The sequence below is a fragment of the Narcine bancroftii genome, chromosome 12, assembly GCF_036971445.1.
Source record: "Narcine bancroftii isolate sNarBan1 chromosome 12, sNarBan1.hap1, whole genome shotgun sequence".
In the NCBI taxonomy this organism is placed as follows: Eukaryota; Metazoa; Chordata; class Chondrichthyes; order Torpediniformes; family Narcinidae; genus Narcine; species Narcine bancroftii.
Window position 1 is genome coordinate 53,118,427 of NC_091480.1, and position 72,089 is coordinate 53,190,515.

Sequence of the window (72,089 nt, forward strand, 5' to 3'; positions counted from 1 at the left end):
CAGCCCTATAAACCTACAACTATTCTATGAGATAGAGAGAAGCAGGGAAAGAGAATCACATTGCAAAGGTAACAGACACAAAAAGAGAACAGAGGGAGAGAGAGAACCAGAAAGGTAAAGTAACAGCAAGCACAAGATCACAAATATTATTCACTGCCAGGTATGTTCAATAAATACTGATCACGAGAATGACAGAAGTGGTTGTATTACTGTCTGGTATGGAGGTGTTTGGGTCACGTCTCCAGAATGGAGAACCATCGCCTTCCCAAGATCGTGTTATATGGCGAGCTCTCCACTGGCCACCGTGACAGAGGTGCACCAAAGAAAAAGTACAAGGACTGCCTAAAGAAATCTCTTGGTGCCTGCCATATTGACCACCGCCAGTGGGCTGATATCGCCTCAAACCGTGCATCTTGGCGCCTCACAGTTTGGCGGGCAGCAACCTCCTTTGAAGAAGACCGCAGAGCCCACCTCACTGACAAAAGGCAAAGGAGGAAAAACCCAACACCCAACCCCAACCAACCAATTTTCCCCTGCAACCGCTGCAACCGTGTCTGCCTGTCCCGCATCGGACTTGTCAGCCACAAACGAGCCTGCAGCTGACGTGGACTTTTACCCCCTCCATAAATCTTCGTCCGCAAAGCCAAGCCAAAGAATTATAGTGAAGTCTTAAACAAACCCGGCAAGGTCACACCTGACATTTCATCTTTCGTACTGAACAGACAAGCTTCTCTCTAATGTCACTGTGCTGAGGGTCAAGTTAACTCTTGGTGATTTACATGCTCAGAGGGTATCGGCCTTCAATTCAATTTAGTGCTGTTCTCAGCTGACACTTTTTTAAAATAAACATACAAACTTTATTCAACTACAACATTACAAACACAAAACACACATAGAACTACAACTAAAACCAAAAACCACCATAAACACGTGGGAACAAAACCGTGAGGTGCAGTAATTATGACCACCTTTGTATCATGTATCAAATTAAAACGCGATTTTCATCATCAACCACACATGCGATCCCCTGGGGGGGGGGGGGTGCAATCCCTGAGCTCGGCCACCGTCCCCTCGGACACTGCGTGTTCCTGCTTCAACACCGCACTGCCCCAGACGTAACCCCGAAAGTCAGCTCTCCCCACCCCCAGCTCAACTGACACTTACACAGTGACATTAATAAAGACACCCTACATCTCTATGTCTCCCTTTCTCAACCTCTCTCCCCCTCTTTTTCCCTCTCTTTTCGTCCCACTTTTATTGCCCCTTTTCACTCTCTCCCACTTTTCTTGATTTCCTTCTACTTCCCTTCTTTCACCCTTCCGCCACTCTCTCGCCATTTTCTCCCCTCTTTGTTTTACCCTTTATCTCCTGCCATGCCAAAGCCCTGCATTGTCCTCCTTTTGACCCCTCTCCTTCACTTCCTTTCTCTACTCAACCTCCTTTTCATCCCTAACCATCTCCTCGCAAAACCAAGGAGATGATTGTAGACTGCAGGAAGGAGTCAGGGGAACATGACCCAGTCCTCATCGACGGCTCAGTAGTGGAGGGGGTCAAGAGCTTCAAATTTCTTGGTCTCAATATCTCTGAGGACCTGTCCTGGAGCCTCCACGTTGAAGTAATCATGAAGAAATCTCTCCAGTGGCTATACTTTGCGAGGAGTCTGAGGAGATTTGGTATGTCATCGAAGACTCTCATAAACTTCTACAGGTGGACCGTGGAGAGCATTCTGCTGGTTGTATCCCTGCCTGGTATGGAAGTGCCAACACTCAGGACAAGAATAAACTCCAGAGGGTTGTTAACTTGCTCTGTGACATCATGGGCACCATCGAGGACATCTACAAGCGGCAGAGATTTAAGAAAGCAGCCTCTATCCTCAAGGACCCCCACCACCCAGACCATGTCCTCTTCACTCTGCTACCATCAGGGAAAAGGTTCAGGAGCCTGAAGGCGAGCGCCCAGCGGCACAAGGACAGCTTCTTCCCCACTGTCATCAGATTCCTGAATGAACCACAGACACTGCCTGACTTTGACTTTTCCTTGCACTATTTTCATTTATTTTGTAAGATGGTTTTTAGAAATGCTTGTGCTGTGACGCTGCTGCAAATCAATAAATTTTATGACTTAGTTCATGATTCTGACTGATGACTCTCGGTAAGCCTGATGAAATTGGATCACTTAAAGGGAACTGTAAGATGACTGTGTCTGGATTTCTCCAGCAGCTCTCAAAAGGTTAAGTTTATTGCTGTTTGTCTCATTGATGTCACAAGTAGGCTGCGCTTGCCGTCATTTGATGATTCCAACTTATTTATGTGGCTTTTATATAAGATGCACCCTCTTGGTCTCTGAATTGTGTGGAGGAAGAAGAAATGAAGCTGAGGAGCAAGAGGCTGTTGATTTTTCTCCTTTGTGCTTCTCCTTTGGCTACCAGCTGTAAGTTTAACCAGGTTTACATGGAACTGTCATTTTTAAAATTTTTAACAGTACTACTTGACATGGTTTCCATAAAAAGTTATTTTGTTGTTCAAACTACCTATTTTCCTCTGGCAAACAGAAGTTAGATATTGTCGGAATAAAAACTGGGTCATGTTTCATGTCGAATTCCAATCTGAGAGTAATTCAAGAAAACATTCTTTAAAACACTTTTTTAGCCTGTAGCAGAATATATATTTAATGGTCTACATCTTTAAGGATGCTTGACACAAGAAAGATGCTTTTATGGTTGAGAATGGGTTGATGATGCTTTTTAGTTCAGGATTCTCCTTCCTTTTACTTAACCTCCATTTGTCTCTTGGTAGGTGGCAAATGAGGAGAAAATGTTCACAGCTTTTTGTTGTCGGATCTGTGCTGTGTTTAAATTTAGTTTCAAGGCTGCTACTGCTGCAGTCACTTGCATTTCTTCCGTGGAAATTAACTGCAGATTTGATCACGAATATATTAACTTTCAGTTCGGAGGAAATGACACCCTCCTGGAAGCTTTGATGCAGTCTCAAGTTATAGAATATTTTTTAACTACAAATGTTCCATAGTTATTGCAAAGATTTATGGGTCCAGGCCAAAATTCTGTTTTGCCGCTATTTAACATGAATTTATTTGCAGGTTGCATTTAAAGTATGTCTTAAACATCCAAAGAATAAAACCAGCAGAGCTAAGGTGATTTGAGGTTAAACTAAAAATATCAATCAGTGACAAAGAAAAAGCATCTTTTATGGAGCATCTTCACGACTTCAGACTGCCCTGAAGTGCTTAACAGCCAATGAAATTGCAAGTCCACGGACGGACACTCATTGACTCTGGAGGGGTGGGGGGGAAGGAACTCTCTTTTGCTTCTCTTTCTCTCGTACTGTAAAGGGTGCCAGGCGACCCTATTGGCAATTGTTTGTCTGCCTCACGACAGGCAGAAGGCAGTTTTGAGTGATATTACATGTTCTGTACAATCATATGACAATAAAAGGAATCTTGAATCTTAAAGCACTTCCGAAATTAACACTCTATTAGGCTGTAGGATTTATATAAAGTCAAATGGAGTCTTCGGGGCTTTTGCTTTTCTGTTTCTTCTCAGTTAAACTGGATGCAGCAAAATTACTAGTTAAAAAACAAACTCAATCCCTGAACCACAGGTGCAACCATCACAAAGAAAAGATTTTGCTGAAAGACGTCATTTAAATGAAATGTAAAAAGAGACTGAATTGTGAATGTGTGAGAAATGAGGAAGGAAATGGTGCATTCACTATGAATAAAAAAGTTGATATTAAACTCTAACAGTTTATATTTGCCTTCTTGGGGTTTAATCATTACGACTTCAGCACCTTGGAGAACGTGTCGGAAAATGTACACACTAACCATCCAGGACTCTCATATTCATGAAGCAAAATTTATTTATTTCTGCAGATGAATACTTGCCCTGCATATGTATTGTCTGTGTGTGTGTTACGTTTGGCTCTGTGTCTGCGTGTTTTGCACTGAGGACTGGAGAACGCTGTTTCGTCAGGTTGTACTTGTGCAGTCAGATTTAGAATGCTGCAATACCAACTCAATGAATTATGGGATGATAGGATACAGGTTACAATTCCTTTTTTCCTTTGGGGGGTTGCAGGGGGAAAGGGGAGGCATAGGCGAATGGAAACATAAAACAATTGTTTCTCTTCACTAATTATTAATGAAGTCTTAAACAAACTGTCAAGGGCACATTTGACATTTCATCTTTAGTACTGAACAGACAAGCTCCTCTCTAATGTCACTGTGCCATTGGTCTGCTGAGGGTCATATTAACTCTTGGTGATTTACATGCTCAGAGGGTATTGGCCTTCAATTCAATTTAGTGCTGTTCTCAGCTGACACTTTTTAAAAATAAACATACAAACTTTATTCAACTACAACATTACAAACACAAAACACACATAGAGCTACAACTAAAATCAAAAACCACCATAAACACGTGGCAACAAAACCGTGAGGTGCAGTAATTATGACCACCTTTGTATCATGTATCAAATTAAAACGTGATTTTCATCATAAACCACACACATGGGCGGGGGGGAGGGGGGCGGGGAGCACCATTCCCTGTGCTTGGCCACCGTCCCCTTGGACACCGCATGTTCCTGCTCCAATACCGCACCACCCTGGACATAACCCCGAAAGTCAGCTCTCCCCACCCCCAGCTCAGCTGACACTTACACAGTGACATTAATAAAGACACCCTACACCTGTATGTCTTCCTTTCTCAACCTCTCTCCCCCTCTTTTTCCCTCTCCTTTGTCTCCCTCGTCTTGTCCCACTTTTATTGCCCCTTTTCACTCTCTCCCACTTTTCTTGATTTCCTTCTACTTCCCTTCTTTCACCCTTCCCGCCACTCTCTCCCCTTTTTCTCCCCTCTTTGCTCTTACCCTTTATCTCCTGCCATGCCAAAGCCCTGCATTATCCTCCTTTTGACCCCTCTCTTTCACTTCCTTTCTCTACTCAGCCTCCTTATCATCCCTAACCTTTTCCTCGCAAAACCAAGGAGATGATTGTGAACTGCAGGAGGGAGTCAGGGGAACATGACTCAGTAGTGGAGAGGGTCAAGAGTTTCAAATTTCTGGGTCTCAACATCTCCGAGGATCTGACCTGGAACCTCTACATTGATACAATCGCAAAGAAGGCTCGCCAGCAGCTATACTTTGTGAGGTGTTTGAAGATGTTTGGTATGTCACCAACACTCTCAAAAATTCCTACAGGTGTACTGTGGTGAGCATTCTGGCAGGTTGCATCGCTGCCTGGTACGGAGGTGCAATGTTCAGGTCAAGTAAAAACTCCAAAGGGTTGCTGGCTCACCTGCGACATCACACAGGCACCAGACTCCACTCCATCGAAGACATTGTCGCCTGAAGATGAGCACTCAGCAGCACAAGGACAGCTTCTTCCCATCCGCCATCCATTTGCTGAATTATCAATGAACCACAGACACTGTCTCACTTTCACTTTCCGTGCATTTTGTTTTAGGTATTGTTGAAAGGTGGTTTATATAAATGCTTACACTTTGATGCTGGCTTAAAATAACAAATTTTGTAACTTGTTCATGACAAGTGCAAATTCTGAGTCTGTTTTCTCTCCCTCTTTTTAATTCTCCTTTCTCTCCCTCTTTTTAATTCACCTTGCCCTTTTCTTTCCCCTTTTCCTCTCCATTCCTCCCTTTCTCTCTTCAAATCCTTCGACAAAATCTGTTCCTTCTCCCAGACGTTTCCCAATTTTCTTCTCACTCCTTGTTCACGGTGACCTGCTGAGTTGCAAGCCATTGTCCTATCCTTATTTCCACTCAAGTAATGAGGAGGCTGCCTTTATTCCATGTAACCTCAGACATGTGAACATTTTTGAAGCCTGAAGTGGAAAAGACACGAGCCCGACGTTGATTGTGTTAATTATTTTCACAAATTTGGAATACTGATGCAAAATGCTGCTAAGTTAAAAAGAGTGGGAATTGTGACCGAAGAAAGCAGAGTGGTAATTGGATACAGTCAGAAAATACCATTATCACATTAAAAAAGTGTGTGTAGAATCAAGCCCTCATCAGCACATATTAATAAGGTGCAAAACTCTTCTGAACATTCTTATTGTGAGAAAGAAAATCCACATTTGGTAAATTACTTGTAATCCCCCTTCCTTTGGAGACATGTTACATCCTGAGACAGCAAACCAAGAGGCCCAAAATGGTGGTTTATATACCTTTACTTCCTGTAACACTTCGTGCCCTGCTGAATTTCTCCAACACTTTGGTGTATTGCACTTGTTACGAGCCCAGAGGACCCCAAAACCCAGCAGCAATAGAAATTCACCAAGACAAATGGTTAATTAAACAAAAGTTGCTTTTAATTATCTTTAAACATGAAAACAGAATCACACTTTAACATCACTATCGACTTAACTAACCTAACTTAACCCCCTTCTAATTCTAAGCGCACGTGTATGAAACATGTGTGTAAGTTCAAAAAAGTTCTTTGATTCACAGTCCAATCTCACTTCTCCAAGTTCACTGGTTGCAGGCAATTCTTATATTGTGCACAGAATTTAACATTTATAAAGTTCACGAGGTTTTGGTGCTTGAAAGGTAAATGGTTACCGCTCAGGAAGGTTCTTGTCGGTTTTCAGAGAGGGATTCATTGTACACTGACACCCACAACTGATTCCTTTTTAATCAGCCACTCCAGTGTCTTGCTGATGAAACTTTGCCCCCTCAGGGTTCTCCAGATGATAACCTCTTTCTTTCAGGTCACCAGAGTTCTTTTTTGTTTCCCTTATTCCAAGTGAAACATTAGACAGCCAGTCCTCTCCTCTTGCATGAACCACAAGGGCTTTGTCCTGGCTGAACTAAGCACTCACAACCAGTCTTCCATATGGGGTTTTCCACAAGCTTGCCAACTTGTCCTGTTCCAGTTCCAGTTGCTGCTGCTGACTGTAAAACTGTAGAACTGATATCTCTCTCTCTCTCTCTCAGAGAGAAAAATCTGATTTACTCTCTCTGCTTGAAAAATCACATGACCTTCCTAGAACAGCAAGTTTCCCTCCACACGATTTGCGGCTCTGACAAGTTCTTTCATCTGGGCACTCTCCAAAGCTTTTGCAAAGGCACTGTTGGCCCCGACATGTCTAACATAAGAGGAGCTCCAGTATTTTAAATAAGATCTGTTTTAAAGTGTTTGTATGTGACCTATTCTAAAAACCCTGCCCAATTTATTTCTCAAAAACATATCTATATTGTGTCACACACTATAATCACAGTGTCTGCGGACTTTCCTGTTTAATACCAATATTAAATGTGATTGGCCAGTTGAATACCACTCATTTATTTTTCTTAACTGACAGGGGTTCTTGACATCTTGTCAATTTAAAATTTTGCAGCCAGATGATCATTATCTTTCAAAGAGTTTAATCCAAGATTGATCTCAGAATCAGAATTTAATGTCACTAACACGTTGTTTTGCGGCAGCATGACTGGTGCAAATATTGCTATAACTTACATTTAAATTACATTTATTTACATAAAATTAAAGCCAGTGGAAATCCTCAAAGGTTACTGTGCAGATTGCTAGTGTCATTACTAAGTAACAATCAATCAACACGTCTCAAAACTACTCATCTTGTTGCTAATCTCAAATCGATTTGTGGGAACATGCTATCTGCAATTTGGTTGCCATGATTCTTACAGTTTGAAGTTATTTCCTTAGCTGTGAAATTATCTTCCTGGGGTCTTGGAAGGTGTTATACAAGTGCTTATTTTATTCTTTGTTCTTTCTCACCCTATGAGGCATCAGGTTGCATATGCACTTCGGTATGTGCTGGAGGGCAGAAGAATGCGGAGAAGAGCCATCACCCGTAGTCATACCTCTCAACGATGCTGCATTCCACTCCTTCAGAGTTAGGGCATGTTTCATTGTTTCAAATAAAAGTATTACACTGCATGCATTGATTTTTCACCTTTAGTTTCACATCATTGGACAAACACTGGACAAACTTTTTTTTCAGAAAGTTTCCTTCCTGAAAAAAATTGGGGATTATAATAGACAATGACAAGCTGAACACAAAGATAATTTCAGATCTGCTGTATCATGTAGGAAGTTGGAGAATCATTAAATTAACCTTTGTTGAATTTAGCCTGTTTAATTGTATAATTATGCTCTCAGGTTGACTGCACATGTTGCACAACAAATGTGAGGAGCCCAGGGTTTGTCTTGGTCACCAATTTTACAACTGAACTAGAGCTCATAGGCTTTCTTAATAAGTGAAGTCACGCCGCGTCTTTGAGCCTTAAGCGTATACGAACCACAAATGTAACAGGATGTATCACAGCTGGTGTGACATTGACGAGACATTTCTGCTGGACTGAGCATGTGCAGAAAATGAAAAAAAAAATCTGGATTTGGAGGATAAGCCAAAGGTGGTGCTGTGGAGTGCAAGGAGGCCCAGAGCATGAGTCATGGTCTGGAGGAGAGTTTAGAATGTTGGGATTTAAAAAGGATGAACATCCTGAAAGCAGCCAGAAGGATCTGGACCAGGTCATTGTTCCTCTCTCTGCAGCAACACAAGACAACTTCAAATTTTGTGCTCTCTCTCTCTCACAAGTCCAAGTCCAGAAATTTCTAGATCATCTTCTGCACATGCCCAGTCCGTCTCCCACTCTCTCAGCAGTCCACCTTTACTTTGGCTCTCTGAGGCAAACTGTCACTTTTTAATATAAAACCACACAACATATACGCCAATACACAACACAGAACTCTGTAACACATGTTTGGCTTCAGTTTACCAAACAAAATGAATTTTGTTTATGATCTTTGCTTCAGTTGAGATCAAACTTTTGTGAGTCTAATGTGTTTTGTGTTTGTTTTGTGTCTAAGTTTTTCTGTGGGCTGGTTGGAAATATAACAGATTTTAATTACATTTGTTATATTTAAGCTGGGGAATTTATTAGTTTTACACTGTTATAGAAATTTGCATAGTAACTAGTGGGCATTGTTACAAAAGGGGGGATTTTGAATTAAAGTATGAAGGTGAATTTTTTGTTAATAAAGTGATTGTTCATCTTTACCCCTGTGTGATATGCTTTCTTTGTGGTTGCTGGTTTGATCTTGTAACACATGTTAGGAAATCACAAAAATAAGTTATATCCAAAAAATAAGGAATGTGATTGGAAAATTTTAAGGCTGATTTTCGCAACGAGCAACCCAAAATCCATACAATACAACCAAAAGTGTTCAGGAAGAAAAATCTTTGTTGTCCACTGTTATTTACATTGAATATTGCATTTATGGAATTGTGATTTATAGCAATTTTGCACCTGTAATACATACATCTGCTGCCACAAAACAACAAATTTCGTGATACGTATGTCTGATTCTGAATTATTGGAATGGAAAAATTAATGTATATGATGAACTTACATTGATCTATCTTTCACATTTTGAGATGTCCTAAAGTGCTTCATAACCAATAAGTACTGATATGGGAATAGATGTAGCTATTTGATTCCAAGAGTGTAAAAGGGAAACAGGATGAGTGAGTATTATTCTTGAGTGATGCTTTGAAGAATGAGGGACTAAGACGTTAAGAAAATACTGTACATTTCTTCATAGTGTATTAAATGTTTCACAGATAGAAAAAGCAGCACATATAACCATATAACAATTACAGTACAGAAACACTTGTGTGCCCGCGGAAGTGATCTTCTGCATCCAGTGCTCCTGTTGTGGTCTTCTCTGCATCAGAGACACAGCGCAGACTGGGCGATCGCTTTGCTGAGCACCTTCACTCTGCATTAGTGACAGGGATCTCCCAGTGGCCAACCATTTCAATTCTGCATCCCACTCCCATATTCACATAGCTTCATGTAATATCTCACCAAGACCACCCGTACATTGGAGGAACAATTTTTCAGTGATATTCTGTCTGGGCACGCTTCAACCAGATGGCATTAATATCAACTTCTCTGGTTTCTGCCCTCCCTCCCTGCTCCATCTATTACTGTGGACTGTGCCCCTCCCCCCACTATTTTGTTCAGGTGCTTGCCGACATTTTTCTCATACCTTGATGATGGACTCAAGTTTGAAACGTTGGTTCTGTATCTTTATCTTTGCTACACCTGCTGAGTTTCCCCAGCGTTATGTTAAACTACTTAAACTACAGTGTGTGTTGACCTTTGAGTTTGCAACTTTTGAAATGATTATTACTCTTGAATATTATGTCCTGAAAAAAAAAGTATTGGTAAATATGATGTAGAATTGCATAAATGTTGAAAAAATGGATTTAAATTTAATTCGAATGAGCAAGCGTGGCTTCATTAACCCATCTTTATCTGGCTGGGATTAGGTACCTCAGATGACTGTCACATGAAAGAGATTACTTGAAGATTTGGAAGGCATGTGATGTGGATGTTCTCAGCAGGGATCTCACAGTATCATAATGTATAGAGATGGAATTTATCACATGCTTTAAATAGCCTGGTGTTACTTCAGGCAAAAAAAAACAAAGACAAAATCTGTTTAAACAAATGTTTTTTAGATCAGAGAGAGCCTGAAAGAGACTTTAGATATAGTAAAACTCTTGGCACTGAAATTCTAGAAAAATAATTGAGGAAAATAAATTTAAAAAATAAATAAATAAGAATTGGGTTAAAAAAAAGTACGTTAAAAATGGTAAAAGTAAATGTTCTCTGAAATCACACATAAACCTTGGATGAAGATGGGAGTCAATATCCAGCCAGTGGAGGGAAAGCCTTGGTTGGGATTTGCTCATAGCAGCTGTTTGAATAAAGTTGTGTGAAACAGCAATGGGGGGGGGGGTCACCCAGGATGAAGAGCTGGTTGATGCCGCTTGCTGTTGGGTGACTCTCTCAAAGTGTCTCCTTATCCCTGTTGAGTCAGAGGTTTCATCTGTAAACTTGGGGGGTGGGGTGGTAATTATTTATTATTTTATTGTTCATCTTTCGGCCAGCTCCATGGAGGGGGAGAAACCTGCAGATGCAGTGACGGTTAAATGTTTTCAAAGAATGTGACTGAAAAATAAAGTAAAATGCTTCAAATTATATATTCATGCAGGTGAAGTTTGTTCAGTGTGAGAACAGTGTAGTTTTTTTTCTTTTAAACTTTATTCTTAATGCAGGTATATTGTAAGAGTAAGTCTGAAGCCACTGGAAAATACACTTATCCGGCATCTACCAATCTCCACAGGTGCCGGATTACAGGGTTTTTTTTTACTGTATTAATAAAAACCTTTGTTAATAAAAAATGATTTTGACTTAGAAGTAATCACATCTATTAATTAAAAGAAGGTAACATTTGGATTATGTGTAATAGGGTAAATTTCAGAAAGGTTTCTCCTTACCTTATGTAGGTTTGCTGCACACAAATTGATAGAGGTCAAGTGCCATTATCAGCCAACAACCCCATTATCATGTAATTCTTCATTTACCGGAGAAAAATGATTTTTTCCCCCTCTTCTAGGTTAGGTTGTTAAAGTGTTGAATATGATGGTTTGGATTGTTGACAGGGTTGCCTGATGATGGACATAGAAGGAACAAAGAGAACTCTACTCCAAGATGGATGGCTGGCTCCAGGCCCTGGAATTCGGACCTGTACCCAATGTGGGAGGCTGGAGACTCCAGGGAGCATGACTGTTGGAAAGGTGAGGTGTCAATTTTTGAGTTCTGTTTATTATGAAAACCAGTGGTTTGGGGGTATTTGAGGGAAAGTTGCCAGCAAACAGCAAATTTCGCAAATAATCTCCTCCAAAATCAAATCTACTGGTGACATTTGCATGAACCAGAATATCCCTTTTCCAATGTGTATCTTTTTCTTGAAAACTTTATTTTTCATTTGCACCCATAACAAATATAATGTTTCTCCATAATCATACACAATAATAAACAATGGGAAAAGAATACATAATTTTATATTTTCTCCCCCTACCCTCCGCCCTTCCTCCTCAAAAAAGTAGGAAAAAAAGAAAGATTTGCTAAATAAAATTAATTAATTAATTAATTTTCAAATTGACAAATATAATCTTAAACCTCTAAGTTAATTAGGGCAAGTGCAAGCAGGAGTGGTGGACGCTGTCGGTTTCCAAATCTTGTAAAATCTTCTGGCTGATTCTGTAAATTATGTGTTATTTTCTCTAATGGTCTACAATATTGTAATTCCATTTGCCATCTATTCAACCCCACATCATTGTCTAATTTCCACTTTACCACCATACATTTCTTCCCTACTGCTATTGTTACATTTAGAAATTTACTCTGATAAATATCTAACTTCATATTATGAATATCGCCTAGCAAAAATATTATCAGTCTTTCGGAACTTGTTTCTTCATAATTTGTCCCAATAAAGTATTCATATCACACTGCCAGACTGAATGTGAAAAGGTTCCTATCTCTTTATTACATCTAAAACAATTGTAATTTATGTGGAGTATAATATAATTGATGTAAAAAATTAAATTGTGTATCTTGGCTGTTCTGTTCCTCATAACCTTTGTTAATCTGATTTTCCCTTTTCTTTATGCTCACTCCTCTTTTCTTCTTTATCCTCCCTAGCAGCTTTCACTACCATTCCATCCTTGTACTCCCATCTCCTTCAGCCTTTGAATCTACCATGAACTCTGTATTCCTGCAACTTGGGCTCCTTCTCCATACCATGGGTGGTCACGCCTTCAGCTGCCAAGTCCTAATGTCTGGGAATTCCTTCCCTCAACCTCCGTCTCCCTAAACATCTGACCACCTGCAAGATGCACCTGAAAACCTGTCTCCTTCAGCAAGTGTCTTAGTCATGCATGCCAACATTTTTCAAGGTTCCGGGTTCAATTTTGCTTGATAAAGCTGCCGAGAAATGTTTGAAACATTTTACGGAAATAAACCTGTTGCTAAATACAAGACACTCTGACCACAGTGCACACACATACAGACACATATAAAAATCACATATATACATACAGATAAAATTTAAAATAAATATGAATAAATATTTTGAATTTTTCCCCTTGGTTCCAGAGGCACTGTACATCAATCTCACACCCTGTGGGAAAAAGCTATTTCCCAGTCTGGCAGTTGCTCACACAAATAAGTCTCTGATGTAGAATTTAAATATTATTGAGGTTAACAGCACAAATAAAAGCTAAACTTCTAGATGCACAGAATTCAGATGAGATAAATCGGACTGTAAGAAATACAAATATAAAAGGAAATAGGTACCTGGGTTGGCAGGTTTTGGATGAAGATCACAATGAGAGCCATTCTTCCTCATCAAAGTGGTTCAGCTAGTATTGAATTGAATTGTTTATTGTAACATGTACCAAGATACAGTGAAAAGCTTTGTTTTTCATGCTATCCAGGAAGTCAACCCATGCCCAAGTGCAGCAGGTAAATTTAAATTTCGACATACAGCACGGTAACAGGTCCTTTCAGCCCATGAGCCTGCACTGCCTAATTACACCCCATTAACCTACAAACCCAGTGTTTTTTTGGAGGGTGGGAGGAAACCGGAGCCCCTGGGGAAAACCCACGCAGACATGGGAAGACCGTACAAACTCCTTACAGACAGCATGGGATTCGAACCCCGGTTGCTGTCACTGTAACAGCACCAACCGAAATGCAATGATAAAACTAAAGTGTAGGGTGTTGTGTTACAGGAGCCCAAAGTAGATTTAATAGAAGAATATTCATAATTTGGGTGGTGTTAGAGATACATAGAACAGTACAGCACAGTACAGGCCCTTCAGCCCACAATGTTGTGCCGACCTTTAGACCCTGCCTCCCACATAACCCTCCACTTTAAATTTCTCCATATGCTTGTTTGGAGTCTCTTGAATTTCACCCAAGTACCTCCCTCCACCATTGACCTAGGTCTGGGTAAAACACCTTCCTCTAATATCTCCCTTGAACTTCCCACCCATGACCTCAAAGCCATGCCCTCTTGTATATTGAGCAGTGGTACCCTGGGAAGGAGGCGCAGGCTGTCCACTCTGTCTATTCCTCCTAATATATTGTAAGAGTAAAGCCCCAGCTCCTTTAATCTCTGCTCATAGTGCATACTCTCTAAACCAGGTAGCATCCTGGTAAATCTCCTCTGCACCATTTCTAATGCTTCCACGTTATTCCTCACCTCGTGGAGCAGCCTGCGGAATATTCTGTCAGGACCTGGGGGCTTATCCATCCTAATGGATTTTAACTGCTCCAACACATCCTCACAATATCAACATGGTCTAGAACATTTACCCCTCCCATATTGTCCTCACTGTCATCAAGGTCTCTCTCCTTGGTGAATACTGAAGAGAAGTATTCATTGAGGATCTCACCCACTTCCACAGCCTCCAGGCACATCTTCCCACCTTTATTTCTAATCGGTCCGACCTTCACTCCTGTCCTCCTTCTGTTCTTCACATGTGAAGAATGCCTTCGGGTTTTCCTTAGCCCTGCTCACCAAGGTCTTCTCATGTCCTCTTCTTGCTCTCCTCAGCCCCCTCTTAAACTCCTTTCTTGCTACCCGATATTCCTCAAGAGACCTATCTTCTGCCTGACTAGATTTTCCACCTCTCTTGTCAACCATGATTCTTTCACCTGACAATTCTTTCTCTGCCTCACCAGGACAAATTTATCCCTGACATCCTGCAAAAGATCCCTAAACATCAACCACATCTCCATAGTACATTTCCCTGCAAAAATGTCATCCCAATTTATACCTGCAAGTTCAAGCCTTTTCGCCTCATAGTTTGCCCTTCCCCAATTAAATAATTTCCTGTCCTCTCTAACTCTGTCCTTGTCCATGACGATGCTAAAGGCCAGGCCCTAAATGTTCACCCACTGAGAGATCTGTGACCTGACCCAGTTCATTAACTAATACCATTTCTAATATGGCATTTCCCCTAGTTGGCCTGTCAACATACTGGGTCTGTCCTGGACACACTTAACAAACTCTGGACTCTAAACCTCTGGAACTATGCAGGTGCTGATCAATATTAGGGAAGTTGAAGTTACCCATGATGACAACCCTGTTATTTTTGCACCTTTCCAAAATCTGCCTCTCCACTTGCTCCTTGGTATCCCTGCTGCTACCAGCAGGCCGACAGAATACTCCCAATAGAATACTTGCTCTCTTCCTGTTCCTAACTTCCACCCATACTGAATCGATAGAGGATCGTGCTACATTACGTACCCTTTCTGCAGCTGTAATAGTATCCTTGAACAGTAATGCCTCCCCTCCTCCCCTTTCTCCTCCTCTCTATCCCTTTTAAAACACTGATATCCAGGAATATTCAGAATCCATTCCTGCTCTGGTGCCAGCCAGGTATCTGTAATGGACACCACATCATCGTTCCATGTATGTATCCAAGTTCTCAGTTCATCACCCTTATTCCTGATGCTTCTTGCATTCAAGTACGTGCCCTTTAGCCCTTATACCTTACTGCTTTTATATCCTATATTCTGCTTCTCCTTCTTCAAAGCCTCTCTAAATGACAATTGTAAGTAGAGGATTTGCTTGGAGCAGCTCACAAAATGTCACCATACTGTGCTGTATCTTGAATAAGGCTGCTTTGTTTTTAATTTAAATTTAAATTTAGACATACAGCATGGTAACAGGCCATTTCGGCCCACAAGCCTGTCACCCAATTACACCCAATTGACTTACAACCCCAGTACATTTTGAACGGTGGAAGAAAACCGGAGCCCCTGGGGGAAACCCATACAGACTCAGGGAGAATGTACAAACTCCTTACAGACAATGTGGGATTCAAACCCCGGTCGATGACACTGTAGCAGTGTTGTGCTAATCGCTATGCTGACCGTGCCATCCTGCTACACAGCTGCAGTAACCTAGGTTGAATTGTAACCTCAGCTGCTGTCTGTGTGGAGTTTGCATACTCTCCCTGTGTTTCTCCAGGGTGTTCCAGTTGCCTCCCACATCCCAACAGTGTGCAGGTCGGTGGGTTAACCAGCTACCGCAAATTGCCCTTAGTGTATGGCTGAGCTATAGCATCTGGTGGGGGGGGGGGGGGGGGGGAAGGAGGTTGATGGGAATGTGGGGAAAATAAATTGGCTTAGGGTCGGACTAGAGTAAAAATGGGTCCTTGGTAGGCATGGACATTTGTTTAAGATGTACAGCACAGTCCAAGCCCTTCCAGCCCTTGATCCTGTGCTGCCCAATTACACCCCATTAACTTATGGCCCCCAGGATGTTTTTGAAGGGTGGGAGGAAACCGGAGCCCCCAGGGAAAACCCACGCAGACACAGGGAGAACGTACAAACTCCTTACAGGCAATGGCGGATTCAAACCCTGGTTGCTGGCGCTGTAACAGGGTTGCGCTAACTGCAATGCTCACCGTGCCGCCATGTGACTTGGTGGGCTGAAGGGGTGTTTCTGTGCTCTATTTCTCTATATGAATTGGGGGTTGATGCAAAGTATATTATTATGGGGAACTGCAAGGAATTTCAAGTTAATTTTGATGTGTTCTAGCAATTGAATGTTCAAGTTCAAGTTTATTGTCATCTGATTGATAAGTACAACCTGATGAAACAGTGTTCTCCGGTCCTCAGTGAAAAACCCACAGGCACCCAACCAGACATAATACACATACAGACAAACAATACATAAGCAGGGCAAGTAAATTATAAATAAATTTTGCTTTGTACAGATGAGAGTCTTGGAGGGTCAGTGTGATCTGTTCCTTTGGTCGATGGGAGCAGCTGAAAGATGCTGAGTGCGGGGTAGAAGGGGTCCTTAAAGAGTTTGCGTGCCCTCTTCAGAAAACGTTCCTGGTAGATTGCATCAATTGTTGGGTGGGGGGGGGGGGAGAGACTACAATGATCCTCTCTGCAACTCATGGTTTTGTGCACATGTTGGTGACTGGTAGCCTTGTCCGCTTCAGACTTCTCAGGAAGTGCAGCCACTGTTGCACCTTCCTGACAAGTGAGGAGATGCTGTGCATCCACGATAGGTCACAAGTACAACCCGATGAAACAGTGTTCTCTGGTCCTTGGTGTAAAAAATGCAAACACACAAACAGACAAATAATACAAATGCAGTACAAATATGCATATATAAAAGTAAATAAATAATGTTTAATAAATAAAGGGCAGCACAGTTGGCGTAGGGGTCAGCGTAATGCCTTTGCAGCGCCAGTGATTGGTTCCGGAGTTCGAATTCTGCGCTGTCTGTAAGGAGTTTGTACATTCTTGCCGTGCCTGCGTGGGTTTTTCCCAGGGATCCGGTTTCCTCCCACTGTTCGAAATATTGGGACAGATTGGGGCTGGTGGTTTGCAGGTTAATTAGGCAACATGGACTTGTGAACAGAAAAGGCCTGTTACTGTGCTGTAGGTCTAAATTTAAGGTGGCATGTGAGTGGGAAAAAAAATGTTGAGAACCACTGGTTGAACTGTAATGTGCAGATTAAGATTCTAATGGGGAAATATTCATTCTGTTTATAAACTAATGATAGAATTAGGTAGCCAGGACCAGTGGACAGAAGATTGGTTCATCTAGAAATAACCTGTGTGATGAAGTGATGCACAATCAGAGTTATGTTCTTGTTTACAGGAGGACCAATTTCAGTTGATGTTGACAATGATGCCCCCACCTTAACTGGAGCAAAATCCACCTTCTACATTAACTTGAAATTTCCCCGGAATCAGACTCTTCAGTCTGACGGACAGATTGTTTGGGCTGAAAACTGTACTCTGAATGGTAACAATAATAAGAGTAGTAATCTTGTGTCTAAGTTGTGGATGATCAGCAGCACTGGAAACTTGGATAGGATTTGGAATGACTTGGTATTTCAGAACGATACCGGGACTTAAAGGGTTAAATTACAAGGACTGGCATTGTATTCCTTTCAATATAGATGGGTGAGGGCTAAGACTCTAGAATAGGGGTGGCCAAACCGCAGCTCGCGAGTCACATGCTGCCCTTTCACATGTAATGTGTGGCTCGTGGAAATATGCTGGCTGAGACAGGAATTGTACAAGCAATCATAGATCCAGTGGACGTGGATTGTCCACCATTTCTCTGTGATCGGGCATCAGGAGCTCAGCTGCACGGGAGTCCGGGGCCTAGGTGAGAGTCTGTGGTTCAGGCATTGGGAGCTCGGATGGATGGGAGGCCGGGGCCTAGGTGAGACTCTGTGGTTGGGACGTCAAGAGCTTGGATGGGCGGGCAGCTGGAGTGACAGGAGTTCTGGTGGGTGGGCGGCCAGGGTGAGAGTCCATGGTTGGGATGTCAGGAGCTCAGATGGGCGGGCAGGCGGCTGGGGCCCAGGTGAGTGCTCATGGGCCGGGGCAGACACTCATCTAGGCTCAGGGCACATACCCATCTGAGCTCCCGACACCGTAACCGTTGACTCTCGTCTTGGCCCTGGCCCTGGCCAAGCTCATGATGCCCCGAACAACACAGGTACTTATAAAATTAGACTATTAATGTGTATATATGGCATGTGTAGTTTTTGATTATTGAAATTGGAAGTTTAAAAACTATTTGTATGAATAAAAATTATTTCTTAATATTTATATAAATTTTTTGTCACAAAATGTGCATGCAAGAGTAAAAGTGTGTTTGTAAAATGTTTTTATTTCTTGTGGCTCTCGAATGTCTGAAGTTTATCATATGTGGCTTTTACCTCATGCAGGAAATCCAAAACTTTTAAAACACTCATTGATCCCAATGTAAACTACAAAGAAGTAATTAATTGCAAGCTATTTTAGCTTGTGCCAACAGGAAGGTGTGGGGGTGGGGGTGTGTGGGAAGTGGGGACGGTGGTAAGATGGAAGATTAAAGCCCACTTTCACTAGTAATTTACCATAGCTAAAAAAAGGGTAGTTTAGATTCCTTCAAGACCTGACGATTAAAGTGCAAACTCACTGAAGTGTTCAAGATGATTAATGGACTTGAAAGGGCAACTTTTGGGGGTGGGGGGGGAAAAATACCCTTAAAATTAGAGCTGAGCCAATGAGGGGAAAAAGTCAGGAAGGACTTTCAACCAAATTATCGTGACAATTTGGAATAATTCCTCACATAACTAATGAAGTTAGAAGTACAGATCAACCAAGACTCATGGAGAACATTTACAGGAATGAGAGGGTTAAAACACAAGAGTGCAGACACTGTGGTCGAAGTAAAAACACAATGCTGGAGAAACTCAGCCCTCCAAACTCAGTCTGCCCACACTTTGCCCGCACCTTGGGTTACACAGGGATGAACAGGCATTAATGTTCCCATGTTTCAACTTTTATTTCTCCAAGTATCAAGCATATTTCAGGTTCTCCGGTAACTGGAACATCTAATTTCCTGATTGCCCTATTGAGAGAGTTGAGCCCTTTCTTGTGGATTTTCGTTATGATTTCAGTCACCAAATAAATGGTAAATGAGTCACCAGCATAGACATTCATAAGACTTAGCTCCAAGTGTTTTGTCCAGAATGGGACATACCAGATTTATGTTTATTACAAAGCAATAATACTATTTTTGAAATAAAAATATCGAAAATGATTTTGATAAGTGATGACATTTCCAACTTTGTAGTCTCCATAACATTCTTTGCAGTGCCAGAAGTGCTAAAGTAGAAAATGGTATCAATATATTGCATGAATATTTTCATTTTAGATTTAGACATACAGCACGGTAACAGGCCCTTTTGGCCCACGAACCCATGCCACTCAATTACACCCAATTAATCTACAACCCTCTGGTACAATTTTGAACGGTGGGAAAAGCTACACAGGGGAAAAGCCACACAGACACGGGGAGAACGTACAAATTCCTTACAGATGAACCTGGGTCACTGGCGCTGTGATAGCGTTTCTCTAACCGCTACGCTAACTGTGTTACCCTATTCATTTGATGAATTCATTATTCTTGACATAAGGCATATTACCTTGCCTGTTTGTATCCTATAGGGACACAGGTCCTTGCTGGAGAGCTTGTGTACCCCAATGAAACACAGCAGGATGAAGACGAGGCCTTTCCAGATGGAAAACCCTTTCCAAGAATATTTAAGAAGAAGGGATCAAAATTTATCTTTGTGTGGCAAACATTTGGTATGAATATTAAAACTTAATTAACCAGAACTTATCTCAGATCCCTATATATGTAATAATGTGACTGTTGGGTGACTGTTGGGCATTGTACACTACATGCTGTGGTACACAGCGTTTGATCCTGAATTATTTATAGATGGAATTTTAATTAATTATAAGGCTTGTGCTTGGCTTCATAAATTCTATTTGATAAAATTAAATGAATAGAAATATATTTTGTTGAAGGAATGATTGGGAAATCATCAATGAGCAATCACTGAGAGCAGGAAATTTAAATCTGTTTAAGAGAATTGAGTTGTTACATACAGTGCCCTCCATAATGTTTGGGACAAAGACACTTCTCCTCTATTTACCCCTGTGCTCCACAGTTTTACATTTGTAATCAAACAATTCACATGTGATTAAAGTGCACATTCAAGATTTTATTCAAGGTTATTTGTGTACATTTTGGTTTGATCATGTAGAAATTACAGCATTTTTAATGCAGAGTTCCCTCATATCAGGACCCCATAATGTTTGGGATATTTGGCTTCTCAGGGATGTTTAATTGCTTCATTGGTGCAGGGATAAGAGAGCTGACCAGAGTTGTGCCAAAGAAAGTCAAAGAAGCCATTACAAGGCTGGAAAACAGGAATAAAACAGTGAGAGAAATCGGCCAAACTTTAGCATCACCAAAATCAAGAGTTTGGAACATCGTTAAGAAGAAAGAGTGTACTCGTGAGCTCCGTAATTGCAGAGAGACTGGTATTTTAAGGAAGACTCCATTGTTGATGACAGAAGAATTCTCATCATAATGAAGACAAATCCCCAAACGCCTGTCCGACAGATCAGAAACACTCTTCAGGAGGCAGGAGTGGATGTGTTAGTGACTGCTGTCCACAGAAAACTTCATGAACAGAAATACAGAGGCTAGTTTGTGACAGAAACAGGATGGCCAGATTATAGTTTGCCAAGAAGTATTTAAAAGAGCCAGCAGAATTCTGGAAAAAGGTCTTGTGGACAGATGAGGCCAAGATTAACCTGTATCAGAGTGATGGAAGAGCAAAGTGTGGAGGTGTAAAGGAACTGCCCAAGATCCAAATCATACCCCCTCACCTGTGAAACATGGTGGTGGGGTTGTTATGGCCCTGGGCAGGTCTGGCTGCCACAGGTACTGGGTCACTTATCTTCATTGATGATGTAACTGCTGATGGCCAGTAGCAAAATTAATTCTCAGGTGTATAAAATCATCTTATCTGTTCAAGTTTGAGCAAATCCCTCCAAACTCATTGGATAGCGCTTCATCCTACAGCAAGACAATGATCCCAAATGGATTGCTAAAGCAATAAATGAGTTTTTCAAATCTAAAAACTGGAAAATTCTCAACTGGCCAAGTCAGTCACTTGATCTAAGTCTAATTGAGCATGTCTTCCATATGCTGAAGAGAAACCTTAAGGGGACAAACCCACCAAACATGCAGGAGCTGAAGATGGATGCAGTAGAGGCTTGGGAAGATACTCAGTACCTGGTAATGCCTATGGATCACACACTTCAGTCATTGCATGTAAGGGATATGCAACAAAGTACTGAACAGGACTGCTTTAATATACATCCCATTGCTATATACCAAATATGATATGAGGGGACTATGTATAAAAAGTGCTGTAATTTCTACATGGTCAAATCAAAATGTGTACAAATAACCTTCAATAAAATTTGGAACGTGCATTTTAATCTCATGTGAATTGCTTCATTACAAAGTTAAAACTGTGGAGTACAGGGGAAAATAAAGGAAAAAAGTGTCTTTGTCCCAAACATTATGGAGGGCCCTGTACATAAACAGATCTAAAATGGATGATGGCATTTATGAAATGCCATATGTAATTCTGAGCACTATAGTTTCCAAAGGAAATATTCAGCCTTTGAGAACAGGTTGCTTAGATTTGCTTTGATTGGAATCTGTTCTGGTGGTCTGGAAAGAATGAACCTCTCAAAATCTTTGTAATTAAAAAAATGATTCCTGGCCTGCCATAAGGTGTTGATGTACTGGTATGTTTTGACCCATCTTCCAGGGGAGTACTGGCAGGTGATGGATGGTCCTTCTTCTCTGCTGGCTATCGACACAGCAGACATTCCAGTAGGTTCCTATAGCATGGAGGTAGTTGTGTACCATTGTCGTGGACATAAAGAATTCATTCCAATTGGAAAAGCGACTTCACAGTTTACAATCACAGGTAAGCAAATGCATCAGATGGTGAAGCTATTCAAACTGTATGGATTGTTGTCAGATATATTTAGAAACAGAACCGTAGAACATTACAGCACAGAAAAAGACCCCTTCGGCCCTTCGAGTTTGTGTGAAACCATTTCTCTGCCTAGTCCCACTGATCATATCCCTCCATTCCTCTCCCATCCAAGTACCTTCCCAAATTTCTCTTAAATGTTAAAACTGAGCCCACATTCACCACCTTAGCTGGCAGCTTGTTTCACACAACTACGACTCTCTGTGTGAAGTTTCCCCCTAAACTTTTCCCCTTTCACTCTCCACCCACGTCCTCCGGTTTGTATCTCACCTCCCATCAGTGGATAAAGCCGACCTACCTTTACTCTGTCTGTCCCCCTCATCATTTTAAATACCTCTTGTTTGTTATTGCATCGAATAACCAGACAACACAAATGGGAACCTCTGATGAACGCTTTACTTTTAAATTCAATGCTACCAGCCAAGCTCTGTGTTTAACTAACACGCCTTGTGGGGACTCCTGCATGCACAATAGCGCTGTGGTGAATACGGTGACTGCAGCGGGTGCAGAGCAGCTGATAGGATCAGCTCTCTGCACCTCTATCAAATCTCCCCTCATTCTTCTAAGCTCCAGGGTATAAAGTCCTAACCTGTTTAACCTTTCCCTGTAACTCTGTTCCTGAAGTCCAGGCAACATCCTAGTAAATTTTCTCTGCACTCTTTCTATCTTATTGATATCCTTCCTGCAGTTAGGGGACCAAAACTACTCACAATACTTGAAATTTGGCCTCACCAATATCTTATACAACTTTATCATCCCAACTCCTGTACTAAATACTTTGATTTATGAAGGCCAAGATGCCAACCCTACCTACCTGTGACGCCATTTTCAGGGAATTACGCATCTGTATTCCCAGATCCCTCTGTCCTCCGCACCCCTCAGGGCCCGACCACTTACCGTTTATGTCCTTTCTTGGTTTGTCCTTCCAAAATTCAACATCTCATACTTGTCTGCATCAAATTCCATCTGCCGTTTTTCATCCCATTTTTTCAGCTGGTCCAGAACCCTCTACAATCTTTGAAAACCTTTGCTGTCCACAACGCCTCCAGTCTGCAAACTTGCTGATCCAATTTACCACATTGTTATCCAGGTCATTGATATAGATGACAAAAAATAATTGTTGGAAGTTCAATGAACATATATATCCATCTCCAGCCATAAAAGAATCTGGAAACCAGTGTTCATAAACAGTGGGATGTATCCAAAGAACATATAGGGCAAGAGCAGCAAGGGTATGAGAATTTCATCATCTATTATGTTCTCCTGCACATCGTTCACCTTCCTGACTTGGAAATTTATCACAATCTCATCAGTGTCACTGGTTCTAAATCCTGGGGCTGCCTTGAAAACAGCACTTTGGAAGTTTTTCTCCAGAGAGGGGTTGATAAAGGCAGCTCACCAGCGCCTTTTCATGACGTTAAAGAAATGGTCAAGATATGATGCTCACATCCCAAGAAAAGTTTTTAAATTAAAGGCTGGGATAGGTGTTAAAAGCACAGGGATACAAAGAAGGGAATTAAATGGTAAACTAAAACACAAAGTAATACTTACAAGGGATGTGAAAGAAATATTCTTAATGAGAGGGAAATAACAACGTGGCCCATTAAAAATAGATGCAAACAAGACTATCATAGATTTGCATAACTTAAAAGAAAAAGAAGGAACTTGATACATATTATACAATGAGGTTGGGGAAAATAATAGGACTTTTAATGGATACATTTTCAAGACCAAATGGTTTCCACCCAAATATTTTAAAAATGGATAAGAAATTTGCAGGGACATTAATATGTACATACAGTATTCTAAAGTGATTCCAGATTCAGGATCATTTTTGTTTTATGTTGAAAACTCAAACAGGAGAAGAAGCAAGATAACTGTAGATCTGTTAGTTTAACATCCGTCGTAAGGAAATTATTGGAAATGTATCACTAGAAACAGAGTATGTTGCAAAAACCTGGATTTAGATTTGCTTGAATTTCAAATGTTTGTGAAGGGACGTCTGATTAAATTCTTTAAAATGATAAAGAGGTTTTGTCGGGTTGATGGATAAATATTTTTTCTCTGATGGAAGAAACAACAAAAGAATATAATTATACAAGAATAGACACACCATAGAGGAGTGAAATCAGGATGTATCTTTTCACATCCAGTGAAGCCTGACCCTGTAAGTAACAGTTTAGATAATGGATGCCCAGGGTGAACAAAAGAGTTCTTACATAACCATATAACAATTACAGCATGGAAACATGCCATTTTGGCCCCTCTAGTCCGCACCGAGCTAAGTCCTCTCCTCTAGCCCCACCTACCTGCACCCTGCCCATAACCCTCCATTCCCCTCCCATCCATATACCTATCCAATTTTTCCTTAAATGACAAAATGGACCCTGCTGCCACAACTTCTCCCGGAAGCTCATTCCACACAGCCACCACTCTCTGAGTGAAGAAGTTCCCCCTCATGTTACTTCTAAACTTTTGCCCCTTAACTCTTAACTCATGACCTCTTGTTTCAATCTCACCTACTCTCAATGGAAAAGCCTATCCACATCAACTCTCTCTATCCTCTCATAATCTTAAATACCTCCATCAAATCCCCTCTCAACCTTCTATGCTCCATGGAATAAAGATCTAATCTGCTCAATCTAGATTCTGAAATCCAGGTGACATTTTCGTAAATCTTCTCTGCCTTGTTGATATCCTTCCTATAATTTGGTGACCAGAACTGCACACAGTATTCCGACTTTGGCTTCACCAATGCCTTGAACAGTCTCAACATCACCTCCCAACTCCTGTATTCTATGCATTGATTTATAAAGGCCAGCATAATAAAAGCCTTCTTCACCACCCTATCCACATGAGATTCCAGCTTCAGGGAATGATGCACTGTTATTCCTAGATCTTTCTGCTCCACTGATTTCCTCAATGCCCTCCCATTTACTACCATGTTCTGTTCTGATTATTCCTTCCAAAATGAAGCACTTCACACCCATCAGCATTAAACACCATCTGCCATCTGTCAGCCCACTCTTCTAAGCAGTGCAAATCCATCTGCAGTCCACGAAAACCTTCTTTATTATCCACAATTCCACCCATTTTAGTATCATCTGCATATTTACTAATCCAATTTACCACCCCATCATCCAGATCATTAATGTAAATGACAAACAGCAATGGACCCAATACAGATCCCTTATTGTCAGACTCCAGCCTGACAAATAGTTATCCACTATGACTCTCTGGCATCTCCCTTCCAGCCACTGTTAAATCCATTTGACTCTCAAAATTAATACCTAGCGCCTGAACCTTCCTAACTAACCTTTCATGTAGAACCTTACTGAAGACCATATAGACAACATCCACTGCTCTACCTTCATCAACATTTCTAATCACCTCTTCAAACAAATTCAACAAGATTAGTCAAACATGACCTTCCACACACAAACCCGTGTTGAGTGTTCCTGATCAGACCCTGTCTCTCCAGATAATTATATATACTACCTCTAAGAACGCTTTCCATTAATTTTCCAACCACAGATGTCAAACTTACAGGCTGATAATTGCTAGGCTTGCTCCTTGAACCCTTTTTAAACAAAGGAACCACATGCACAACACACCAATCCTCCAGCACTATACCCATCTCTAATGACATTTGAAAAATCCTGTCTGGACCTGGAGACTTATCCACTTTATATGCTTCAAAAGCTCCAGTACTTCCTCATTCTTAATCACTATAGTATTCTTCCTTTCTTTATTTCTTTATTTTTCAATCCGTTTATTGAGTTATATCGAACACGTACACAAGAGGAGAATTACATTACAGACAAGTGTGTAAGATAAAGAACATATTAGTATTGAACTAATATATATTAACCATCAATTTCTTCTCCTCTTGTAAAACCAAAAGAAAAAAAGAGAGAGAAAAAAATAATTTTTATTACAAAATCCCTTCTAACTAAACCAAAATTAAAAAAAGGACTGGGCCATTCTGAGAGTAAAGTAGGAAAACAAAGGGTTTTCCTGGTTAAAACCAGATTTACCAGAAGGAACGAAGAGAGAATCCAGCATCAAATTATGATTCTTAAACTATGTGGAAATATTGAATAAATGGTTGCCAGACTTCAAATTTAAATTTAAAAGATGGATCAAATGTCCGACTCCTAATTTTTTCCAAACTTAAACATGACGTGACAGCTGAGAGCCATTGAAGTCGAGTCAATGGGATCGGATCCTTCCATTTAAGTAACGTGGCTTTTGTAGGTGATTATTCGCTGTGTGGAGACAGGGATACGTCCAGTCTCTGCCGATATGATTCCAAAAATAGCTGTTGATAGATTTGGTTGTAATTCTAATCCTAGAACGTTTGTTAGGGTTTCAAAGACATCTTTCCAGAAATTATCTAGTTTTGAACATAACCAGAACATATGAGTTAAAGTGGCTACTTCGACTTTGCACCTATCACAAGAAGTGTTTACATTGGGAAAAATATGGGCAAAATTATCTTTAGACATTTGTGCCAAATGTACCACCATGAACTGGATCAAGGAATGACGGGCGCAAATTGGTGAAGTATTTACAAGTCAAAAAATATGATCCCATTGATTGTCTGGAAGCAATTCTTGGAATTCCAATTCCAATTCCCAAGCACCTTTAATTCTATCGTTGGATATCGGTCGCAAGGTAAGTAACCAATTGTATTGTTAATTGCAAGTTAGGTAATAAAATTGTATGGTATTGTGGCTATTAACCCTTTTTGGAGTGGATACACCAGAAAAAAAGGGTGTCTATCATATTAGATGTGTAAGCAGAAGGATAGTTTGGAAGTCCACAGTAAGTCCCTAATTTGTAAATACCTAAAAAATTGTGCCTTGCTCAAATCATATTTGTCTGCTAATTGATTGAAAGACAAAGTCTCCTGCAAATAGGTCTGAAAAGGTTATTACTCCTTTAGTTTTCCATATAGAAAACATCTGGTCAATCAATGATGCTTTAAAAAAAATTAAGATGCATTTTGCTAGATAAAACAAAATTATTAAACTCAAAACATTTAGAAAACTGGAACCAAATCTTTATCGTTTGCTTTAAGAAATGGGTCAAGATCTTGTCTAGAGAATTCCTCTCTAAATCTACCCATAAAGAACATTCATGTATGTCTAAATAATAAATCCAAAAGGTAATATATTGGATATTAATAGCCCAATAATAAAATCTAAAATTAGGGAGAGCCTTTCCTCCATCTTTCTTTTGTTTCTGCAATAAAGGTTTGCTCATTCTAGGACTTTTATTATTCCAAATGTAAGAAGATATCTTAGAGTCTACCTTGTCAAAAATATATTTTAGGGATGAAGGAAGGTACTGCTTGAATATGAAAATTTTGATAAAATTATCATTTTAATTGCATTAATATGATCAACTAATGATAGCGCCACTGGAGACCATCTGGAAAGCATTTGTTTTGTATATTTTATCAGGGGGAAATAATTATATTTATACAAATCCTTAAAATATCTCATAATTTTAATACCCAAATAGGTAAATTGGTTCTTAACAACTTTAAAGGGTATTTGATCGTATAAATACTCCTGATTATTAAAAGGAAAAAGTTCACTCTTATGTTTGGTAGCTCTTGGATTATATTAATTGGAGTATAGAAGAATGAGGGGGGGATCTCATAGAGACATTTTGAATTTTGAAAGATTTTGACAGAGTGGATATAGATAAGATGTTTCCCTTGGTGGGTGAATCGAGGACCAGGGGTCAGTCTTAAAATTAGAAGTTATCCATTCAAAACAGAGAGGAGGAAGAATGGTCTTGAGTCAGAGGGTCGTGGATCTGTGGAACTCACTGCCACACAAAGCAGTGGAGGCCAGATCACTGGGTGTATTTAAACAGAAAATGGACAGTTATCTCATTAGTAAGGGTATCAAGGGTTATGGGGAAAAGGCTGGAAATTGGAACTAGGTGTGAACATAGTTCAGCTTAGTGTAGAATCATGGAACAGACTCAATGGGCCAAGTGGCCTGCTTCTCCTCCTTTAACTTGTGATAAAGATTTAATTTATATCCTGAAAACCTACTGAATTCAGAAAGTAGGGATGGCATAAAAGGAATAGATTTCTTAGGATTGTGGCTATCGGCCACCGCGAGTGAAGAAATACGCTGAGCTGAGTAGAGTTTCAAACCAACCCATTTACTGATTCAAACTCGTGTGCTGAAAAGGTCCATGCTGGTCCCAGTGGTCTTGGTGCTCGTGTGGGGCAAAAGTGACATCAACTTCCTGTCTGCTGTTTTGCTCCGCACAGAGAGCTCTCGAATGTGTCTCTGACTGCGGACTCAACCACGACTGCTGGAGCCGCGTGGGTGAGCTGCCACATGACACCCCTCCCCCCCTAGAACTGGCGATAGGAGGTGCTGAAACCATACTCCATTTACTGTCTGATTTACACGGCCGCCCTTGCCTCTTGACTGATGGGACCACGACCTAGGTGTGCCACCTTGAGGCAGCCTATGGTAAATGTCGCCTCCTGGCCACCCACATCCAAAACACAAGCTGCCCCGTTATGACGGACCACTTTGAAGGGTCCTTCGCATGGCCACTGCAGGGGTGGTCTGTGCACTCCTCGGCAGACAAACACATACTTGCTCTGCTGCAGGTCTTTGGATACGAAGGAGGGCCTTGCCTCGTGATGGGACGTCAGCATCGGAGCCAATGTTCTGAGTCTCTCCCAAAGTCTGGTCAGGACCTCTGCTGTTGTGTCCTCTTGATCACGGGGTGCAGGCACAAATTTGCCAGGTACTGTGAGCGGTGCACCATAAACTAGTTCAGCAGATGACGCTGCCAGGTCTGTCTTGGGGGTTGGGCGGATGCCCAGTAGCACCCAGGGGAGTTCATCTACCCAATTGGGCCCTTGGAGGCATGCCATCAGGGCTGGCCAGGTGCCTGTGGAAACATTTCAGCAGGCCATTCGATTCAAGGTGGTACGTAGTCATCAGGTGGAGCTGGATTCCTAGTAGCTGTGCTGCCGCTGACCACAGAGCCAAGGTGAACTATGCCCCTCTGTCTGAAGTGATGGGGTGGAGAGCCCGAACCTCTCCACCTAGGTTGTGATCAGCGTCCTGGCGCAAGTCTCTGCCGTCGTGTTTGTGATTGGGACGGCTTACGGCCACCTCGTGAACCTGTCCACCATTGTAAATAGGAACCATGCTCCTCTAGAGATGGGTAGTGGGCCGACGGTGTCCACTACGTGCCTCTGGACCTTGGAGGTCTGGGAGTCTGTGCACATCCTGGCCCAGTGGCTGACCTGCTTGCGTAGGCCAAGCCACATGAAGTGATCTGCGATTAGCTGGGTGGTCGCCTGGGTGGAAGGGTGGGCTAATCCATGCAAAGGGTCGAAGATCTGGTACCTCCAAGCGGTCGCGGTTGCCCAGTGGAAATGTCACACAGGGGTTTGGTATCTCTGAGCCCAATTAGTACATCCTCAAGGCAGAGTCCAGTGACTGTGGTTCGGTATGCCGATAGTTAATTGTCCCCCTGTTGTGCCTCTGCTAACGCCGCGTAATCCACTCCTGGAGTCAAACCATGCACCGACTAGGTGGACAACACGTTGGTCATCCCATTGCTCTTCCCCAAGATGTGCTTGATCGTGGTGGTCAATTTGGATGCAACACATTCAGGTTTTTCCAGATGGAGAAGAATAAGTAATAGTAAATAATCTTTGAATATTGAAATGAGAATACCTATTCTTAATGAACCCAGTTTGATCCTTAGATATAACTTTAGGTAGAATATTCTTAAGTCTGTTGGCTAAAATTTTAGAAAGGATTTTAGAATCTACATTTAATAATGATATCGGCCTGTAGGAGGCACAATCAGTTAGGTCTCTTTTAGGAATTGATGAAATAAATGGCTCATAAAATATTTTAGGCAATGTCCCAGAGGATAGAGAGTCAGAGAAGATTTTGCATAAATGAAAGGAAAGAGTGTCATTTAAAAAAACTCCACTGTATACCCATCCGGTCCTGGTGCCTGAAGGGAAGATATTGCCCTTTTTATTTCCTCTTGCTTAATAGGTGCATCCAATAATTTCACATCATGAATAGAGATTTTTGGCAAGTTCAATTTTTGTAAAAATTGATTCATAACAGTATTGCTATCTGGAAAGTCAGGTTTATATAAATTAGAATAAAAAGCTAAAAATGTTTTATTAATTTCATGATAATCTAGTTACATTTCCGTCAACTTTACGCATTTTCAAAATTTGTCTTCTAACCATATCTGCTTTTAGTTGACTAGTCAACAATTTACCTGATTTATCTCTGTGTCTGTAAAACTGGTGCTTAGATTTAAGAAGTTGACTATCAATAGGGTAGGTCAAGAGCAGGTCAGGCTGGAGTTAGAGTTCTATCCTTTCTTTACAGAGAGCGTCACTCTTTGGCTTGGCTTCGCGGACGAAGATTTATGGAGGGGGTAAAAAAGTCCACGTCAGCTGCAGGCTCGTTTGTGGCTGACAAGTCCGATGCGGGACAGGCAGACACGATTGCAGCGGTTGCAGGGGAAAATTGGTTGGTTGGGGTTGGGTGTTGGGTTTTTCCTCCTTTGCCTTTTGTCAGTGAGGTGGGCTCTGCGGTCTTCTTCAAAGGAGGTTGCTGCCCGCCAAACTGTGAGGCGCCAAGATGCACGGTTTGAGGCGTTATCAGCCCACTGGCGGTGGTCAATGTGGCAGGCACCAAGAGATTTCTTTAGGCAGTCCTTGTACCTTTTCTTTGGTGCACCTCTGTCACGGTGGCCAGTGGAGAGCTCGCCATATAACACGATCTTGGGAAGGCGATGGTCCTCCATTCTGGAGACGTGACCCATCCAGCGCAGCTGGATCTTCAGCAGCGTGGACTCGATGCTGTCGACCTCTGCCATCTCGAGTACTTCGACGTTAGGGATGTAAGCGCTCCAATGGATGTTGAGGATGGAGCGGAGACAACGCTGGTGGAAGCGTTCTAGGAGCCGTAGGTCACTAGAGGTCACTGAATAATCATGATCTATTTCTTTAATTCTGTTAGTTATCAACGCAAGTTCTGCTTTCGTTTTCTTTCTCAAACCTGCTGAGTATGAAATTGCGTGTCCCTTAAGAAAATATTTCATCGTGTCCCAAATAATCAAACTTGACATTCCCTCTGTAACATTTAATTCAAAAAAATTGTGAGATTTGTTCTTTAATAACATTTACAAACTTTAGATCCTGCAACAACGTAAGATTAAATCTGCATTGTGAGGAGTTGGATATAATGCCGGGGAACTTCATTACTCATTTCAAAGGTGCATAATCTAACAGTGTGATTGCATCATACGTACAATAGGTAACCATGGGTACTAGACGAGTGTCAACCAAAAAATAATCAATCTTGAATATGTACGATAAACGTGAGAAAAAGGAAAAATCTCCAGATATCAACCAAACTAATACACGTCGCAGCCATGATAGGATACATCGGATTGGTTAAAGACCTATTGATCAAAGGGTTAAGACAGCAGTTCAGATATCCTCCCAAAATCAGTTTAAATTTGTTTAATTTCGGTAACGAAGAAAACAATTTCTTAAAAAATTCGGGACTGTCTACATTTATAGACACAGACTAAAGCAACCTTTTGACCACCTAATAAACCAGTCACAATTAAATATCTGCCAAATAAATCAGTAACGGTGTTAAAGTGTGAAAACGAAACTCTAGGATCAATGAAAATAGATACCCCTCCAATTTTTGTTGCCAATGAAAAATGAAACTGAGAGCCCCTCCAAAATGTAAAGAATTGGTTTGATGGATAAATATTTTTTCTCTGGTGGAAGAAACAACAAAAGAATATAATTTTACAAGAAGAGACACAGCATAGAGGAGTGAAATTAGGATGTATCTTTTCACATAAACATCCAGTGAATCCTGACCCTGTAAGTAACGGTTAAGATAATGGATGCTCAGGGTGAACAAAAGAGTTCTTATATTAATGATAAGTTCATTGGAAAGATAAATAGTATAAGATGCTTATTTTTAGCTCACTTGTAATATTCTTGCCAGTTCTTGCTATAAACTGGGAATTGGGTTGGAGAGCAAACACAACAGTAGATGTACTTTCCATGGGGAAAGTATATCAAATCCAGTTCCTAATCATACACTGGCACCATAGATTTTATGGCCTCTGACACTGATAAAGGTTTTGTTCTGCGAGCACCAATTTGCAGGAAAGCTAGCGATCGGGACTGGGGTTGGAATTCCATGCTGTCAGGAATTTGTATGTTCTCCCTGTGTCTGCAGGGGCTTCGGTTTACTCCCACCCTTCAAAACGTACTGGATGTTTTAGATCAATTGGGTGTAATTAGGCAGCACGGGCTTGTGGGCCAAAAGGGCGCGTTATCGTGCGGTATGTCTAAATTTAGATAAGAACTTATTTCCCTTTGATGAAGGTTCACAATAAGGGCTGCAGATTTAAAGTAATTGGTAAAATGATTAGCAGAGAGATGTGGGAACTCATTACTTGAGTGGTAGAAGCAGATTTTTAAAAATATCAGGATGCATCCTTAAAGAGATACAGATCAAGCAGTGGAAGGTGGGATTGGATTAAATAGTTCTTCTTTTAACACCATGGGCATAGTGGGCAGATTGACCTTCATTTGTATTGTAGGTTTTCTATGATTCTATTCCATGAGAATCTCCTATCTTTTGAGGCCTGTATTTATGACTTCATTCAGGATTGGGAATCTACCCTCCTTTACATTATCCACAGTTGTTACGAGAGTCCTGAATTGATCTTTGTGGTTAGTAAAGTCTGAATCAATGTGGCTTGCATTTAGAGTGTAGACCTCATGAAAAACACCTTCACTGAAGTTTGCAAGCTGATAAAGTGAATTGATTCTTTTCTATAATAGTTGATAATGGGTTAAGATGTTGCATCAAAGTGTTTCTGGATGGATTTAATTGTATTTAATCTCAAAGTTCAATATTGCACTAATTTAATTTTTATATCTTTGTGCAGATCAGATTCCATTCTCCGTTGAGATTTCCCAGATCAATGATCTCAATGATGCAGACAACAGCTTTATACAGAACCAGGCGATTTTCTTTGGAATTAAACTCCACGATCCTAGCCAATATTTAAAAGATGCCGATGTCAGCTTCACTTGGGATTTTGGAGATGGCAGTGGTACCTTAATCTCTCGGGTTCACACCGTGACACACATCTATCTCTCAACAGGAGTTTTCAAACCACAAGTAGTCCTACAGGCTGCCATACCATTCACTGTGTGCAATTCAACTGTTGAAAGTTCAAATCCGATTATCTCCACTATGACCTTTTACCCTACATCAGCTCTCCCTGTTGTGACTCCTGAACTGATTGCATCTCCTATATCTAGCCAGTCTCCTGCAGGGGAGTTTCCCACAGGTAGGAAAGTTCCGGGATACTAAACACAGGGGTTGAAGCTAAAATGGTTCAAAACACTTTTACCTTTCTTGCAGAGGGGGCAACAGAAATTTGGGTCACTATTCATTGGTTTGAAAATGAGCAGGTTTAAATTGTTTCCAGAAGAAAACATTAAAAACTGCTTTAATTTAAAAAGCAACTTTAGGATCGTAAAATATCACAGAAACATAACACTGGACAACAAAGATTTTACCGCCTGAACACTTTTGGGTGTATTTTGTGGATTTTGGGCTGCTGATCATGAAAATCACCATTTTTTTAAGGTATAACCTATTTTTGCTATTTCCTATCATATTTTAAGCCTACTAGTATATTGCCCACAAAGCGAGCTATTTTGGTCAGTCCAAGAATGCCTGGGCATGCACTCAGAGCAGGTGCTATGCAAATGTTGTCTTAAGCCTGGACATAATTAGTCAGGATAGATGCAGACAGGCTATAAAAACAGCTCACATATACAGATGCTGTGCGTTACATCCATAAACATTGAATGAGTGTTGATGGACATGTTCTTCAGGCAATAGTACAGTGAGTGTCCTGAACAATACCATTTATTGTCTTCAGGAAGATTCAATACAGCAGAAATGTCTCGTCAATGTAACATCAGCTGTGATACATCCTGTTACATTTGTGGCGAGTAAAGACTTAAAGCACAAAGACGCAGCATGACTGCAGTTATTAAAAAAGCCTATGAGCTCTAGTTCAGTTGTAAAATTGATGACCAAGACAAACCCTGGGCTCCTCACATTTGTTATGCAACATGTGCAGTCAACCTGAGAGCATCATTATGCGATTAAACAGGCTAAATTCAACAAAGGTTAATTTAATGTTTCTCCAACTTCCTACGCGATTCAGCAAATCTGAAATTATCTCTATGTTCAGCTTGAAGTTGTCTATCAAAATTACCAATTTTTATTCAGGAAGCAAACCTTCGAAAAGATTTGCTGTACAGTGTTATCAAACAAAATTTGACACCAAGCTCGAAAGTAGGTATTGGGACATGTAATTATGGTTTTAAAAAGTGCCTTAAAGGACAAGGGGTGGAGAACTGCTGAAGTTTAGAGGGGAGTAGGAAGTTTGAGCTTAGGACCTTAGCAGCTAAAGGCAAACTATTGATGGTGAAGGGATTAAAATATTAGATGAAGAATTGGACCAATCCAGAGAATTCAGTGGGTTTTTAGGTCCTGGATGGATTTGTAAGCAAGGATTAGATTTTTAAAATTGAGGTTTTGCTTTAGTGGGAGCCAAACTAGGCTGATTAACTAAGAGGATTTGATGTGAGCTTCGCTACAGGCTGCATTAGATGAGCTCAAGTTTACAGAAGAGACAGGATGGCAAGCTGACTGGGAGCACACTGGAGTAGTTGACTCCGAGGACCGACTCTGAGGACCGAGGCAATGAAATCATATGCCAGTGGTGGATGAGAAGGTGGGGGGGCAGAGACTAGTAAGTGGGGAGCAGAGACTGAGTTGAAAGTGGGCAGTCTTGGTGATGGATAGAATGAGGAAGCATCTATTCGAATAAACTATAATAAACTATAGCCACAATAAACTACTGGTCATTTCAAAGGTATGAGATAGACACATTAGGATAGATTTATTAAATACTCAGGCACAAAGATGCAAATGAATTTGATGTTAGCTTAGCTTTTGTCTAGTACACCTGACAAAGACTTTAGAACTGCATCTTAATTTTTATCATAAGAAATACACCTCCTTCTCAGCCACCAACAATTGAATCTATATCTATCTTTTCCAGTGTCCGGTTCCCCAGTACCTCCATCTCAGCAGGAACCAATTATAATTCCCACTGTCACAGGGGACCTTGTTCTAATTCCTTCTTCATTCCCTATTGCCCCTGATGAAACTTTAAATGCAACCACTGCTGCTTCAGAACAAATTAGAAGTGCAGCAACCCCTGCTACTGATGAAACTATAAGCGCAGCGACTGCGGCCCCAGAACAAGCGATAAGCGCAACGACTGCGGCCCCAGAACAAGCGATAAGCGCAGCGACTGCAGCCCCAGAACAAATGATAAGCGCAGCGACTGTGGCCCCAGAACAAGCGATAAGCGCAGCGACTGCGGCCCCAGAACAAGTGATAAATGCAGCAAGTGCGGCCCCAGCGCAACCTCTAAATCCGGTAACTACTGGTGCAACTATAAATACAGCAAGTTCGGACACGGATGAAGGTATAATTGCAGCAACCTCCATCATTGACGAAGCTACAAATGTGGACAACACTGAATCAGAACCACCATCTGGTAAATTTCCCATTAAAATTTTTGGAGAACTTTGTAAAAAAAAGTAAAAGTTGAAATGTTGTTTGATAGAAATCTGCAATTCATTTTATATAAAACTGTCTCCTTTAATGTAGTCTAATTGAACAGAGCAGTTCAGTTGGAAACCAGAAGTTTTGTAATCTGAAAATACAGCTTAATTCTTAAAATACATCGTTGCAATATTGTTGAGTTTCTCAAGCAACAAGGTCACAATATGATGGAGTTAAACAAGAAAGTCTGCAGTCACTGTGATTGTAGTTTACAAAATAATGCCGGAGAAACTCAGCAAGTCAGGCTGATGACCTTATCATAATCTGCAAGAACATAATGGTCCATGTCCTCGGTTTATCAACTGTTCTTTTTGGAATCAACGGATGAACTTGCCACAATGTTGATTTCAGACGCTGAGACAACTGCCACAGGCACTAACGAGGAACTCTTGCTGGTGAAACGGCAAGCTCTTGAAGACCCAGAATATAATTGCGTTATCTACCGCTATGGCACCTTCATGACCACCCTCAATATGATCCGTGAGTATGGCTTTGAAATCAATACAAACACCAACAAAAGGATAGTATATTTCAGTAAAACCCCTGGTATCCGGCACCTACGGCGATTGGGAGATGCTGGACAAGCGAGTTTTCTGGTTGCTTGAGACTTACTCTTACAATGCCTAACTAATACATCTACATTAAGAATAAAGTTTAAAAGACAAATATACTCCTCTGTAATTACATCGAACAAACTTCACTTGCGTGAATATATAAAGCTTAAAACATTTTACTTTATTTTCAGTCACATTATTTGAAAACATTTAACTGTCGCTGCATCTGCAGGTTCCTCCCCCACCACGGAGCCGCCCGAAAGATGAACAATAACATTATAGATAATTAACACCCCCCCAAATTTACAGATAAAACCTCTGACCGGGGCGACTCTTACTCAGCAGGGATAAGGAGACACTTTGAGAGAGTCACCCCAATGGCGAGCGGCATCAATCAGCTCTTCATCCCGGGCGAGCCCCATTGCTGTTTTACACCTAACTTTATTCAAACAGCTGCTACGAGCAAAGCCCGACCAAGGCTCTCCCTCCGCTGGCTGGATATTTGCTCCCATCTTCACCCAAGGTTTATGTGTGACTTCAGAGAACATACACTTTTTACAATTAAAATTATTTATTTATTTTTTTATTTAGTCTTATTTATTTACTTCATTTTATTTATTTATTTTACCCTTTTTTGCCGGTTGCTTGAGGTTGCTGGTTGCTTGAATTCCACATACCAGGAGTTTTTTTATAACCAAATTTAAAAACTTTCAAAATTGTCAGGCTATTAAATTCTAAAGAAAGCCAACTGCACTATCAACTTGAAGGATACAAAAGCAAGTTTTTTTTGTCAAAGGTTTTGATGTAATTGCTGATAATCATCACTGTCAGACCAATGTAAAAAAAAACAACACTGGAGAAACACAGCTGGTCAAGCAGTGTACTTTATGTCACAAAGAGAAAGCTACATAACCAACGTTTTGGACTTGAACTCCTCATAATGTTGCCAGGCACCTGAACAAAATGGTGGGGGGGAGGGGCAAAGGGAAGAGCACAGTTCCAAAGGCAGGAAGTAATAGGTGGATAAGGGAGGGAGGGCCCACCAGTAAGCAGTGGGGGGGGGGGGGGGATGGCTCTGTGAATGGAAAGGGGAGGGGGTGGAGAGCTGGAGGAAAGAAGACTGTCAGTCCAATCTCTGGATCACAGCAAAAGTATGAAAATGCTTTGCTTTGTGGAGAAAGCATGGATAGTTTTTGAGAACAATAAAACAGTAAAACACACAACTCTGCATAATAACAAGCAGCAGCAGCACATTTTTTTCCAGCAAAACTGATTTTAAAGCTCCTAGTCGTGGAGCTTTTGTATGAAAGTGACCAACACAATTCACTGCTATTAAAGCATATACCAATAAACCAATTGAGTTTGTACCTTCAAGATTTCTATTCCTAATTCCAATATCTGGTTGCATAGAAGGTCAAACTACAGATCAGCCCAAATCATAGAACCATAGAACATTACAGCACAGAAACAGGTCCCTTTGGCGCTTCTAGTCTTTCCCAAACCATTTTGTTTTGCCTAGTCCCACTGACCTGCACCCAGTCCATATCCCTCCATTCCTCTCCCATCCAAGTACCTGCCCAAATTCCTCTTAATGTTAAAACTGAGCCCGCATTCACCACCTCAGCTGGCAGCTTGTTCCACACAACTACGACACTCTGTGTGAAGAAGTTTTCCGCTAAACTTTTCCCCTTTCACTCTCAATCCATGTCCTCTGGTTTGTATCTCACCTACCCTCAGTGGATAAAGCCGACCTATGTTTACTCTGTCTATCCCCCTCATAATTTGAAATACCTCCATCTACACTCTGGGAATGAAGTCCTAACCTGTTTAACCTTTCCCTGTAACTCAGTTCCTGAAGTCTAGCTTCTCTGCACGCTTTCATTCTTAATGAATCTTTCCTGTAGTTAGGTGTGCAATGAGATTGGCTTCATCACATTGGTTCTTATATTCTGCAGATTAGAGTTGTGCACCTAATAGGATGCCCATACAAAAGTGTGAGCCATTTCCCTATTGCCTGCTGGTGATTTTGTGGTGCAGCCGTGGCATCACTCAGAGCTATTACTGTAACCAAGATACATTGAAATCTTGGCTTTGTTGCAACCAGAAAGTGGATTTGAGGGATTTTATTGAAAGGTTGATGCTGCATGTTTTATCCGTCTCTTTCAGAGAGCATTGAAAGTGTGGAAATTGTGCAAATATCCAATGTGCTGCCAGGCTCTGTGTCAGAGACACAGCAAAATGCTGTAGATTTCACAGTGAGCTGTCAGGGAAGGTATGGCACATCTACATTTTTATTAAGTTCCTTATTTAATGGTTTTGAGATGCAGCTTCACTTTGTCTGAGCAAGCAATATAAATTATTATGAGAAAATGTTTGACACCAGCCTTGCAACAGGCTGGATGACAGAGTTTATTGTCATCTGATTGTACAAGTACAACCCGATGAAAGAGCATTCTCTAGTCCTTGGTGCAAAAACGCAGATACACAACCAGACATAACTCACACATAGACAATACATAAGCAGGACAAGTATTCATCTAGATAAATAAATATTGTTTCATGAATATGAGCGTTTCGGATGGTTAGTGTGAGCAGTTAAAGGACATTCACTAGTGTTATACATTAGCAATAGGTATTCATTCAATTCAAGTAGTTAAGTTACATGGTGGCAAGATAACACTGGACAACAATTTTTTTCAAAAGGATTGCTTCCTGGAAAAAAGAGCTGAACACAAAGATAATTTCAGTTTTGTGTTATTATCACTGTGGTGCACTGAGGTAGCAGCCAGCAAGCACAAAACTCAAAAGACTGTACAACAGGCTTTATTCCAGTAAAAGTCTGAACACCAGTTCAAGCCTTGGTAGCTCCCTGTGTGACTGGCTCGGGAGGGGCCGGCTCAGGTCTATATTCAGGTCGGCTGATTGACAGCCGGCCAGGTGGAGTCAGCCCCTTACGTGGTCTTCCTGAAGGTACAGAGATCGCTCCCTGCAGTAGGCTGGTGGTCATATTAGCACATTCAACCCCTTCTTAAAATTGTCCTGTGAGGGACAGGGGTGTGTGGAACAGTGCTGGGTGGTATTTACAAATTTAGGCAGTTCGGTGGCTGTCAGAGTCTCTGGGACTGTCGCAGGGTTGGCTTCTGGTCAAAGGTCAGTGAGGGTGTGGTTGTTGCCTGAGGGTTGGCTGGGTCCAGCATAGCCGTGGTGGGTGTAGGCATGGGCAGCGAGGTGTCTATCTGTACATCTGTCCGTAGAGGGATGGCCGGGTGGGTCTGGTCTGCTAGGAGTGGGGCTCTCTGGAGGGCCCTGGAACCTGGGTGAGCCAAGGGTACCCATGGTGGGGAGGTTGGGTCAGGTAGTCATGATGCTGGGGGGGGGGAGGGGTGGGGCCCCTGCTGTTGCCAGATCCCTGGTCGAGATGGTGTCCTCATGGCCACTGGGGTACCTGATGTTAGCGTAATTCTGGTTGGCGGGTCGGACTTGTGGGCCCGCATGTGTTTGCGGAGGAGCACTAATCCCGGAGATGTGAGCCAAGCTGGGAGTGAGACTCCAGTCACTGATTTCCTGGGGAATGAGAAAAGGCGCTCGTGAGGGGTCTGATTGGTAGCTGTACACAAGAGTGACCTAATGGCATGGAGTGCCTTAGGGAGAGCCTCTTGCCAGTCATTGACGGACCAGCCTTTGGACCCCAGGGCCAGGAGGATTGCGTTCCAGATCACCCCGTTTTCACGCTACACCTGCCCGTTGCCCCTTGGGTTGTAACTAGTTGTACGACTAGTCGCAATGCCTTGCGCTACCAGGTACTGGTGCAGCTCCTCACTCATGAAGCCGAACCCCTGATCACTGTGGATGAATGCCGGGTATCCAAACTGGTGAAGATCTGCATCAGAGCCCTGATAACAGTGGCTATGGAGGTGTCAGGAGAAGGGATGGTGAAGGGAAAATGGGAGTATTCGTCTACGACCTCGAGGAAGTAGACGTTCTTGTTCATGGAAGGAAGGGGATCCTTGAAGTCGACGCTAAGCCATTTGAAGGGCCGAGTGGCCTTGATAACGTGGGCCTGTGGCAGAAGGAAGAAGCATGGTTTGCACTTTGCACAGACCCTGCATAACTTGGTCATGGTCCTGACCTCTTGTATGGTGAAGGGGAGGTTCCGGGACTTGATGCGTGATGCCTGGGTGACAAAGGATGTTGTGCAGTGCCTGCAGTTGGTCGGACTGCACCATTGTGCAGGTCCAGGACAGGGCATTGGGGGAGTCATTGAACATCCCTGGTCTGCACTGAATGTTATAGCTGAACGTGGCCAGCTCAACTCTCCAGTGCAAGATCTTATCGTTTTTGATCTTGCCCTTATGGGTGTTGCTGAACATGAATCCCACTGAGTGCTGGTCAGTGAGGAAGGTGAACCTCCTGCCTGCCAAGTAGTGGCGCCAGTGGCAGACTGCTTCCACAATTGCCTGGGCCTCCTTTTCAATGGCGGAGTATCTGAGCTTGGAACCGCGGAGTGTCCTGGAGAAGAAGGCCACGGGTTGGCCCCCTTGGTTGAGGGTGGCCGCGAGAGCAATATCAGAGGCATCGCACTCCACCTGGAATGGGGTGTCCTTGTCCACGGCCCACATCGTGGCATCGGCGATGCCTTGCCTGATGTGAGCGAAAGCTGCTTGTGCCTCGGGGGTGGGGTTGGGGGAGAGGAAAGATGGTGGCTTGAGCCAATGGGTGGACCCTGTCCGAAAAACGGAGGACCCATTGGGAGTAATAGGAGAAAAGCCCAAAGCACCTGTGGAGGGCCTTGATTCTGTGGGGAAGGGGCAGTTTCATTAGGGGACGTATGTGTTCTGGGGTCGGGACCAATGACACCATATGTTCCACAATGTACCCTAGGATGGCGAGGTGGGTGGTGCTGAACACACACTTCTCTTTGTTGTAAGTGAGGTTCAGTTTCTCGGCTGACCAGAGAAATCTCTTCATGTAGTCATTGTGGTCCTGCTGGTCGTGGCCACAGTTTGTCTGTGTCCAACAAGCAACAAATCTCTCTCTGAAACCAACGAGAACCTCCCTGAGTGGTAACCATTTAACTTTAAATATCAGAGCTTGGTGACATTGTCCAAGTATGGGAAGGTTGCTCTTAGGTTGTGCTGGTCTACCATGCGGTCCATCTCCCACTGGAAAACAGAGACCCCATTAGTGACCCCAAATGGGACCCGGCGGAACTAGTAGAGGTGCCCATCTGCCTCTAAGGCAGTATATGGTTTATCCCGAGCATGGATAGGGAGCTGGTGGTAGGCCGACTTGAGATCAATTGTCAAGAAGACCTTCTAGCAGGTTATCTCATTGACCATGTCAGCTATTTGGGGTAGGGGTAGGCATCAGCTGGGTGTACCAGTTTATGGTCTGGCTATAATCGATGACCATCCTCGGTTTACTACCCCCTTTTACCACTAGGACTTAGGCTCTCTAGGGACTGGTGCTGGGCTCTATGATACCTTCTGCCAGAAGCCGCCTCACTTCTGACTTAATGAAAGCCCTGTTAGCCGTGCAATAGCCCCTACTCTTGGCAGCTATGGGCTTGCAATCTGACGTGAGGTAGTTGAAGAGGGTGGGAGGGGTTACCTGTAGTGTGCAGAGGCCGCAGGTGGATTGGGGGCGATCGTTGGGCTGCGTGCTGTAGAATGTGAGCGGGGGAGGGGCACGCCGAAGGCGAAGGTAAGGCTTTGGAGGTGGCACTTGAAGTCCAGCCCTAAGAGGACTGAGGCACAGAGCTGGGGTATGACCAGGAGCCTGACCCCTTGGTTTGTTTCTCCCCCTCCACCCACTGTCAATTCCACTGAGCAGCAGCTGATGTCTGTGATGGAATGATCCTGGACAGCAAAAGCAATGGAAAAGTACATGGGATAGATTTTGAGCTTTAGTGTCCAGGCCACATTCGGGTGCACGAAGCTCTCAGTACTACCGCTATCGAACAGGCATTTTGTTACCTTCCCGTTGACATCAATGTCCATTATTGAGCGCCTGGGTCCTTGGGGAATATCCCTTTTTAAGGTGGTGGACGCGAGGACCATCTTGGGGTCTGAGTCACTGCTCCCCAAAGGATGAAGTGAATAGCGGCCTGTGGCTTCCTTCCAGGGCATGGGGTGCATCGGATGGGCGATCTGGTATGTGCCCATGTTGACCACGACATCCCGTCGATATTCAGTTGGTCAAAGATGGCAGTGCCTGGTGGATGCACATGGCGTTGGTGCGATCAGGCAACCCGACTGGCAGCGACGTCATCTGATTGAGCAGAAGTGGCGTCTTTGGTGCGGGCGGAAGTCATCTGGAGGAGGATGGCGGCGCCTGGGGTGAGCATACTGCAGTAGTGCGGGTGGGCCGGAAGTGACGTCAGCAGTGAGGGCAGAAGTGGCGGGGCGAGTAATGGTGTCGCCCGGTCATCGCACATGGCAGTGTTCGGGAGGGCTCCCAGTTGGTCGTGGAGGGCCACAGCACTTCTGAGAGGCCTGGAAAGGCACACCTTCGTGAAGTGGCCTTTATCCCAAATTGGGAGCAGTACGAGTTGCTTGCTGGGCAGCCTTTGAGGGATTGCTTGTTTGACCCACACCGGGACCCACAGTACTTACAGGGATGAGCTGCGTCGATGGCAGCGATTGTCTCCTCCACGTAGGGCCTTTGGCGATGGCGGTCATCTGCATCTGCCAGACCAGAGTTTGGGGGAGTCAGCCTCCAGGGAGCGGACTCTCTCCATTGTCCTGGCAAGTGAGGCAAGTGAGCAGCTTCTGTCGGCACTCCTTGAGTGCAGCCATCCCGGATTAATTGCTCCAGTTCCCCTTCGGTCACCCCCGTCTCAGCCAGGCATGGGCAGGCTAGCTCATGCAGGGCCCCCAGATAGGCATATGCTGAGCAGGTACCGGGCATTGACCACGTTTGTCGGGGGCTTATACATGCTCTCCAGGACGGCCATCACAGGTTCGTAGTCCGTGCAGTCCTTGATGGCCTGGAAAGCTCGTGGGCTCAGCTTGGTGTGGAGCATCATGAGTCGTTTCTGGTTTGTGTTGATCACCTCCGCCTGTGTTAGGATGATCGCCTCAATTGCGTGCTTCCAGATCTTGAAGCGTGCCTGGACATCCGGGTGTTGGGGGTTGATCTCCCGGCTCTCGATCGTCAGAAACTTCTCTTTAAAATTTTACTGGAATAAATTATGGTGCACTGAATTAGCACCAAGCAAGCACAAACTCTGAAAAGACTGTACAACAGGCTTTATTCCAGTAAAATTCTGAACACCAGTTCATGCAATGGTGGAGACAGGTGGAGTCAGCCCCTGAGGTGGTCTACCTGCAGGTACAGAGATCGCCCCCTGCAGTAGGCTGGTTGTATCACCACAATCACGTAGTAAGTTGGAGAAACATTAAATTAATTTTTATTGAATTGAGCCTGTTTAATCACGTAATGATGTTGACACATTGCATTAGTTCAACTGACCTAAAAATGTTTTGTCGCCAATTTTCGTTTGTACTCAGCAACTGATGCCTCTCGTGTCAGTGTCCAACAATAGTCGGCTGGCATTGATGGGTTCCAGTTGCCCTGATACTGCTTTTGCATGGTCGCCATGTCCTGGTGAAACCTTTCACTGTGTTCATCACTGACGGCACCAAGATCAGCCGGGAAGGAGTCCACGTGCGAATGCAGGAAATGAATTTTCAACGACATGTTGCACTTCATGGTTTTGTCGGCTTGAAGTGGACTTAAAATATGACAGGAAATCACAAAAATAGGTTATATCTAAAACATGGTAAGTGATCAGAAATTATTTAAGGGGATCAGCAGTCCAAAATCCATAAAATACGCCCAGTCGTGTTCAGGAAGAAAAATCTTCCTTGTCCAGTGTAATTAGTTGTAACTACAATCCTATTGATTCAGGTTGAAATGCCAGTGATCCAGTTCCTGGTGTATTGCAGAATTTCAATTTTTTTCCATTTGGGCATGTTGATAGAATGCAACACTTCAACACCTGTGGTCTGACCGAGGTCACACGTACTTTGATGAGAATATCTTATTTTTTAAAAACTCAAATCATCTTTACTTCTCTCAGGTCAAGAATTCTCATTAACCCACGAGGTATTCCAGAAGGTGCCTTTAAAATCTGTTCAGGTTCTTCAATTGTATTATGATGCCGCACAATGGGAATAAGCAATTTTCAGTCTTGTAATTTATTTTTCAGCTTCCCAAGTGAGATTTGTACTGTTGTGTTGGACGCAGACTGTATAAATCCTCAGCAAACTGACTGCAGTGAGGTGCTACCAGCTGATGAATGTCACCTTATCCTTCGCCAATTCTTCAATTCCTCTGGAACTTACTGTGTAAACGTTTCTATGACCAATGCAGTCAGCTTGGCTGTTGCAAGTGCTCGTGTTAATGTAAACCCAAGTAAGTCTGTCCAACAAAATGAGTGAATATAATGTAGTTTACTACACACACAGTTAATGCTAGAAGAACTCAGCCAGTCTCGGAGCGTCCATAGGAGGGAAAGATATATTCAGGCCTGAGTCCTTCCTCAAGGTATAAGTTAAAACCAGGCAGGCGACTGTATTAAATGGCTGGGGAGAGGGGAAGTATGAACAGCGGGAGAAGGGACAGATGAACAGGGGAAGGAGCACAGACCAACAAGCAAAAGGTGCTAAGGAGAAGGAAAAGGAGAGTATTCATTGGAGGAGGGAGGGCTTATTTTTGACTCTGTGAAAGGAGACAGAGGAAAATGGGAAGAGAGAGAGAGAGAGAGAGCTAGAGGAAAGGAAAGATGGATGGGTGGGGGTGGTTAACTGAAACTGGAGAAGTCGATTAATGCCATCTGGTTGGAAGGTGCCCAGATGGAATACAACTAAATATAATGCAGGGGTCTCAAACTCAATTTACCCGGGGGCCGCTGGAGGTAGAGTCTGGGTGAGGCTGGGCCGCATCAGGTTTTCCACAAGAAAAGCTCTTACAAAAACATTCCAATGTTATCAAATGTCTTTATTTTTATTTTTTAACACAAAATAAGATGAAAAAATAAATAAATTAACAATTCATAAGAAAAAAAATAAAATCAATCAGTAATAAATAAATAAAAAAATGAAAATAATAATAATACAGCAGATATAGAAGACTGAAGAAACCACATCTAGTTGCTGAATGATGAAATGTAATTATTATTATTCAGATTCATATGTCTGTATTAACAGTTCTTTAACCTTGAACTTTCTGAACATGAATGGAACATTGAACATAAACTGTTATGAACATGTCTTCTTCTGCCTACTTCTTACTGCTAGAGATCTGGCAGCGCTTCCTCTCGCATAGCCGAGCCACATTTGGCTTAAGGGAGGAGGCAGTTGAGACCTTCAGTAGGGCTTGATGATGCTCGTCAGTAAGTTCTGACCTGGACTTGGACTTATTGAAGTTCACGCGCCGAAGCGCGTGAAGCGGGAGCGGCCGCGGAAATTGCGCGTGTGCCGCGTGCATATAATCACAAATAGAAAATGCACACAAATATGCTTATATTCGCAAGAAGCCAAGCCGATGTCCCGCCCCCGAGAGCAATATACCCCACCGTGATTGGTAGGTTCGTTCAGCTCCGCACAAAACACTGAAAAGTGTCAATCCTATCAAACTCGCGGGCCGCACTAACATTAAACTTTCATATTGAGGCGGGGCCACAAACTATCGTCCCGAGGGCCGCAGTTGGCCCGCGGGCCGCGAGCTTGAGACCCCTGATATAATGCAACCCTTGGTTATGCTAATAGATGCTGCCATCTACTGTGAACGGAATGAATAAAATCAGGAGAGTTTCTTTATATATTCCAGTGCGTGGATGGCCAAAACACTTGGTGTACTGACTAGCGTGACGCTACTACAAGGGCCAGCGACCCAGATTTGAACCCGACTCTGTAAGGAGTTTGTACGTTCTCCCCGTGACTCATGTGGGTTTCCTCCAGGTGTTCCGGTTTCCTCCCCCTTTTCAAAACTTACAAGGTTGAAGATGAATTTGGGTGTAATTGGGCGGCATGTGTTCATATGGCCGGAATTGGCATCTATCATGTTGAAAATAATTTTTTTTTAAATTTAAATTTAACAGTTGAATAAGGACTGATTGAAATTTTACCAACAATATTTCTTAATCTCATCTTTAAATTAAAATTAAAAAAAAATTAAATTTAGACATACACGAGCCCGTGCTGCCCAGTTATTACCAACTGACCTACAACTCCCGGAATGTTTTGAAGGATGGGAGGAACCAGAGACCTTGGGGAAAACTCACACAGACACGGGGAGAACGCCACAGCACCAGATTTGAATCCTGGTCCCAATTGCTGGTGCTGTAACAGTGTTGCGCTAACTGCTACGCCAACCTTGCTGATCATCATTAGTTGATCAGTGATGCTGCGCACAAAGTCTAGACCAATGGTTCGCAACCAGGCGGCACGATCGGCAGAGCGGTTAGCACCACGCCTTTACAGCACCAGCGATCAGGACTGGACCTGGGTTTGAATCCCGCGCTCTGTAAGAAGTTTGTACATTCTCCCCGTGTCTGTGTGGGATTTCCCTGGGGGCTCCAGTTTTGTCCCACCCTTCAAAAACAAACCAGGGTGTAGGTTAATGGGGTGTAAATTGGGAGGCACAGACTCATAGAGCCAAGGTGGCCTGTTACAGTGCCATATGCCTAAATTTAAAAAAAAACTTTTTTCCCCACTCACATACCACCTTAAGTAATCCCTTATGAACCACAGAACATCCTATTCCAGAGGTGCTCTGTGGTTTGCAAGGGATTGCTTAAGATAGTGTATGAGTGGGGGAAAAAGGTTGAGAACCACTGGACCACATGTCCAGATAGAATTCAGTTCCCTGCCATGTTCTTTCAATTTATTTCTACATTTTTAATCAAAACTATCTTGTCAACTTGTCACAGTTATTACATCTTGCTGTTAGTGGTGGGACTCTTATGCTTCAACGAGACAAAGCATACAATGATAGCTTAACATGCATATTCAGACCTACAGTATCCATTATAAATGCACAAACAGAAATTTACAATAGGAACACCCAGAAAGAGTACAAGGGTAAGATTTTGTAATGCATGAAATATTTATTTACATATGGTTTTATTTCAGGTTCCATTATTATGCAGTTCTACTAAGTAATTTGATTTCAGTAGACAATTTGAGTAGTTTTATTGGCATAAGGCGAGTTAAAAACTTATTGTGATTGTGGTGAGATACGAAATAGCAGGCTCAAAACCTAAATTTTAATTCAAATTTAAAATTTAACATAAAGCACAGTAATACCACAAGCCCATGCTGCCCAATTACACCCAACTGACTTATCCCCCACCCGGTACGTTTTGAACGGTGGGAGGAAACCAGAGCCCTTCAGGGAAAACCCCTGCCACATGGTGAGGATGTACAAACTCCTTACAGACAGCGCGGGATTCGAACTCTGGTCCCGATCGCTGGCGCTGTAACAGCGTTGCGCTAACTGCTACGCCAACCACAATACCCATAATGCTAACCATGCCGCCCATGCACTAACTGTGCCACCTATTACGTTAACCGTGTTGACCATGACACTAACTGTGCCGCCCATAATCAAAGAAAGCCGTTACATGGAATCCAGTCTCTCCCCATTAGTAAAATACGCCATTCAGGCAACATCCAGGTGAACTCCTTCTGGACTCACTTCAGTGAAAATCGGGTGGTGACCAGAACTGCATGCACTGTTAGATTATTTCTCCCCATCGTTAGAAACTGCTGAAAAATTGTCACCATTATTCTCCACGTCAATTCATGAAATTGCTGTAATTTGGAGTAATTAATGGAACTCTTTTCTCAGCTGCAGATGGGTTACCAAATGAGGCGTTAGTACTGGTTGGGATGCTGCTCATGGCGAGCATCACTGGAGTTGCAGTCATTATCTACAGGTGAGTATTCACATGCAGCACAATGACAGAGAGGAACCAATTCAGAAATTATTTGGCATTGAGATATTCCTATTCGAACCCAGAGATTGTACCACCTAAAAGCTCATATGTAGATTAAACATGACGTTGTTGTCCAAGACATTAACTATGTTCAAGTGCAGCAAGACAAGTTTCCACCAGTGGGATACTGAAATGTAACATTTTTTTTCCTTCTCAAAAATAGACTTCATTCACAATAAATTATCTACAAAAGGCAAACCGTTCCAAGTCTTAGTTTCATATCCATACATTTCCAACACCGTGCATTGTTACATTCATTTCTATTCACACCATTGGCACCACTGTGATGCTTTGTCATTACCCTCCCTCTGTTGCTTGAAGGGCTTCTGCTTCCCCTCGGTCTCAGCCCCTCATTGCCCCTCAATGGGAGGACTCTAGACCGGCTAATCTTAACCTTTTCTCGGCTATTCCCTGCCACCCCCCAAGATCCTGCTCAAACTTTATCGGCTTTTACTTTAATGTGCTGTGGACCCCAGGTTGCTCAAGAATGCGGTCCTTCCCCACAGCGCCTTCGCCTCAGTGCGTCCCTCACCACGTACTGCTGCAGCCTGGAATGTGCCAGTTGGCAGTATTCCCTCACCAACATCTTGTGCTGAAAGACCAACAGGTTTGGGGCAGAGGGAAGGGCGCCTTTTACCAAGTTGATGGTCTTCCAGCAGTTCTGGATGTCGGACTCTGGATGTGTGACTCCGGGAACAGGCTGTAAATCAGAGAGTACTCTGTCACGCTGCTGCTGGGGATGAACCATGTCAAGGACCTTGAAATGTAACATCTTCTCCATATCAGATGTCTTCACAAAGGAAACATCATTTTGCTTCTTCACAGTTGAGGTAATCTTGTGGAGGATAATCATTTTGCTTGAACATGTTAAATCCAATGACCTGTGGGCATTGCAAAGATTTAGCTGCATGATAGAGCCTCTCCTTTAAAGACAGCCCTAATACAGTTTTGGTGAGTTAATCAAACATATTAGTGGCAAGCTCCCGGCAAATGACTGGGGAATTCTGGGAAATCTGAATTCCCAATGGTCCTTTGAAGATTGCAGATCTTACTTGCAAAGTCATAGGACGTGTCAAGATGGGGGTTATGGAAAGAAATCCGAAGAATCGGTTATCTGTGATTATGCTTGTTCTATGAAGAGGATAACAAATTAGAGATGGAAGCAATGCAATTTAGAAATCATTGTATCACTTTCAATGCTGTGTTACGGGCCCAGAGGACCCCCAAAACCCAGCAGCAATAGAAATTCACCAAGACCAATGGTTACTTAAACAAAAGTTACAGGATCAAACTTTAACTTATTACTATTAACTTAACTTAATCCTCTTCTAATTTAAGTGCATGTGTATATAATGTGTGTGTAAGTTCAGAAAAGTTATTTGATTCACAGTCCAATCTCACTTCTCACTCCTCCAAGTTCACCAGTATCAGGTAATTCTTATACTGTGTACAGAATTTAACATTTATGAATCTTCACCAAGCTCTGGTATTTAAAGTTAAATGGTTACCACTCAGGGAGGTTCTCGTTGATTTCAGAGAGAGATTTGTTGCTTGTTGGACACACAAACTGATTCTCTCTGATCAGCCACTTCAGTGTCTTGCTGAAGAAACTTGCTCCATTGTGGGTTTTCCAAATGATAATCTCTTCTTCTGCAGAACCACAGGGTTCCTTTTTGTTTCCCTTATTTCAGGTGAAACAGTCTTGCCAGCCATTTCCTCTTGTATGGACTATATGGGTTGTTTCAACAGGCTGACCGCAGAACTCACAACCTGTCTTCAAAATGGGATTTTTAAACAAGCTGCCAGCTTGCCATGCTGCAGAAACCGATTTCTCTCTCTCTCTCTCTCTCTTTCTATATATATCGTATTTTCACTCATATAATGCACACACTCAATATAACGCACATATGCATATAACATGCAGAAAATCATAAATTGTGTAAAAATATTTTTGTATAATGCACACATTATGGTTGTATTCTAAATTCCAACTGACAAAATCAATTTACATTTAAATGGGACATGAAGACATGAAGACCAGTATTTGCCACAGTTAATCTACTGCAATTAACACCCAATCAATTTCTCCCAGAGGTGTCAATCCTGCTGCAACACATTAACAAGCTTTTGGAGAGGGATCAATTAAATAGATCAAGATATGTTAATCTCCTTTCTCAGGGATGGGTCTGGGCCATTAATCCATTAACATTGATAAGGTGCAGTGCCCTGGACAGAATGTCCTGTTTCTAGGAATACCATGGCATTCAGTACAAAGAGACATTCCCAAAATCAAAATTTCCCACGCCCGCTATAAATTGCCGGCATCACTTCTGGCTTGTGACATGGAGTGGACCTCGGGATCATTCCTTGGGGAAAAGAGACCCGGCTGTTCCATGTGTCAGACTGTATACCCCCTACTGGTCAGTGGGGTCCAGGTATGCACAAAATAGGGCAGGTGAATAATGGAGCCAGAGGCGACATGTGTGGCTATTTTGTGAAGGCCATTTACAAGGTGAGTACTCAGTACGTACTCGAGATGGCAGAGGTCGACAGCATCGAGTCCACGCTGCTGAAGATCCAGCTGCGCTGGATGGGTCACGTCTCCAGAATGGAGGACCATCGCCTTCCCAAGATCGTGTTATATGGCGAGCTCTCCACTGGCCACCGTGACAGAGGTGCACCAAAGAAAAGGTACAAGGACTGCCTAAAGAAATCTCTTGGTGCCTGCCACATTGACCACCGCCAGTGGGCTGATAACGCCTCAAACCGTGCATCTTGGCGCCTCACAGTTTGGCGGGCAGCAACCTCCTTTGAAGAAGACCGCAGAGCCCACCTCACTGACAAAAGGCAAAGGAGGAAAAACCCAACACCCAACCCCAACCAACCAATTTTCCCTTGCAACCGCTGCAATCGTGTCTGCCTGTCCTGCATCGGACTTGTCAGCCACAAACGAGCCTGCAGCTGACGTGGACTTTTTACCCCCTCCATAAATCTTCGTCCGCGAAGCCAAGCCAAAGACTCAGTATCAAGGTTTTGACCTTGATTGACAGATGTGGGGCTTCTGACCATGTTCCTGCTGGAGAGGTCACATGACCCTTCACACTGCAACTACTAATTTGCAGTTTCCAGTTATGGTCAAAATCATCTATGAATGTACCTTACTTTTGGCAGCTACATGTTGCTATTAACTGAGGACGAGTAGAATTTGCACTCAGAAGCTGATAACGGAAGACGATGCATTCAATTTTAAATCTACTTAACTGAATTGTCTCCTATCCAACAGGAAGTTCAAGGAATATGCTCCACTACATCAGGATCCCTCAAGGATTCAATCCGACTGGTTTTCAGACAGAGCTGCGGTGAATATTTTCCTGAGAAACATGTTCAGCCGTCAACGGAGTGGAGTTGGCGAGAGCAGCCCCCTGCTGCATGGGTGTGTCGTCTGAGACATTTTACATGAGTTGAAGTGGAGTGATGTAACTAATAAAATGTAATCAAAGCATATTTGCACATGTATTTTTAAAAATGCATGAGAGATAAAGGAAGAAGATACAACCTCTGTGAGAACAATGAAATAAAATTAAGCTGCAAGGCCGCTTGTGATCTTGGTAATGTCACTTGTGAATTCATGGAATCTGAATCAGAATTTATTGTCATGAACATGTCATGAAATTCGTTGTTTTGTGGCAGCATTAAAAGTGCAAATATTGCTATAAAATTACATTTAAAAATCAATAAATTTGTGCAAGAATACAAAGTGAGGTTGTGTCTGTGGGTCATTGTCCAATCAGAAATCTGATGGCAGAGGGAAAGAAGCTGTTTCTGTATCGTTGGGTGTTCGTCTTCAGGCTCCTGTACCTTTTCCCTGATGGTAGCTGAGTGAAGAGGGCCTGGCCTGGATGGTGGGGGTCCTTGAGGATAGAGGTTGCTTTCTTGAGGCCCTGCCTCTTGTAGATGTCCTCGATGGAGTGAAGACTGGTGCTTGCGATGGCACTGACTGAGTTCACAACTCTTTGTAGCCTTTTCCTGTCCTGAGCGTTGACAGCTCCGTACCAGTGATGCAACCAGTCAGAAGTTTATGAGAGTCTTTGGTGACTTACCAAATCTCTTCAAACTTCTCACAAAGAATAGCCGGTACTGAGCCTTCTTCGTGATTGCATCATCGTAGTGGCTCCAGGACAGATCCTCGGAGATGTTGACACCCAGAAATTTGAAGTTCTTACTCCTCCGATCTCTTTCATCTGTTTCTTTTAAAAATAACAATCCATTAGTGAAGTCTCTTGGGCACTTCCAAATGCCTTCTTCACCACACCATCTACCTGAGTATCACAACTCCTAAATCCCTTTGTTGCTCTGCACATCTCAATAGCCTACCATTTAATGCATATGACCTATTTAGATTTGCCTTTCCAAAATGTAACACCTCACACTTATCTGTATTAAATTCCATCAGCCATTTCTCAGCCCACACCTCCAGCCTTCCTAAATCACCTGTTAATCTACGGTAATCTTCCTCACTGTCCACAACACCACCAATCTTTGTATCATCCGCAAACTTGCTTATCCAATTCTCCACCCCTACTTCCAGATCATTAATGTATATAACAAACAATAGTGGACCCAGGACCGATCCCTGAGGAACTCCACTAGTCACCGGCCTCCAATTGGACAAACAATTTTCTCACACCTCCCATCCAACCATTGCTGAATCCATTTCAGTACCTCCTCATTTATACCTAATGCCTCCACCTTTTTTCCTAACCTCCTGTGGGGAATTTGTCAAAAGCTTTACTAAAGTCTAAATAGACAACATCCACAGCTTTCCCTTCATCAACCTTTTTTGTAACCCCCTCGAAAAACTCAATCAGGTTTGTCAAGCATGATCTACCACTGACAAAACCATGCTGATTACTCCCTAGCAATCACTGTACCTCCAAATATTTGTAAATACCATCCCTCAGAACACTTTCCATCAACTTGCCCACCACAGACGTCAGACTCACGGGCCTATAATTCCCAGGTTTACATTTAGACCCTTTCTTAAACAGCGGAACCACATGCGCCACCCTCCAAACCTTTGAATTCAGCATGCCACTGAATTCCAAGGAAGATAACCGTCTGCGACGGGCCCTGTACCTTGGCAGGGTTAATGGCCCACCCTCTTTGCAGTAGGGTATTTTGGACACTCTCCATACCTTCCTGTACCATCTCTTCCGTGGCCCCTTGGATCATCACATCATCGATATAATGGTGAATCGAGAGGGAAGGCGATACTGGCACCGTCTCCAAATCACGGACAATTAGGCTGTGGCAAATAGTGGGAGAGTGTACATAGCCCTGAGGGAGGCAGGTGAAGGTACACTGATGCCCCTTCCAGGTAAAAGCAAACTGATCCTGTGTGACCTCATTTATAAGAATACTGAAGAAGGCATTAGCGCGATCAATGACAGCATACCATGTTCCTGATTTCCCAGTAGCAATGTTTTCAATAAGGGTAACAATGTCCGGAACTGCCGAAGCAAGTGGTGGGGCATGTTTGTTTAAAAAACGATAGTCAACTGTCATTCTCCAGGAGCCAACCGGCTTCTGGACTGGCCAAACAGGGCTATTAAAGGGCGACGTTGCGGGCCTCACTACCCCTTCTTCTTGCAAAGTATCGATGGTGGCAGTAATCTCTTCCTGCCCTCCAGGGAGGCAATATTGTGGAATGCATACTGGTTTTGGGGGGGGGGGGGGAGGCACCATCACAGGATCCCACTTAGCCCGACCCACCACTAGTCTTTTAGTAATAGTCCGAATTCCAAATGCAAATCCCCCTTGGCTAGTATTAAAGGTCATACCGGCCAACATATTAATACCCAGGATACACTCATCAGTGGCAGCCACCAGGGCACGTAACCATATAGGGGAAGGGCCATCACCCACTGTGGCGCGGACTTTTATTCCTTCGCCAGGGTGATCACTCCTGCCATCCCCTCTATTCTAAATGTCGGTCCAGTCCAGAGGTCGGGGTTACAACGAATCACCGAGTGCTTTGCACCGGTGTCGACCAAGGCCAAATATTGGCGATCATTAACCCCACCCCAATGGATTGTTAACGGTATGTAGGGCCGTGGGTCCCCGTGTATCCGCCGTATCTCAATGGAGTAGACACGGGGGCCCTGCCCACACCCTCATGCCTTTTTAACCAATTGTTGTATCTCATCACGGGTAACTGGAGCGAGAGAAGCTGACTCGATAGGAGCAGCAGTGGGAGCAGAAGGCACAGCTGGGCCAGGAGGACTCAACAGCTGGGGATGATGTTCCCCTGCCTTCCTCTTATAGAGGGCATAAAGGACCGCAGTAGGTTTCCCATCAATATCATTTTTAGGTACGCCTAACTTTAACAAGGTTAGAAAAAGGTCCTTTCTTGTCGGTCCGTTATTAGCAGCAGTCCCTCTCTTTTCATCCTGCTTGTCTGATTTAACCTGGGCTGAACGTGAGTGGATTTTACTTCCCAACTCTAATTCTCTAAGCCCAGATAAGGCGTGCTTCGCCTCAGACACAGGGTGCCCAATTAGTGGACTAGTTACGGACAGAACCAGTCCCCGTACAGTGGGTTGGGCAGAACGAACCAATCGGTCGGTTTTGCATTCCAGCTGTGAATATCTCTTCATCAGGGCTCCCCCCATGTACCCACAGCCTCAAACACCCTGCATACAAGGCAGAGGCCAGGGCCTGCTAACGAATTACTGCTATATCCTCCTCTGTGGAGGATATTCTGCAAATGTAAGTCCCAATTTACTGGTGATGGGTATACTCATAGCAGGGCATCCTCTAGAGTGACCCCGCAGCTCAGCAGTGACCCGGATATCAGTAGTCAATGTTCCTAATCCCAACAATTCCTCAGGGGTTAAATATACATTACCCCCTCCTTGTTCCCAGACACGCAGGAGCCAGGCCGCCAGAGTTTCTCCTGCCTTTTGCCTAAATCGATCTCCAATGGCAGCCAGCTCTTTTACAGAGAAGTCACATATCATTGACTGCTCTTGACCTCTGCTCCCACTTTGGCCCACAGGGTCCTTTGCCCAGTGGGCGAGACGAGAGCTAGGCCATCCGTAGAGGTGGTGGGCCATTGAGCATAAGTAGGGGTTTGGTACCTTCCCCTGGATCCTCTAGTGAGATCAGGGGTTCATCTACCTCATCAATCTCGTCAGTTACATTCCACCCCTCTCCCTCTCTGTCTGTTTGGAAAATCTGCTGCCTTACAGGGCGGGCGTGAACAGCGGGTGGAGAGGGTACTTATGTTAGGCACATGCTGAAGAGTATCTGCATTATTACCATTGTCATCATTCCAGATATTCCCATCCCATCCATCAATTACATCAGGATCGTCGCCATTCCTTATCATGGCACGAATACGATATGGATCGGGTTCTACTCCATGCCTTTCCTTATCTGCACAGAGCTGCTGCCGGAGTTTAATATTACGGCAGATCGTTTGGACATGCTTATCCTCCCATTCTTTGGCTTGGTCCTGACTAGTGCGAACAATCTTGCTCATTATGGAACAGCGTTGTCGCAGCGCTTCTAGCCCCCTCCTCAAGTTTCTCTCTCTAATGCTGAGGTTCTACTTCTCGCTGAACTGATACTGCTTCACGCTGAACGGAGTGGCGTAAGGCTGTGGCCAGCAGCCAAAAACCATCCGTCAGCATCCCCTTTTTAACAGGAAATTTACTTTCTCAAAGGAGAGTGGTAACCCACTCTCCCAGAGGCACACTTGATGGATCTAACTTCTCATCCCAACTAATGGCTGGTCCTGACAAAAACAGGGTATTAGCCAACATGCCAAACCCATCATCTTTGGAAGTCCATCCCGGAATCACGAACTGCTCATCTCTTTCTTTCGGCGAAACATCTCGAGATCAATCCTGCTCGCAACGCCAATTGTCCTGGGTAAACTTGTACCTCACTTTGTTCGTTTTAGATTGGTCACAGTGTTTGAGCTACCGAAAGAAAACAAACATACACAGCGAGAGCACTTCAGTTTATACAAGTCTTTATTACTAAATGTAAAGCTGAATTCAAACTACAATATGCAAGCCCTTCCCAATTATACTTATCAACGCCTGGACTGGTCCCAACTGCCAAAGCGAGGCAACAACTGCACACTTGTAGTAGGGGACATTGGTTGGAATCTAGAAGTTCTTCTTCTTGCTGAGAGACGTTGCCACCTCTCGGAGAGTCTCAAACTTCAGCAGTGGGACCATGGCTTATATTACCCAAAAGTTGTTTACTCATAGCTTATCTCCTTGAATAAATGATTTAATTATCTTCAAGGTCTCCTGACAGTCTGCGACCAACAAAAGAAAACTGCATCTCTGGGCCTTATGGTGGAATTTAAATGTGTCTACTAATTCATATGCATCCCTGGGCTTCATAGTGTACATTAGATTATGTCTTCTGATTCAGCTGCATCCTGGGCCCCTTGGTGGAATTTAGGTTATGTTTTCTGATGCAACTGCATCCCTTCTTGCATAAGCTGGTCTAAATCCTCCATTACAAAAGTTCACCAGGCTTTGGTGCTTGAAAGGTAAATGGTTACTGTCAGGAAGGTTCTTGTTGGTTTTCAGAGAGATATTTGTTGTTCCAGGACATCCACAACAGATGTACTTCCATCAGTCACCTCAGTGTCTTGCTGACGAAACTTGCCCTGTTAGGGTTCTCCAGATGATAACCGCTTTCTTTCAGGTCACCACAGATTTCCTTTTTGTTTCCCTTATTCCAAGTGAAACATTGGACCGCCAGTTCTCTCCTCATGCATGAAACACAATGGCTTTGACCAGGCTGTCTTCCAAAGAAGCTTGCCAGCTTGTCCTGTTCCAGTCCCAGCTATTTCTGCTGTCTGTAAGACTGTCAAGTGATCTCTGTATCTCTCTCTCTCTCTCTGAGAGAAAGCCTGTTTGACTCTCTCTGCTTGAACAAACAGATGACCCTCTTAAACAGCAAGCTCTTTTCCAGACAGCAGTGGGTCTGACATGCTCTTTCACCTGTTGCCTTTTTCAAACCAAAATCCATTAGTGAAGTCCCTTGAGCACTCTACAAATCTCTTGCAAAAGCTCTGAGGCCCCGATACGTCTAGCATTGGCAGAGCTCCAGTATTTCAAATAAGATCTGTTTTAAAGTGTTTGTCCACCTAACTCATACCTCCATGTCAACTTCTGCAGGGAAACTCTTGACAGTTTACTCTTCCATAAAAACAACTGAATCACCCCATTTAATTCCTTAAAAAATTCCTTGCTATAGAACACGGAATAGACTGAAAAAGATAGTGAATACGAGGAAATATATTCATTTTGATACAATTTACTCTTCTGATCAAAGTTAAAGGCAAGTCTTTCCATCTATTCAAATCAGATTTAATCTTATTTAATAATGGTACATAATTTAATCTATACAAATTTTGATATTTTCTATCTACTATTACACCTAAATATTTTATTTTATAAGACCATCTAAACTTCATAAGCTGTTTACAATCTGAATAATCTTCATCTGATATCAGTAATACCTCACTTTTATCTTAAGTAACCTAATAACCAGAAATTTCTCCGTATTGATTCAACAAATTTTGTAGAGACCCTAAAGAATTTCTCGGATGTGATAAATATATCAACACATCATCTGTGAACAGATTCATTTTATATTCTTGCTCACCTACTTTAATTCCCTTAATATTAACATCCTGTCTAATAGCTTGAGCCAATGGTTCTATAACTAATGCAAATAAGGCTGGTGATAATGGACAACCCTGTCTAGTTGATCAAGACAAATTAAATGCAGGTGATACCTGTCCATTTGTCACCACACATGCAGAAGGCTTGATATATAATGGCTTCACCCAAAGAGTAGAGTGGTCCAAATTTAAAACTTTCTACTATTTTAAATAAAAAATTCCACTCAACACGGTTGAAAGCTTTTTCGGCGTTTAGCACCTCTATTATTGGTTGGTTGAGTTGCTGTCTTGATGAATGAATTATTGTAATCAATTTAGTAATATTATTATGTTTTATTCTGGAATTGTTCTCTGCCAATGCAGGTAGAGTGTTGAAGGTTAATTCTAAAATTTTTTTCAGAAGCTTGGACTTGATGAATGTGTATGCACCAAATGAAGATGATGAAGAATTTGTTACAGATACATTTTTGAATCTGAATTAATGAGAACATTTTGATAGGAGGGGATTTTAATTGTTGTCTGGATCCATTATTGGATAAATCTCCAAAAACTGTGAAAAAAAACTAAAATGGCCAAAAGAATAGCTGCGCAATGAAAGATTTAAATTTGGTGGAAATATGAATACGATATTAAATACCATATTAAATCTAAGAAATCTAAGAAAGAGCATAATTACCTGAAGCGGATGTATGCCTGATGCTTAGAACTCAGCAATGAAAGACCAATAAATTGATGAAGAAATGCAAGATATAATAAGAGAGTGGACTGGTGAAGAACATAAATATGGACTGCAGGGGCTTTGATAGGTTCATAAAAAGAGCCAATGTGGGCCTCTGACGATCAGAGACAGGAGAATTTACAATATGGAACGAGGAAGTGGCAGAGGAACTAAATAATGACTTTGTTTTTGTTTTCATGTAAGTCGTACACCACTTACCAGATTATATTAAAGAATCAAGAGTCTCACGAGAAAACACACAAATGCTGGAGAAACTCAGCAGGTCAAACAGTGCAAAGGTGAAGATACAGAACCTATTTTTCGAGCTGGAGCCTGTCATCAAAGTGTGGGGGAACATGAGAGATGTCCGAATGGGGTGGGGGGGGGAGAAGGTGGTGAGGGTGGGAGATGATAGGTGGTGAGGGGAGGGGGCGGTGGGAGGGAGAAGGACTGCAGGAAGGGGGTGGAGAGAGAAAGGAAGTAGGAACTGGAATGAATGGTTAAAGTGTGGGGGTGGGGGGGAAGAAAGGCAAACTAATTAGTGGAATGCAGTGAACTCAATGTTCATGCCCTGGGGTTGGAGATGGCCCAGACGAAAAATGACGTGTTGTTCCTCCAATCTGCGGGTGGTCAGGCTGGGGTCATGTGAAAGGCCATGGACAGATATGTGAGCTTGAGCGTTGTTGTGGACGGAGAGGAGGTGCTGGGCGAAGCAAACTCCTAATCTGTGACTGGTCTCTCCAATGTAGAGAAGGCCACAAATGGTGCACCGGATGCAGTAAATGAGTTCTTTGGAGGTACAGGAGTCTCACGAGAATGAGGAACTGAAGAAACAAGTAATACTAGAGAAGACAGCGACCTTGAAAACTGATCTGAGACAAAATGATCCAGAGCTTTGAAAGAGGCGGCTTTAGAAAGAATGCAATGTGGTGAAACACGAAAGTGTGCAGTCACTGTGATTCTAGTCAAAACACAGAAATGCTGGAGAAACTCAGCTGGTCTCACGGCATCCACGGGAGGTAAAGACATATCACCGATGTTTCGGGCCTGAACCCTTCTTCAGGGTAGGAGTGAAAAACACAGCTGTGAATTAAAGACTGGGGAGAGAAATGGGAAGATGGGAGGGGGAGGAGTCCAGACCAACAGACAAAAGGTGTTAATTGGACATGATAAGAGGAAAGGTGAGAATTCATTTTGGCTCTGTGAAAGGAGACAGAGGGAAAAGGGGAGAGAGAGAGAATAGGGGAAGGAGAAAGGGGGAAGAAGATAGGGCTGGGGGGAGGTTTAATGGAAACCAGATAAATCGATTTTAATGCTATCCAGTTGGAGGGGGCCCACATAGAAGAAGAAATGTTGTTTCTCCAATTTATGGGTGGTTTCAGTCTAGTAGTGCATAAGACTGTGGACAGAAATGTTAGCAAGGGAATGGGATGGGGAATTGAAATGGGTGGCCACTGGGAGATCCACGCTATTGCAGCAGACAGAACCGAGGTGCTCAACGAAATGATCTCCCAGTCTGTGCCCAGTCTCTCCGATGTAGAGGAGACCACAATGGGAGCACCAGATGCAGAGGAGGATAGGTTGAATGTGGAGGCTGGTGGGGTGGTATGTGAGGACAAAGGGAATCCTGTCCTTGTTGCACATGCAGGGGGGAGAAGGGGTCAGCGCAGATGTGTGGGTTGTGGAGGATATGTGGGTGAGGACCGAGTTGATGGTGGCATAGCTAAGGGGGGGGTGCATCAGGTGCGACCACTCCCCCTGAGCACATTCTTCAAAAATTGCACCTTTTTGAACTGAGTGCTCACTGCTCATTCTCCTGTGATGTGCTTGCACCGGTGGTCCACCAGTGCATCACATTCATGGTGGAGTTGCTCTCTGCTCCGGTGACATCAGCTATATACATGCAGCCAGTTTGCCTGCATTCCCAGGGAAAGCACCGGTCCAAGCATTTGCATTTTATTTGTGCAAGTCAGCAGCAGAAAAAAAATGCACTTGGGAAATGGAGCGAGCATGCGTAATGTTCGCTGTTAAAAGTGGCACTCTCTGGAAAGAAACATTATTTATTAAAATCTTCTTCCATTGCATTAGTACAAGAAAACCGTTGCTCATTGACTAATCCTGACAGAAGACTGAGACCTCTTGGTCTTGAAATTTGCAGTGGCCCATAATTACTTTGAAGCTGTATGGGCTGAACTGTATTGTGATGCTATTAACTTTGATTGATCATGTGAGGTAGTTTCCAGTAAATGCTTTACTTTCTCCTGATTGGTCCACGGGCTTAGTTCACATTCTTAATTTCTCCCACCCCTCAGACACCTACCTAACCCATTCGAAAAGGAGCTATCATTAACTCCAAGTAAACAAGAAAACACACATCTGCTGGGGTCTATAGTGCAGTACACAAAAGTTCTGGAGAAACTCAGCAGGTCACGCAGCATCAATAAAATAAAACCACTTGTGCAAAGTTTTTTGCTGTGACAAAATATGTGCACACTGAATGCTTGTGCAAATGTAAACTTGAAATTGTTTCAAGATAATTTTGGCACAGCCTATCTCTCTCTCATGGCCAATAAAATTGTATTGGCATGTTTTAATGTAATTCAAGTATGATTCCATTCTACAAAGTAATGCATTTAGTTAATATTTTATTCTACATTTTGAACTACATTATTTTAGGTCACTAACCTCTTGTATGCTGTTATGAGTTTTATTGTTATGGTTATATATAAATATGTCTTTAAAAGAGATAGATTGTGGGGGGTTTAGTGCAGATCACCGCAAACAGAGTAACACTTCACATCTCATTTAAAATGCAAGAGCTTGGCTGAAGTCAGTCATGCAGGAACCAATGGCTTTGCAAAAGACAATGAAGTGCTTTGAAAGGAATTTTCAATTGGAGACTTCTGCAGTGGCTTTTGGAAACCTCATTTTGAAGACGGGCTGTGAGTTCTGAGGTCAGCCTGTTGAAACAACCCATGTAGTCCTTACAAGGGGAAATGGCTGGTTAGAGTGTTTCTCCTGAAATAAGGGAAACAAGAAGAACTCTGTGGTGACCTGGAATAAGAGGTTCTTTCTTTCTTTTCTTTGGCTTGGCTTCGCGGATGAAGATTTATGGAGGGGTATGTCCACATCTGCTGCAGTCTCGTTGGTGACTGACAAGTCCGATGTGGGACAGGCAGGCAAGGTTGCAGTGGTTGCAAGGGAAAATTGGTTGGTTGGGGTTGGGTGTTGGGTTTTTCCTCCTTTGTCTTTTGTCAGTGAGGTGGGCTCTCCGGTCTTCTTCAAAGGAGGTTGCTGCCCGCCAAACTGTGAAGCACCAAGATGCATGGTTGGAGGCGATATCAGCCCACTGGTGGTGGTCAATGGGGCAGGCACCAAGAGATTTCTTTAAGCAGTCCTTGTACCTCTTCTTTGGTGCACCTCTGTCTCGGTGGCCAGTGGAGAGCTCGCCATAAAACACGATCTTGGGAAGACGATGGTCCTCCATTCTGGAGACGTGACCCACCCAGCGCAGTTGGGTCTTCAGCAGCATGGATTCGATGCTTGCGGACTCTGCCAGCTTGAGTACTTCGATGTTGGTGATGAAGTAATTCCAATGAATGTTGAGGATGGAGCAGAGAGAGCACTGATGGAAGCGTTCTAGGAGCCGTAGGTGATGCTGGTAGAGGACCCATGATTCGGAGCCGAACAGGAGCGTGGGTATGACAACGGTTCTGTACATGCTGATCTTTGTGTGTTTCCTCAGGTGGTTGTTTTTCCAGACTCTTTTGTGTAGTCTTCCAAAGGCGCTATTTGCCTTGGCGAATCTGTTGTCTATCTCTTTGTCGATCCTTGCATCAGATGAAATGGTGCAGCCAAGGTAGGTAAACTGGTTGACCGTTTTGAGTTCTTTGGGGGGGCTAGTGGTCATGGTGGAGAGCTGGCTGATGGAGGACCTCAGTTTTCTTCAGGCTGACTTCCAGGCCAAACATTTTGGCAGTTTCTGCAAAACAGGACGTCATGCGCTGAAGAGCTGGCTCTGAATGGGCAACTAAAGCGGCATCGTCTGGAAAGAGTAGTTCACCCACAATGGGTCCAAGTGGCTGATCAGAGGGAATCAGTTTGTATGTATCCAATGAACAACAAATCTCTCTCTGAAACCAACAAGAACCTTCCTGAGTGGTAACCATTTAACTTTAAGCACCAGAGCTTGATGAAGTTTCATAAATGTTAAATTCTGTGCACAGTATAAGAATTATCTGATTGAACTGGGAGGAGTGAGAAGTGAATGAATGGACATATTTCCTAAACATATACACTACATGTGCACTTAGAATTAGAAGGGGGTTAAGTTAAGTTAATAGCAATAAGTTAAATTTTGATGTTGTTATTATGTTTAAAGAAAATTAAAAGCAACTTTTGTTTAAGTAACCATTTGTCTTGGTGAATTTCTATTGCTGCTATGTTTTTGGGTCCTCTGGGCTCGTGACAATGCACATTAATTTCCTTTGTGCGCTGGTTGCAAAACGTGTGAGCACACACATGTGCACAGCTTTGAGGGAACAGAGGTCATGGTGCCTTTTTTATGTGCTCACTCCCCCTAATGTTAGAACTTGGCTACGCCCCTGGGTGATAGAGGGGAAGCCACGCTGTTTGAAGAAGGGGGACACCTCTGCATGGAAGACCTCATCCAGGAAGCAGATGTGATGGAAATGGAGGAATTGTGAGAATCCTCACAGGGGACAGGGTGTGAAGAGGTGATGTCGAGGTAGCTTTGGGAGTTAGTAGATTTGTGGAAGATGTCTGACGAGAGTTTGTCTCCCGAAATGGAGATAGCGAGATTGAGAAAAGGGAGAATGTTGCTACAGATGGACCAAGTGAATTTGAGGTCAGCGTGGAAGTTGGCAGCAAAGTGGATGAAGTCAATGCGCTCATCATGGGTACATGAGACAGCACCAAAGTAGTAGTTGCGGAGTAAGAGATGAGGGGCCTTGCCTGTGCAGGCTTGAAGCATGGATTGCTCCATGTAGCCAACAAAAAGGAAGGCATAACTGGAGCCCATGTCGGTACCCACGACTGCCCCTTTAACCTGGAGAAAGTGGGATAAGTCCAAGAAGAAGTTATTGACGGCAAGGATAGGTTCTGCCAGCCAGAGGAGGGTGGTGGTAGAGGGGAACTGGTTGGGTCTATTGTCAAGAAAGAACTTGGTTTGTGGAACTTAGGTAGGAGGTAGAACTGGGCAGTGTGGGTACGGGAAACAACGAGGTTGGAGGCCATGCTAGGGAATCTGCAGGGATCATCTACTGCATCCAGTGCTCCCGTTGAGGTCACTTCTGCATTGGAGAGATGGATGCAGACTGGGAGATCACTTTGTCACCTCAGCTCTGTCTGCCCCAATAGCGTGGCTCTCCCAGTGGCCACTCATTTCAATTCCCTATCCCATTCCCTTCCCTTGTCTATAGTCTCCTTCACTGGCAGGCTGAGACCATCTGCAAATTGGAGTAACAACACCTTATTGGGCACCCTCCATCCGGACAGCATTAACATCGACTTATCCAGTTTCTGTTAAACCACCTCCACACCCCCCCCAACCTTTGCCCCCTGTGCAATGTTCCCTCTAATTTTCAGTAGTCAGTGTGCACAAAAATCTTATGTTGTGCAATTTTTTTTCTTGTGATATAAGTATGTGCGCACTGAATACCTATGTAAATGTAAGCTTGAAATTGTTTCAAGATAATTTTGGCACGATGTGTTTCAGGTGTGGAGTGGAGCCAGGAGCATTCATTCACGCAACCTGGTCTTGTGCAAAGGTAGCCCCACTTTGGCAGGATTTGGCCAATATAACGAAGGTAACCTTCCGTCCGGATGCAACGTTGTACCTGCTGGGGAACCTCGGACATAAACTACAAGTTAACCAAATTCCAAATCAATTTGTATTTATCGATTTGTCCATAGCAAAAAAATGCCTAGTGATGACCCGGAAGTCTGACTCCCCTCTTCTTATCAGTAAGTGGATTATGGAGATGCATCACTGTACTCCCATGGAAAAAATTACGTATAAGCTTAGAAACTGACACAGCACCTTTGTTAAAATATGGCAGCCACACCCTGACTTACAGAGATCCACCAATAGATGGATTAATGAAAGTAACTATATCAGGGGGTGGCTCCATGGCCTCCTTGGATACTCATCAGTGCACTGACACCACACCCAGCCTCTCTCTTTTCTCTCCCTTTTTTTAAAGGGGTGGGAGAGGGAGGGGGAGAAACACCACATGTATGTATGTAGATTGTTGGGATATATCTGTGTACTTTGTAACAGTCTTGATGTTATCTTGTTTATTGAAGGAAAATGAAAAATAAAATATTAAAAAAAAGATAATTTTGGCAAAGCCCATCTCTCATGGCTAATAAAGAAAGTTTTAATATAATACAAGTACGATTGCCTTCTACAAAGTAACGTCTTTAGTTAAGATTTTATTCTATATTTTGAACGACTTTGTTCAGTTTGTTGTTCCATTAAATAAAACATTAATGAGTATTTCTTATTTTTCTGTGATGCAATGTCGAAATGAATTAATAACACCCATCAATTCACAATTCATTATTATTATAGTTGCTGGAAATGGTTAAATCAAAACTCATTCAAGTTGACACACTATCCAGATGCTTAATGTGAAAATCTTCACACAGAGCACAGTTTATGTAGGTTTACAAAATATTTGACATAAAACTACCCAGATTAACATACATTCTTATCCATTCTTTGTAAACTCTATCTATATGAAAATAACTTTCATCCAATTGATAGCTTTGGATTCTCATTCGCATATCTAAATGACATTTACCTAAACAGTTTCTCAGCTTGTTTTTGAGTGGATTAATTAGGCTAAAACCTTGCTCACAGTCTGCACTAGACTCAAGAAAGGTTTTGCAAGGTTCAATTTGAAGTACACATGCCACCATTTGAGCAAAGTTTGAAATCAGTTTGGATTTAATTTTTTCTTGCCTGGAAAATTTGAAATCATTAAACTGTCTACTACAGTATTTTCTTCCAAAAATCATGATATTTTAGATATAAGGCATTAACTTGTTTCTCGCCAAATATGAAGTCACAATCTGCAATTGCTTTACGCCCCATGTTTATTTTGAATTTGACGCGGTGAATCTTTTTCAATAAAAACTCAGTAAACTATCTACAGAATTTGAAACAGATCTTTGTAAACTTTACAATATGAACACTGACCACTAAACACGGATGCAGCTGTACAAACCGGAACAGGAAAGGTGAGGTGATGTAAATTAGTGATGTGCATTTGAAAAACCGACTAACTAGTTAACAGTAACAGTTCGCTAAGAGATTATTTTCAATCAGTATAATCATTATTGACAACATTATTTTAGCTAACTAATACTTTGAGCGCACATTAATTTCCTTTGTGCGCTGGTTGCAAAACGTACACGCGCGCGTTCACACACACACACAGTTTAGAGGGAACAGTGCTCGTTTGTTTTCCTCTCTCTCTCTCTCTCTCATCCCTTTTCCCTCTGTCTCCTTTCACAGAGCCAAAATCAATTCTCACCTCTCAGCTTATCATATCCAATTAACACCTTTAATCTGTTGGTCTTCCCCCTCCTGTTCTTCCCCCTTTCTTTTCCCAGCCTTCAGATACCCAAGGTGACCGTTGGAGGAGGGGCGAAGAGAGACTACTAGAGGAGTGAGTAAAATTGCCTGAAGGCCTATAAAAGGAGTGAAAGGTGAGGTAGCGGCCAGCGAGGAGTGGCTCAGTGAGTGAGTGGGGCAGTGAAGGACTGGAGACTTTAGACTTCGGTGAAGGAGTGGAGACTTGAGACTTTGGCTTGAGGGACTCTTTGGTGAGCAGGGGCTAAGAAGGAGCTCCCTGTGTGGTAAGGTGTCCTTTTTGGTTAGTCGTTTAGTATTATTTGTTTAGTATTTCTTTTAAATACCCTATATATATTAAGAAAGGAGGTAATGGAGTCAGCTGGGGTAGGTAGTCAAGTGCTCCAATTGTGGGATGTGGGAAGTCAGAAACAGCACAGCTGTTCCTCATGACTACACCTGCAAAAGGTGCATCCAATTGCAACTCATGAGCAACCGTGTTAGGGAGCTTGAGTTGCAATTGGATGAACTGAGGATCATAAGGGAAGCAGAGGCAGTGATAGAGAGGCAGTGATAGAGAGGAAAATTTGAAATCATTAAACTGTCTACTACAGTATTTTCTTCCAGAAATCATGATATTTTAGATATAAGGCATTAACTTGTTTCTCGCCAAATATGAAGGCAGAAGTCAAGGAATTGGGTGACTGTGAGGAAAGGAGGGAGAGTGCAGAGTACCCCTGTGGAAATGCCCCTCAGCAACATGTATTCGGCATTGGATACTGCTGGGGGGAACAGCCTATCAGGGACGAGTTGTGGGGGTCAGGTCTCTGGCACAGGGGCTGCCCCTGAGGCTCAGAAGGGAAGGAGGGATAAGAACAGAGTAATTGTGGTTGGGGACTCACTTGTCAGAGGGACAGATAGGAGGTTTGTTGGATGAGATAGGGGATCCAGGTTGGTCTGTTGCCTCCCTCGTGCTAGGGTCAGGGATGTCTCTGATCGAGTTCACAGAATTCTGCAAGGGGAAGCTGAGCAGCCAGAAGTCGTGGTCCATGTGGGGACCAATGACTTAGAATTGGGGATGAGGTCCTGAAACAGGAATACATAGAATTAGGCAGGAAGTTAAAAAACAGGGCCTCTAAGGTAGTAATCTCTGGATTGCTGCCGGTGCCAAGCGCTAGAGAGGGTAGTAATAGGAGGATGTGGAGGATGAATACGTGGCTAAAGAGCTGGTGCAGGGGGCAGGGAATAATATTTTTGGATCATTGAGAACTCTTCTGGGGAAAGTTGGACCTGTACAAAAGGGACGGACTCCACTTGAACTGGAGGGGCAAGCAGATTTGCTAGAGCTGTTGGGGAGGGTTTAAACTAGTTTGGCAGGGGAGTGGGGAGCAGAGTTTGCGAGCAGTGTCTAGGGTGCATGGCCACCTAGTTAAAAATGATAAAGATAACAAAGGAAGGATGGAGGTTAAGGTAAAAGGTAGAATAGGGAATATATGTGAGGGTCATTCTCTGAAATGCATGTACTTTAATGCAAGAAGCATAGTGAACAAGGTAGATGAGCTTAGAGCATGGATTGGCACTTGGAATCATGATGTTGTGGCAATTAGTGAGACCTGGTTACAGGAGGGACAGGACTGGCAACTAAATATTCCAGAATACAAATGTTTTAGATGTGATAGAACAGGGGGTAAAAAAGGGGGAGGAGTTGCTCTGCTTGTTAAGAAGGACATTACTGCCGTGAGGTGGCAGGATGGTTTGGAGGGATCGTCCATTGAGGCTGTTTGGGTGGAATTGAGGGATGGAGGAGGCATGAGGGTACTAATAGGAGTGTATTAGTACACTCCTAATACAAATGGGCCAAGAAAATTGGAAGAACAAATGTGTAAGGAGATAGCATATATGTGTAATAAACATAAGGTAGTGATCATGGGAGATTTTAACTTCCCTCACATTGATATGGGATACCCATACAGTAAGAGGGCTGGATGGGCTAGAATTTGTCAAATGTGTACAAGATAGTTTTCATAATCAATATGTAGAGGAACCGACTTGGGACGGTGTAATACTGGATCTCCTGTTAGGGAATGAGATAGGTCAGGTGTCTGAGGTTAATGTTGGAGAACAAATTGGGTCTAGTGATCACAACTCTATTAGTTTTAGGGTAGTTTTAGGGAAGAGCAAAGAAGGGCCTAAAGTTGAGGTTCTGGATTGGAGAAAAGCAAATTTTGAAGGAATAAGAATGGATTTGGGGAGTATTGAGTGGGACATGATTTTTTCAGGAAAGGATGTAAAAGAAGAAATTTTGAGAGTACAGAGCAGATATGTCCCAGTGAGGATCAAATGAAAGGCTGGAAGTCATAGGGAGCCTTGGTTTTCGAGGAATATTAGAAATTTGGTTAGGAGAAAGAGGGAGGTATAAACAGCAGGGTGATGAGAAATTGAAAGAGGACCACAAGGAGTGTAGAAAAAATCTTAAGAAAGAAATTAGAAAGGCCAAAAAGAGGCACGAAGAGGCTTTGCCAGGCAGAGTAAGAATAAATCCAAAGGGTTTCTGTAGGTACATTAAAAGTAAAAGATTAGTGAGGGATAGAATTGGACCCCTTGTAGATAGGGAGGGTAGGCTATGTGAAAAGTCAGAGGAGATGGGGGAAATTTTAAATGATTTATTTTCCTCGGTATTCACTAGGGAAAAATATATTGTACCAGTTGAAGTAAAGAAAAATAGTGGGGAGGTCATGAATCATGTAAGGATAACCGAGGAGGTAGTGATGGCAGTGTTAAAAAAGATAAAGGTGGACAAAATCTCCGGGTCTGGACAAAGTGTTCCCAAGGACACTCAGGGAGACTAGTGTACAGATAGTGGGGCCATTAACAGAGATATTTAGGATGTCATTGGTCACGGGGGTAGTGCAAGAGGATTGGAGGGTGGCTCATGTTGTTCCACTGTTTAAGAAAGGGTCCAAATGTAAGCCTGGAAATTATAGACCTGTGAGTCTGACGTCTGTGGTGGGCAAGTTGATGGAAAGTGTTATGAGGGATGGCATTTACAAATATTTGGAAGGTAGTAGTCAGCATGGTTTTGTCAGGGGTAGATCATGCTTAACAAACCTTATAGAGTTTTTTGAGGGGGTTACGACAAAGATTGATGAAGGAAAAGCTGTGGATGTTGTCTATTTAGATTTTAGTAAAGCTTTTGACAACGTTCCCCACAGGAGGTTAGGAAAAAAGGTGGAGGCATTAGGTATAAATAAGGAGGTAGTGAAATGGATTCAGCAATGGTGAGATAGGAGGTGTCAGAGAGTAGTGGTAGAAAATTGTTTGTCAAATTGGAGGCCGGTGACTAGTGGAGTTCCTCAGGGATTGGTCCTGGGTCCACTATTGTTTGTTATATATATTAACGATCTAGAAGAAGGGGTGGTAAATTGGATAAGTAAGTTTGCAGATGATACAAAGATTGGTGGTATTGTGGATTGTGAGGAAGATTACCGTAGCTTAAAAAGAGATATAAGAAAGCTAGAGGAGTGGGCTGAGAAATAGCTGATGGAATTTAATACGGATAAGTGTGAAGTGTTGCATTTTGGAAAGGCAAATCTAAATAGGTCATATACATTGAATGGTAGACAATTGAGGAGTGCAGAGCAACAAAGGGATTTAGGAGTTATGGTAAATAGTACCCTCAAAGTTGATACTCAGGTAGATAGAGTGGTGTAGAAGCCATTTGGAATGTTGGCCTTCATAAATTGAATTCAAGAGTTGGGATATTATGATGAAATTATACAAAGCATTGGTGAGGCCAAATTTGGAATACTGTGTGCAGTTTTGGTCACTAAATTATAGGAAGGATATAAACAAAATAGAGAGAGTGTAGAGAAGGTTCACGAGAATGTTGACAGGATGTCAGGGTTTGAGTTACAGAGAAAGGTTGAGCAGCCTGGGGCTTTTTTCTCTTGAGCGTAGAAGATTGAGGGGGGATTTGATGGAGGTGTTCAAGATTTTAAAAGGGACAGAGAGAGTCAACGTGGATAGGCTTCTTCAATTAAGAGTGGGGGATATTCAAACCAGAGGCCATGGTTTGAGATTCCAGGGGGAAAATTATAAGGGGAACATGAGGGGAAATTTCTTCACGCAAAGGGTGGTTGGGATGTGGAATAAGCTTCTGGTGGAGGTGGTTGAAGCAGGAACGTTATTTACATTTAAGGAAAGACTGGATAATTACATGGAAGGGAGAGGATTGGAGGGGTATGGACCAGGTGCTGGTCAGTGGGACTTGGATGGTGGGGATTTGTTCCGGCATGGACTAGTAGGGCCAAACTGCCCTGTTCTGTGCTGTATATGGTTATATTTTTTCACTCATACCTCAGGCTCGAAATGTCAGTAATAAATGTTACCTCCACTAGATGCTGCAAGACTGCTAAGCTCCTCCATCAATTTCTGTATTTTGATTAGAGAGAGTGCATGTTCTGGTTGCCATCTTTGAAAATCCTACGGGTTTCTGGAATTGCTCCTGTGGATTGGAGGATTGCAAATGTGATTGTCCTATTTAAGAAAGAAGGGGTGGAGCAGAGAGTAAAAAACTTTCATCAAAGAATTCCAGCAGATTAACCAAGTTCCTATCTCACGTTCTCATGCAAAACAGAATCTACCTTTCAAAAATAACTAATTAGTGGCAAAATACTTTGGAATGTCCTGAGAACCTTTGTGAGGTCATGCCTGTAAGAATGTGTAAAATGCTGGTCTTATCCAAAAAAAAAATATATTTGCTATTGAAGGTATGGAGTGAAGATTAATCACACTGATTCTTTGAATCCAGATTCCATATTTATTGTCGGAGTACATACATGACATCACATACAACCCTGAGATTCTTTTTCTGTGGGGCTGGCACAATTAGCACCTATTGGTAGTGCAAAAAAAAACTGTACAAATTGTAAACATGTAGATGAACTGTGCAAAACAGAGAACAAAAGAAAATCAATAAAAGTGCACAAGTGAGAGTCACTGATTGAGTTTGTCGTTGAGGAGGGGGAGCAGCTGTTCCTGAACCTGGTGGTGTGAGTCTTATGGCACCTACACCTCTTTCCTGATGGCAGCAGTGAGAACAGAGCAAGTGCTGGGAGGTGTGAATCCTTGATGATTGCTGCTACTCTCTGACAGCAGCGTCCCCTGTAGATGTTCTCAATAGTGGGGAGGGTTTTGTTTGTGATGTCCTGGGCTGTGTCCACTACCTTTTAGAGGGCTTTCTGCTTAGAACTTTTGGTGTCCCCCATACCAGACTGTGATGCAGCTAGTTACCACACTTTCCACCACACCTCTGTAGAAATTTGCCAGGGTTTCTGGTGTCGTACCAAACCTCCGCAACTCCTGAGGAAGTAGAGATGCTGATGT

At 42.8% G+C, this 72,089-nt stretch overlaps 1 protein-coding gene across 2 annotated transcripts; it reads left to right on the forward strand.

Annotated features, from left to right (window-relative positions):
* The first annotated feature begins 2,313 nt into the window (after window positions 1-2,313).
* On the forward strand, window positions 2,314-52,428 carry pmela (premelanosome protein a). 2 transcript variants are annotated; one of them, XM_069905575.1, is made up of 12 exons: window positions 2,314-2,430; window positions 11,512-11,646; window positions 17,550-17,696; window positions 19,901-20,041; window positions 22,093-22,254; window positions 33,340-33,747; window positions 35,542-36,045; window positions 36,465-36,593; window positions 38,834-38,939; window positions 44,880-45,085; window positions 48,524-48,611; window positions 51,955-52,428. In XM_069905575.1, exons 1-12 carry the CDS (start codon window positions 2,367-2,369, stop codon window positions 52,115-52,117), a joined length of 2,253 nt encoding a protein of 750 aa, XP_069761676.1. In that variant the 5' UTR covers window positions 2,314-2,366; the 3' UTR covers window positions 52,118-52,428. The 2 variants fall into 2 exon arrangements, with proteins under 2 accessions (XP_069761676.1, XP_069761677.1); XM_069905576.1 differs by having other exon boundaries at window positions 33,340-33,507.
* Window positions 52,429-72,089: the final 19,661 nt, after the last annotated feature.

What these genes read in the sequence shown, in the direction of transcription:
- pmela (XM_069905575.1), top strand. Translation starts at nt 2,367, where the DNA reads ATGAAGCTGAGGAGCAAGAGGCTGTTGATTTTTCTCCTTTGTGCTTCT. An exon ending in TTCTCCTTTGGCTACCAGCT is followed by an intron (nt 2,431 to 11,511) that starts GTAAGTTTAACC and finishes GATTGTTGACAG; the next exon opens with GGTTGCCTGATGATGGACAT. An exon ending in TGAATCAGAACCACCATCTG is followed by an intron (nt 36,046 to 36,464) that starts GTAAATTTCCCA and finishes TGTTGATTTCAG; the next exon opens with ACGCTGAGACAACTGCCACA.